The 68,041-nt window shown below is 37.5% G+C and overlaps 4 protein-coding genes and 1 long non-coding RNA gene across 9 annotated transcripts; 3 read left to right on the top strand and 2 right to left on the bottom strand.

The window, feature by feature from the left end:
- Positions 1–30,858: 30,858 nt before the first annotated feature.
- Positions 30,859–37,007, top strand: LOC133719844 (type I inositol polyphosphate 5-phosphatase 8). Of its 3 annotated transcripts, none has more exons than XM_062146029.1 (11): positions 30,859–31,143; positions 32,078–32,142; positions 32,231–32,315; positions 32,438–32,509; positions 32,883–32,961; positions 33,244–33,348; positions 33,578–34,067; positions 34,154–34,344; positions 34,523–34,631; positions 34,730–34,878; positions 36,015–37,007. In XM_062146029.1, exons 2-11 carry the CDS (start codon positions 32,113–32,115, stop codon positions 36,298–36,300), a joined length of 1,596 nt encoding a protein of 531 aa, XP_062002013.1. In that variant the 5' UTR covers positions 30,859–31,143; positions 32,078–32,112; the 3' UTR covers positions 36,301–37,007. The 3 variants fall into 3 exon arrangements, with proteins under 3 accessions (XP_062002013.1, XP_062002012.1, XP_062002014.1); XM_062146028.1 differs by having other exon boundaries at positions 32,228–32,315; XM_062146030.1 differs by lacking the exons at positions 30,859–31,143; positions 32,078–32,142; positions 32,883–32,961 and having other exon boundaries at positions 32,272–32,315.
- Positions 37,008–41,212: 4,205 nt separating this feature from the next.
- On the top strand, positions 41,213–44,570 carry LOC133721021 (uncharacterized). 3 transcript variants are annotated; one of them, XM_062147527.1, is made up of 6 exons: positions 41,213–41,474; positions 41,835–41,974; positions 42,383–43,624; positions 43,702–43,770; positions 43,857–44,055; positions 44,188–44,570. In XM_062147527.1, exons 2-6 carry the CDS (start codon positions 41,972–41,974, stop codon positions 44,256–44,258), a joined length of 1,584 nt encoding a protein of 527 aa, XP_062003511.1. In that variant the 5' UTR covers positions 41,213–41,474; positions 41,835–41,971; the 3' UTR covers positions 44,259–44,570. The 3 variants fall into 3 exon arrangements, with proteins under 3 accessions (XP_062003511.1, XP_062003510.1, XP_062003509.1); XM_062147526.1 differs by having other exon boundaries at positions 41,214–41,474; positions 42,374–43,624; positions 43,705–43,770; XM_062147525.1 differs by having other exon boundaries at positions 41,220–41,474; positions 42,374–43,624.
- A 174-nt stretch (positions 44,571–44,744) lies between these two features.
- On the bottom strand, positions 44,745–46,870 carry LOC133721022 (WAT1-related protein At2g37460). Its single transcript, XM_062147528.1, has 7 exons — positions 46,568–46,870; positions 46,395–46,457; positions 46,186–46,302; positions 45,627–45,867; positions 45,365–45,526; positions 45,137–45,288; positions 44,745–45,059 (listed from the first exon to the last, which is right to left on the bottom strand). The coding sequence occupies exons 1-7, from the start codon at positions 46,765–46,767 to the stop codon at positions 44,897–44,899; spliced, it is 1,098 nt and encodes a 365-aa protein (XP_062003512.1). The 5' UTR covers positions 46,768–46,870; the 3' UTR covers positions 44,745–44,896.
- Positions 46,871–50,975: 4,105 nt separating this feature from the next.
- On the bottom strand, positions 50,976–55,385 carry LOC133722372 (ras-related protein RABE1a). Its single transcript, XM_062149260.1, has 9 exons — positions 55,231–55,385; positions 54,996–55,121; positions 53,650–53,722; positions 53,453–53,553; positions 52,397–52,462; positions 52,088–52,185; positions 51,909–51,971; positions 51,739–51,831; positions 50,976–51,268 (listed from the first exon to the last, which is right to left on the bottom strand). The coding sequence occupies exons 2-9, from the start codon at positions 55,066–55,068 to the stop codon at positions 51,185–51,187; spliced, it is 651 nt and encodes a 216-aa protein (XP_062005244.1). The 5' UTR covers positions 55,069–55,121; positions 55,231–55,385; the 3' UTR covers positions 50,976–51,184.
- A 3,253-nt stretch (positions 55,386–58,638) lies between these two features.
- On the top strand, positions 58,639–60,513 carry LOC133720483 (uncharacterized). The gene is made up of 4 exons (XR_009851892.1): positions 58,639–58,711; positions 58,858–58,942; positions 59,912–60,013; positions 60,212–60,513. It is a non-coding gene; the product is annotated as an uncharacterized LOC133720483 (long non-coding RNA).
- The last annotated feature ends 7,528 nt before the right edge of the window (positions 60,514–68,041 follow it).

Genomic DNA, 68,041 nt, shown 5'->3' with positions numbered 1-68,041 from the left:
AGTCTCTTAAAATGACCAAAAAAAGGATCCCTCACTAAAAGGGCTCTGTATATATATTTATATATATATAGAGAGAGAGGATCAGAAACGGATGTCCGCAGTGCCGCAAAAGTGCGGATGTCCATGCTTCTGCAGCAATTAGACGCTGACAGAGGCGCAGCTCTTGCCGGATGGAGGCCAGACGTCGATCTTGAGCTTCTTCTTACGTGGACTCGCCGGCTACCAGTTTGCAGTCGACCTTGATTGGGCTTGAAGTTTCAAGTGAGGTCATTGCCCAGAACCTTCGACCTCGATCTCCTTGGCCTTCATCTTCATGCTGACACCGTCCGGGATGCCTCTGGCCTCCGTCCGGCAAGAGCCGCACCGCCGTCGGTGCCTGATCGCTGCAAAAGCATGAATGTCCGCACTTTTGCGGTAGTGCGGACGTCCGCCTCAGAATAGGCCTATATATATATATATATATATATATATATATATATATATATATATATATATATATATATATATATTATTCTTAAGATAAAGATCATAATTCGATATACAATTTATGAGCCAATCCGGATCTTCCTCTAATTATAACATACTACATAATTAGGATCAACTAGAGAAAACTGTGTTATGGTATGAAGTTATGAACTACTTGATTGCCTTCGATTGCCTTCATGTGGATGATACTAAACAGTGATGCACGCCGGTGTGCTCGCTTAATAACGTTTTTAATGTCTCCTCAATTCCCCAACAATAGCCCTACAGAAGTTACTGTCATTGATCGTGCACACAACACTGCCTCAGGAAGAGTCAGTTTCAATAATCACAAGGCATAAATTTTCCATCAATGGAAAATCTAATGCCATCACAGATACTCATCAGTTCAGTCTCCAGAGGACTTCCCTTTCCTCCCAAGATCTAGAACCATTAATTCACTTTTAAAATTTCGAACCTCAGTGCCAATTCCTCTACTGCTCCTAATATCATCAATGCATGGCAACATCAGTAATCATTTCGAAAGTATATATCCTCCTGCACGGTGGGGTACCTCGGATCCGTTTTACTGCTCATCGATTAATTCTCTGCTTAGCCACCACATTAATTTTCCTTTTGGAACTCTTCATGCATTCTCAAAGCTTTCTCAGCAATACTATTTATAACCCTAATAGGCTTACCCGGCAGCTTCCCAGAGTGAACATCATTTCTCTCTTTCCAGAGAAACCAGGCAAAGTAGGCAAACTGTTCAAGCGCGCAAACGGAGAGATTGTAGATGAAAAAAATAAAATACAGCTGAACAAACCTACTTGCCATTTGGAAATGAAAATCATGGCATGGAGAACAGAGACTCTTCTTTTTTACAACCATCTAGAGCATAATATGTATTTAACTAGAACTACAGGGATCGATCACTTATGACATTGCTTCTCTTCAATTCGTACTCTCGAAAGTCGTCACCCCCTTTTCCTATGTAGACAAAATAGTAGTTAACGAATCTTTCTAATGTTCATGAGAGTAATTAATTAATGTTCTGTTACAAAACAATCTGATATATTGTATGAATGTTATTAAACTGACAATGTAAACTAAACATTCGAAACGAAAGTTTAAGTGTTTAACTAATTAATCGATAATTCAGATTACAACAACACAACGTTTTCCTATATTATAAAAAAACATCAGTGGATTTCTATCATCTCGCTATTGATGAATCATGAAAAAATAAAAAAATGTTTTAGCGAGTTGAGGAGAAAATCTCTAACATCACCAATTCAGCATCCGTTGTGATCATGAACTCGCATATACATGATGACTTAATAAGTTTCCGATGAGAATCATAAGCAAGTTTCTATTCGAATGACATAAGTCTCGAGTCTCGACTACATAATTAAAACGATAAGGCGGACCAAACCAATGATAAATCACTATTCTATTGGTGATCGATCAACTTTACTATTAAAATGCAACAGGTTTACTATAGTTGAGCCACTTGTTTGGTCAGCCATCACTTCACGACAGCAGTCCAATATAGTTGAGCGCAAAATCATTGGGGGCTTCATCATTGCTTATGATATATAGAAAGTTTCTAGTGTTCTGAGATCGAGTTACTCATTCGTCGATAAAAATATGGACTGACTAACTTAATCTTCTTCTAGCTTCCTCTAGTATACAGGCAGGACCACTGAATCTGAAGTGATAATTAATTGATGAGAACTATTTTAAGTAGTGGTCGAGTTTACTAATGCATACCTCCAAGTTAGTAGTCATATTGCGACTACGTGAATCATGTTTTTGCTGTCCGTTCTATTCTAAACACCAACAAAAAGTAACCTGAGAATAGAACAGGTCTGTGACTCTGTTTGGAGCAAAGAAATGTTTACAAATGAAAGGGAAACGTGTAAGTTCTTTGTAAAGTGGTCGGTGATGCTACAGAAAATTCTTTAATGAGATTATAAGTGATCGTACGAAGCAACAATCCTCATTAATTAACTTGCTTAAACCAATTATTTACGCTAATGCGCTAGTTGTTGGAAGATGTTTCAAAGAAAAAGGTCCATTTTAGATTACAAATCATGTGAAGTTAATAACGTTAATTTAAGCAGGCCTTCTATAAATTATAATCGATCTTCACTTTTAAGCCCTACCTATATGCCACCCCTAGCTACGTGCATTAGGTATATATTAATCTCCAGCAGAGTACATTATAGAAACAGAGAACTTTTGCAACTTCACGACAGTTTTATGGAGTAGTTTAAATCTGAAGTGTGGGATGATGATTATTAATTCAAGTCCTAGCCAAATGCAATGAACAACGCGGTTTGAAGTTGTTAATGTACTCCATGTTCTTCGGAGGTATATATATAACCTAATTCAAGAGCAAAATGTTGTGATGGAATTCTGAAAATAAAGTTAACAGGACATTGGAAGCAGCTAATCGAATAAAAAAAAAAAAAAAAATTATAAGCAGAAGTAACATACATGTTTTTTGTCTTTGTGATGTGCTAGAGTGTAATATCACAGACCAAAAAACTTAAAACGATTATGGGAAAACAACATGTACATATATAAATTTCCGAAAGTTATCAAGTTTATCAAATATCACTCGATGCATATCTTAGAAATCGATCATATGCTTTTTTAGGGTTTCAAGCAATTACTTCTTACACTGGATTGCTTCCTCATATGAAGAAATCAGAGACAAAAGTTGTGCCCAAGTCCAAATTAAAAACGTTTTTCATAAGCTGAGCTCTCTTTTCATTTTTTGTTTATCTAGAGTCTAATTTGACGATCACATGATGTGAAACTTCTTACTTGGTGTCACTGTTACATAAAATTTTCTCGTTTGCTCACTTCCAAATTCCAATCACTCAATTGATAACCAAAACCCTAATACCATAGCAACTTAAAATTTTTAATCCTTAATTCAACATAACCCTTAGTCGCATTACAAAAAAGTAAAAAAAAAAACATAACCCTTAGTCAACCCTATAATCTATAGACTATAGTACATAAAATTCACCATACTTCAGCACATGTATTATGTATATATTGCGTCGGTGACTTTTACAATTCAAATTATGTGAATATTGCTTAGAATCAATATATCATACGGACATTGTCAGCGGTCTCTGTTAACAATGTGGTCACATTTCCTAATTTAAGATTCTGATCAAATAACTAAAAGATGAATTAAACTCTAGCATATAGGAAGCCAACAATTTATGTTTGATTTATATGCAAGTGAAATCTACAAGCATGTATGTATAACTATGAGCTAAAGTTGATGTTCTAATCAAAGCTAGCAATGAAGGAGGATCATCCATCAATTAATTCATTGACTGCGCGCCCGGCCTGTATATATGGGACTAGTAACTGACTAACTGTATCTATGGAAAATTCTACAATGTGTTAACGTATGACATGCATACAATTGCTTTAAAAGTGGTAAAATGAGTCCTCAAAATAGTAATATTAGTCCTCAAAGTGGTAACATGAGTCCTTAAAATAGTAAATTTTCTTAGTTACCACATGAGTCTTCAAAATAGTAATATTAGTCCTCAAAGTGGTAACATGAGTCCTTAAAGTGGTAAATTTTCTTAGTTTACCATATGAGTCTTCAAAATAGTAATATTAGTCCTCAAAGTGGTAACATGAGTCCTTGAAGTTGTAAAAATAGTTGATGTATGAGAAATGTTAACATACCATAGCTTTACCCCTGTATCTATATACTAGTACTACTTTTTTTTTGCATGCTTATTTGGAGAAAACTTTTGCTTTGCGAGCTTTGTACATGTACAGACTACGCAGCAGAATATCTATATGAGGACTATTGAATGCAGCACATTTAAAAGTTAAACTATAATAGTATAATGTTAGTCTGCAGAAGTACTGTAAATTTGCTTTTATCGTTCATATGTTTTCAAAACTAGTTTTAAAGTTCTGAGTGATCCCATTTTCACCTAAATATTGTGATAGAATTATGGAAATGAAGGTAATGGAGACGCGTATCCCCTACTTATGTGAGATTAGCTATCCCCTGCTTATATGTAATATTAGCCTATATATATAGACTTTCAATGGTCATTGAGACGAGTATCCGATTTTTTTTTTATAACACTCAACATAGTGAGATATTGGAAGCAGTTAACTACTGTATTAAGCCTAACAAGCATCTCATTGTTAAATATGTAGCTAATGGTACTCAGCAGGTGTCATATGAAAAGAATCCAGCAGGTGTCATATGAAAAGAATCGGAACTAAAATAAGGGTAAGACTATGAAATGTTAATAGAATTGTACCAAAATTATCATTTTTTTTGTTTTGAGGGCAACGGAAGACTAATTCATTGATGATAAATCATACGACCTCACTCAGTCAAGCATGAAATGTACAGAACACCCCTCATATTACAATGCAAGCTCACGAAGATTACTAAATCCAAAAGAAATCCAAAGAAAACTAAAATCCCTACTCCAACAAGACTAAAATCCTAAAGAAAATGCAGAAAACAAAATATAGAATTTGAAAAAAAACTCTCTAACCCTACACTGCCCTAACATGGAGCCACTGTCTTGAATATCTTGACGCCTAAGACCCTCTTGGTGTACGTCGCAACAAACAACACAGCCACAACAACACGCTAGAAACAAAAGTAGGACTAAGAGCAGGACAAACCACCTCCCAAAAGGCCCAACCCAAACTCAACCCAAGTGAGAGAGAAAAGGGGAACTGGACAATCAAGGCCCAGTTCACCGGATTGCAGTCGCAACCCATAAAGGCAAGGGCCCAAAGCCCACTGCCGAAACCCTACGTCCCCATCACCCAGATTGGCCGGGTCTAATCCTTCAGGGAAGCAACCCCCACCCATCACCGCTCCGACGGCCGACCCCGGCTCTCCACCATCAGACGAAGTTGGAAGAGACCTCGCCTTGGGTCTAATCTGGAAGACAACCATACCTGTTGTCGAAGGAACCCGAAAGCCTAACCAGCACAGCCTGCAAGCACCTCCTTCGGCAACCCGATCAAAACCTTGCTGCTAAGACAATAGCCACACACCCCCGACGCCGAGTCCTTGATCCCAGGACCCTTGTTTCGACCAAAACGATCAAAGACCGCTGCTTACCAATCTACACCCGAGATCCGAACTAGAAACCTTGACCCTCAGGTTCCAAAGCCGTACCACCAAACCAAAAGTGACCCAAGCAGCAGGTTATCACCCACCCTACACGACTAGCAAGCACAGATCGTCATTGTCGCCACCGCCTACCACGCAACACCAGGATTTGCAGAGAGAAACCCTAGGGAGCGGCTTTTTGCCTGCTAGTGTTTACCAAAACTATCATATTAATAATGATAATAGTAATCAAATGAAGGGACAAATCCGACTGATCCTGCTTACATTCTTGTTAACAATATACTACTAGTTGCTTCTTTTTTGGGTTTTTTTTTTTTCAAATAACAAATTCATTTGAATTGTATGTATTTGTTGGACGATTTTTAAGTCAACACTATGAAGAGAGGAGGATCAAAATCAATGTCCAAGTCATAAGCAATGCTCAAATGCATCTGCAATGAAAGCCAGTCATAATTAATTGCAATAAGCAACTCAAATATACAATTCAAATGACAAATTCATTTGATTATGTTCATTTGAGTGATCAAATTGCCAATTTAAACTACTCAGTGAAAATTGACCTAATTAAAGATTCATAACACAATAACCGCACAATATTTTTCTCTATTATTAAAACATCAGTATATTTATACCATCATTATTGATCAATCATGAAAATATGTTAGTGGAGAAATTCTCAAACATCAGCATTGATTTTGGTTATGAATACTACTCATGAAGAATGACTTCATTGATTTTCTTTTATAATCATTACTTATTAGGTTTCATGTCGAATGACATGATCTCTACGAAAATCATATAGTCGAAATGAATAGCTTGACCAGAAGAATAATATTCGCTTGACCAGAAGAATAATATTCATTGTGTTCTATTTGATGTAGAACGGATGGCAATCAGGATCCAAGAGCAGCTTGATCATAAAAAAGGAAACATTGGTTTGCTGCAAATTTGACGTTCGGTGTCAGAATGCTAATTGCTATACCTTTCTGAGAAGGGAACAACGCTACAAAGCAAACTCATCTCTTTGTCACGAAGTGTGGGCTTCTTTGTGCTTTCGAGGTCATTTTGGGCCCCAAAACTGCATTTTACTATTTTTCAGCATTTTAGTGTTTTCTAGTTCGATTTGGATTTGTTTTGTTTTAACTCGTGGACTTTTAGGATTGGTTGTTAGTCGCCCTAGGGTTTCTTTTCTCATATATAAGCAACCTCAAACGGCTGCAGAACCCATCTTTCAATCTTTTATCAATCAAAATTAAGAGTTTTCTCTTATTTCTCTAGTAGATTTAAGTATTCTTGTTTAGGGTTTATACCTTGTAAACCCATGTTACTTTTCAACTGCGTCAATATTAATGATCAGTTAATTAAGCCACTGGTTTGGTCAGCCATGACTGATTCAGAGAATTAGTCTAATACTCCAATCTCTGAATCTTACGTATGACAAAATCATTGCTTAATTATGATACGCAGAAACTTTCTAGTGCTTCGAGAGTTGCTTATATACTCGCCAACTAAATAATATGAACCGACTAACTTAATCGTCTTCTTCTTTCTTCTTCTGGCATACTGGCAGGACCATTAATTGAATCTGAAATGCTGATAGTTAATTCATGAGAGCTACTTTAATTAGTGGTCGAATTTACTAATGCATGCCTCCAAGTTATGAGTCGTATTGCGACTACGTGAATCATGTTTTCGCTGTCAGTTCTAGCTAGCTAGCTTCAACAGCAACCAAAAGTAACCTGAGAAAATAGAAGGGACGTTTACAAATAGAAGGGACTTTGATAATAAAGTGGTCGGCGCAATTCTTTATATGATTTTAAGAGAGATCGTACGAAACAATAATCCTGATTAATTAACTTGCTTAAGGGCAAATTATTTAAGTTAATGCGATAGTTGTTGAAAGGAGCTACTTTCAAATGCAATGATTACAAACCAGGTGATAATAATGCTAGCATTCCTTGCAGAAATAATAATCGATCTTCACTTTTTGAAGCCAGATCAGCCATTGTACGTACATATATCAGGTATATATATAACACAGAACTTTTGCATTCAAGTCAGTTCTACGGAGTAGTTTAAATCAGAAGTGTGGATGAAGAACACCGCGGTTTGAAGTTAAGTACTGACTAAATCATAAACTCGAAACGATAATTAAATTTGTAAAGACCAAAAGGACGTGTTTTGAACATAAGTACAAGAAATGAGTTCTCTATGTATACTATCACAACTAAGTAGTTGTCACACCCTGAATTTCAAATAAATAAATTCAAATCCGAGATGCGAAAACTTAACTAAATGCCCGAAATACATAGAAACATTTTCAATTAAATCTGAGCAACAACAACACGTCAATAAAGACTCGATCACTTAAGTCGAATATTACATCAACAAGTGTTTACAAAACTCTAGAGAACGGATATACAAATGTAAACGCTCGCTAGGAGCGTATCAAAAACAGCAGTACACAAACAAAAGTAGGTTCTGAACCTAACACTGCTGCACTCCTCGCCTCGATCTCAACCCTGGTGGTCCTAACCTGTAGGAATACCCGCTACACCATGGAATAGTGCACCGGATTGAAACAACAAACCCGGTAAGCTTTTGCAAGCTCGTATGAGCAAACTCAATTAAAATGACTCACATCACGCATGTTTATAATTTCTCAACTCGTGAGATAAATTAAAGCAACAACATTTAACTCCACAAAACACAACCAAACATACAATCACACTAGGTAAAAATTAGTAATCCCTGCATAGAAAATTAGTTCAGGAGATTACATTTAAAATCAACAATAGTTCAGGAGATTACATTTAAAATCAACAATCTCAGTTTAATCATTTTTCAACCCAAAATCAAATTAAAGCAACCAACGTCACCTCCACAATTCATTCGAATCAAGTCCCACATGGACGACAAAAGAAAGGACACCGACACTCTCTTTTAAACAAATATACCCATGGGCACACGATAACTCAAAATTATCCCCCAAGAAGTACATTGTACTCAAAGACACACAATAACTCAAAGTTATTCCCCAATAAGTACATTGTCAGACAGACTAGAGCTCTAACTGAATCGTAACCTGTCACCTCGGCCGAGGTTCAGCCTTACGATAATACTTGCCTCGATCACCAATGTGATAAATGATACTCAACCAAACATTTGAAAGTCCACTTGACTCAAATACTTTCCTCAAGCAAAACACACTTTTACACAATAATCAATACATCATGATAATTGTATGCTCGTAAGAGAAATGCTCGAAATAACAATTCAATCAACTCTCAATCATTACTTCACCAATGTCACACCATCCAATATATATATTCCACGTAAATATATATATACGTAGTCATTCACGCAGGAATGACCACTAATACCAACTATAGTTCACATAGGCCTCATCAAAAAGCTCGCGGATCAAGTGGGCCGATGGAGGCCCGCCGGCCCGGAGGGCCAAAAGCCCGACCCGGCCCGTCAAAAAACCGGCAAAAGCCCGCCTCGGTGGGCCGATGGAGGCCCGCCAAAAACCCAGCAAAAACCCCGCCCGGCCTGCCAAAAGCCCGCTAGGCCCGGCCCGTAAAAGCCAGTAAACTATTTTATATATATGTGTGTGTGTCTATATATATATATATGTGTGTGTGTGTGTGTGTGTGTGTGTGGAAGTTCTCATACTTCTATATAGAATATGTGCATATATATTCTAAAAAACAAGTGACAACGGTTGACCAATTCGATCAGATTCGAAAATATGGTGAAATTGGCTAATTTTTTTACCACACTCGTAATTTATTGTAATAATCACATCCAACGGTCGGTTTTTTCATTTTATTTGAATTTATAAAGGTTGCTCTTTGGAGTGTATGATATATAAATATAGGTTTATAAGAGTAACTAAGTTTGACCTAGTTGATCGAATTCGAAACGAAAACTAAATTGACTGGATTTTTTACAACCACTATAAAACATTACAATCTCTCCATCGAGCGGTTGGTTTCTCCAAATTTATCTTCCACTCTATGGTTGCTTTATAATGGACCTCAACAATTTAAATGCAATGTATAAGTCATACAACTTTAGGAGGCAAATTGGTATAGGCCAACGTATTTGTAATTAAAATTGAAACTTTTATCTTATGTCCATGCACATCCATTGACTGAATATTTATATACGTGATGTGAAAAAATAAGCACGTTTCGCGGTCGTCATGTCATCGGTCAACCAAGAAGACATACAAGTGACAACGGTTGACTAATTCGATCGGATTCGAAAATATGGTGAAATTAGCTAAATTTTTTACCACACTCATAATTTATTGTAATAATCACATCCACCGGTCGGTTTTTTCATTTTATTTGAATTTATAGAGGTTGCTCTTTGGAGTGTATTATATATATATATATATAGGTTTATAACAGTAACTAAGTTTGACCTAGTTGATCGACTTCGAAATGATAACTAAATTTGCTGGATTTTTTACAACCACCATAAAACATTACAATATCTCCATCAAGCGGTTGGTTTCTCCAAATTCATCTTCCACTTCATGGTTGCTTTAGAATGGACCTTAACAATTTAAATGCAATGTATAAGTCATACAACTTTAAGAGGCAAATTGGTATAGGCCAACGTATTTGTAATTAAAATTGAAAATTTTATGTTATGTCCACACACATCCATTGACTGAATATTTACATATGTCATGTGAAAAAATAAGCACATTTCGCGGTCGTTATGTCATCGGTCAACCAATAAGACATACAAGTGACAACGGTTGACCAATTCGATCGGATTCGAAATATGGTGAAATTGGCTAAATTTTTTACCACACTCATAATTTATTGTAATAATCACATCCACCGGTCATTTTTTTCATTTTATTTGAATTTATAGAGGTTGCTCTTTGGAGTGTATGATATATAAATATAGGTTTATAAGAGTAACTAAATTTGACTAGTTGATCAAATTCGAAACGAAAATCAAATTAGCTGAATTTTTTACAATCACCATAAAACATTACAATCTCTCAATCGAGCGGTTGATTTCTCTAAATTCATTTTCCACTTCATGGTTGCTTTAGAATGAACCTCAACAATTTAAATGCAATATACAAGTCATACAACTTTTGGAGGCAAATTGATATAGGCAAACTTTTTTGTAATTAAAATTGAAATTTTTATCTTATGTCTACGCACATCCATCGATGGAATATTTACAGACGTGATGTGAAAAAATAAGCACGTTTCGCGGTCGTCATGTCATCGGTCAACCAAGAAAACATATAAGTGACGACGGTTGACTAATTCGATCGGATTTGAAAATATAGTGAAATTGGCTAAATTTTTTACCACATTCATAATTTATTATAATAATCTCATTCAACGGTCGGTTTTCCCATTTTATTTAAGTTGATAGAGGTTGCTCTTTGGAGTGTATGATATATAAATATAAGTTTATAAAAAATATTATCTTTAAAGATTTATTTGTAAATAAAGCCCGCAAGGCCCGCCCCAAAAAAACCCGCAAGGCTTAGCCCGGCCCGGCCCGAAAAAGCCCGCGAGGCCCGCATTAAATGGATGGGCTTGGATCCTTCAATTTACAATAAAGCCCGGTCCGCTACTATTTAAAAATGGAGTAAGGCCCGGCCCAAGCCCTCTACGAATGGCCCGGCCCGTTGATGAGGCCTAAGTTCACACGTATTAAAACTAAGAAATTCATTTTATACTTAAATTCATTTTTTTTACCTATGAGCCATAGCCCTATGAACCGTAGTCGATCGAGTTCATATTATTTCAAACAAATCTTTATTTGCATAAAACGATTTCACAATTTAGTAATAAAATGTACGAAAAGTAATTCTGTTCGTAAATGAACCACATGAGATTTACTCACCTCTAAATCCTGCTGCGTATTCTCTTACAGCAAATAAGGTATCGAATACGCTCCGTTAGTCACCTAAGTACAATACGATCTTAACTTAGTATACGAATCGAAAACGATTATATTTCGAACTCCCATTGCCCTAAAATTCCAAAAGTAATGCCGATTGAGGCGAAACTTCATCTGAGACCACCCGAGATCTCTGGAATACTTATACGATCCACATATCAAAACTACAAGTCGATCGGATGGCCGAATCCTCATGGATAGAAAATCGATCGAACCGAAAACCCTAAAACTTGGAAAATTCATAACTTGCTCATACGATTTCCAAAAATTACAAACTATATATCGAAATGCTCGTATCGACGAATAAATCACAATGAGGAGTAGAAAATGCCCCAAAGGTGGTCGGAAGTGGCCGGAAACCACCGCCACAGACGGTGGCAGCGCCATCGCAAACCACCTTGAATGGTGGTGAAACCTATATGCATCTCTTCTTCTCAACATGGTGAACAATTTTCATAACTAGCTCGAGGTCAGAAAACAACGGGAAGAGGTCGGAAATTACCTCGCAAGCTTCGGTTTGGCCAGAAAATTTGTAGAAACCGGTGACAGCTCCGACGAACGTGAAAACTTCCACCACTCGGCCTGATCCTTCATAAAGCTTGTTCAGCAGCTCAAGGCGAGTTCAACAAGCCAAGAATCTCGAAGATTGGGAGCCAAAAACTCGAGATATCGGCGTTAACTCAATTTTGGACCCAAATTGAGTCGAGCTTCCCGTCGTTGCTATAGGCCGTGCCGCAGCGCAAGGCTACCACTGGCAGCTGCGCAAGGTCGAGGCTATCCTAACCTAAGAAATTTCATGTCCAACGGTGCCGGAGGAGGAAGAAATCGTCGGTGGAAGGAATCGGGTGATTTCCGATCAGAGGAGAGAGAAGAGAGCTCAGATTTCTATTTTCGGAAATTTAGGATTTTTCTGAAAAATTCCCCAAAATTTCTATTTATTCAAAAATGGAAATTTCTTCTGAATGCCATAACTTCTTCATACGAACTTCGATTTTTGCGTTCCGCATATCCACGAACTCGTATCGACGCGCTCTACAACTTTTGTGAAGGAAGTTTCCACAAAATCCTAATGTATAAAAAGTCAACCTTCGCACCCCCCCCCCTAAAACCATACTTTTCGAATAATTAATCGTTCGAAACATTTCCGCTCCATTCACGATCCACGAAATCATACCAATGAACACACTTTAATAATTCTCGAAGTATTTAGGAATTAATAACGAATTTTCGGGGTATTACAGTAGTTGTATTCAGATTTTAGGTCTACTAACTACTATATATATATTGATATACTAAATCTGTACAATTTAAGAGTAATGAACTTGTTGATGAGAGTAATGATATTCTTGTAGAAAGTTAATAATGCATCCGACTTCTATATTATTTGTAAGTTGCCATTAACAATTTTTAATAAGAGCATCTAATGAGCCCCATAGGAGCACTTAATTGTGGATGTATGATGGGATTTACATGTTCTGAAAGTGGCCCATAAATGGCAATCGAGCTCAAACTACACTAATACGTTATTAGTTGAGTTTAATATAAGGGCTAAATACCGGTTACTACCTCGTACTTTAGATTCAAAATCAATTCAGTCCCTGAACTTTTAATTTAATCAAAAACACCCCTGACACTTTTATTTTTCATCAAATTGATCATTCTGTTAATAGTCTGTTAATTGGAGGTGTTAACTTGCTGATGTAGCATGCCAACTCAGCTTTGTGGGGCCACATGCAAGCAAAAATTCCCAAATTAGCCTTGGCTCTCTCTCCCTGATTTCACCCGGTACCTCATGTGTTAAACCATTTCACGTTGTGTCCTGTGCTTGAAGCTCTAGATTGGGATATCAGGCTTCTGGAAAATATACCCCAAGCTTCTCCGACATTTAGAAACCTCAAGAAAGCGAACTTGGAACTCCTCCTGAGAAACTTTGACCTTGGGAGTGTTGTAAATATTCTCAAGGTTGCACCTCTTTTGGAAGAACTTGTACTAACAACACAAGCTGCAGACTATCACGGAGAGATGAGGAATCTATCTACATTCTCACATAATCATTTGAGAAAAATAAAGACGCAGGGGTTCCAAGGTATGTGGTTCGAGATAGAGTTGGCCATTTGCGTTCTTAAAATTGCTACAAAGCTTGAGGTAATGGTGATTGATCCATATGGATCATACTATGACGGTGATGGAACGTGGATCAAAATTAATGACCTGTTGATATCAGGATGGGAACGAGGATGAGAACCCAGTGGAATATGACGACCCAGGCGAGGAAAATGTGGACAATGTGCCTTACGAACTCAAACCTAATTCCCAAATTGGGAAATCTTACTCTCTTCCTTCAAAGTTTGATGAAAATCAAAAAAATCTCCAGAAAGCTAATTGGGTGAAAATCGCCCGGGGAAGGGGGCATTTTCATCTCCTTCACATCAGAATCACACCATCTCTAGTTTCTGGGTTTCAAGTTACAGGAAACTCAGAGGAGAGAGAAAGTAGATTTGAGATTTTCTCTCTCCTCCACCACTGTTCTACAAGCACATTCGTGCCTCACGTCCACCACCATCCTGCTCACCAGCCTCTGTCGAGCCACCGGCAACTTCCACGGCGCCCGGCGATGCCTGGAAACGCCCCACATGCCGTCACTTTGGATACCCATAATTTTCTTTGGGCACCCATCTTCTTCGCTGAATCATCTCTCCTCCTTCTATCTCGTCGCTACGGTGACCAACAAGGAGACCTCCCCATCCATAGTAGATTTCGCCGTATGAACTTCATGATCAGTTGAGTTGACTGCTTTTGCTTTTGACTGGTTTTGAAGGTATGAGAACAGGTCCGAGAGCGTGGAGAAGATGGAGTGTGGAGGCTAATTTGGGAATTTTTGCTTGTATGTGGGCCCCACAGAAGCTGAGTTAGCATGCTACGTCAGCAAGCTAACGCCTCCAATTAACAGACTATTAACAGAATGATCAATTTGATTAAAAATAAGAGTGTCAGGGGTGTTTTTGATGAAATTAAAAGTCCAGGGACTGAATTGATTTTGAACCTAAAGTATGAGGTAGTAACCAGTATTTAGCCCTTAATATAAACTCCATGCATGCTAATTAAGGTGACCCCCCATGTGCATAATTAGCTCATGAGGCTAATGATTAGGGCACTTAACCCTAATTAATAATAATGTGAGCACTGAAACAATATGTTTGGTTGGCTTTCTAAGTGTTATTATGGTATCTTTTTGAGTGTTAACTAATCCACTTTCCGGTGCATTGTGATCCTCTCAACTCTCAAGTTAGCTTAACCTAAAGTAATTGTGCCAATGCAACTTTTCTCGACTTGTCTCCCAAATAATACCAACATCACCACATCAAAATATCCGGGGTATAACTTGATTGGATTTGGAACCTCATGAATGATCGTTAATAAGGAGTTGATATCGCCTAATCTTTTATCTATCATTATAATTAGTTAAATATTCATATTTAAAAATGTGTTTTTGACAAATCAGTCGGACATAAGTTGTTCCAATTCCAATCTACGATCTAATCAACTATTGTAAGGGAGAATTTAACAAATAGTCACTCAACTATGACTCATTCGACACTCTGGTCACTCAATTTTCAAATATATCACTTTGGTTACTAAACTATTACTCTGTCAATCACTTTAGTCACCAAATGGGCATTTTCTCTCACTTTAATCACTTCTCCTAATCATTCCAATTCAACTTCTCAATTTTTTACACTTGGTTAGACGAAAATATCCTTGATATTGTGACAAATAAAGTTGTTTTTAATGAAAAAAATTAATGGAGTGACTGAAGTGAATAACAGAGTTAAAATGGAGTGACTAAAGTGATATATTTAAAAAATGAGTGATCAAAGTGTCGAACAGATAAAAATTAAGTGACCATTTGTAATATTCTCCCATTATTGTAATCCAATTAATTGATTATTTTACATCTTCCTTTTTTAGAACCCAAAATGGGAAAAGATGGATACTAACTACTACATATCATGTCTACATTCACTTCTTATACTCTGAACAATTAGAATCGATCTTCTCGTCAACACAAGCAGAGAGCCAGAGAATACGGCTTTAAAGCTTTGCTTAACTAATTATCTCAGACCTCGAGTGTCCAGGTGTGCCCTAACTTGGAGAGAGACAATGGAGCTTAGAAACTTGGGACATCTAGAAAACTCTAGACCCTTGTGATTCACCAATTAAGAAACAAACCTAAATAAACAAACGTGTTGACCATTTGGATACCTCACTTTTTTTTTTATCGAATTTGGATACCTCACTTGACACCACTTTTTCGGCTACTGCAACCTACTGCTTAATTAAATGTGGTCAATCACACCTTAGAACCTTCTAATCATCAGATTAATTATGTTAAACACTTAGTGATTTTCTCGATGTCGGCTTAACCATTGGCTTCTTCTTCTCACTCATGTAGTGCGTATAGTGTTTACCAATCTCTGACCTCTTTAATTTTGATTACTGCTAGAGCTTCAAAGTAGCTAGTGCTTTTCGCCTATAGTTATTTTTCTCCTGAGGAACCGCAATATTTTTTTAATTCGTTGGTTTTTCACCTTCCAAAGTGTACTATGATCTATGATTGTGCATCCTTCGTAGTTCTTTTTATCATGTTAGGCGTAAAGCTAATAGAGCGGCTCATTGTTCGTTTTGCTCTTTCCGCTAGTAGTTCTAGTTATTGGTTCTTAAATTCTCCAAAAATTATCCATAAGTATTTAATGTACAATAGAGGATCCTAACCCAAAAAGGAAACAAAATGTAGTAGTTGGCTAAACATCTATATCTAAGAATGTGTTTTTGACAGGTCAATCGGAGGGGCATTCCAGTTTCAATCCGAAAATTTTTAAACCTTCCAAGTGTACAATGCATACTAGAAACGGTAAAAAAAAGGCTATCTAGCGGCAAAAATAAAATGTAACCTAGCCGCACGCCCGCACCAGCTCCCTTTCCAAAAAAAAAAAAAAAAAAAAAATGTAACCTCGTGACATTGCACGACTTTCTTATCATCTTTATCTTGGTAATTATTGTTTGTTAACATCACGTAATTTGGAAGCACTGGGCCCAAATCCCCCAAAAGTTGCTTCATAGAATCACAATGACATAAAACATAAACAGTGATCATGGAAGGTTCTAATTAAGGATAAACACTAGGACTAATTGGCTGTATTCTCCATCTAAGATAAGATTTTGCTTTCTGAATAATGGCGAGGACTCTGCTATTGCGCTCGTCAAAAAGGTGTTCTTCGTGTAAATTTAGAATACGTGTCCAGTAAAACAAGTGTATATACATACAGAGGCCCTCAGTATTATATTTTATTTCATCTTTTTCGGTTGAAATATTATATTTTAGATCTCAAAAGATTGCTTCAGATCAAACAATGAAAGAAATGGATGGCGACTTAATATGTACAGTATATACATGTTTAATGACTGCTTTTTTGAGTTGAAACGACACAGATTTAAGTTACTCGATTATGACCAGAAAATCTCATTAATAAGACAATACAAAAGTGGAGCTTTTACGTACAAAGATCGATTCATAGGAATTATATGGATTGAGATAGTTTTTATCACAATACACTATGGCCATGTTTGTTTCACAGGACTATCACCCTTCATCTTAATTTCTATAGCAATCCCGGACTCTTATAACTTGACTTATTTTTATAACAGTCCTGATCCATGTTTGGTGTTCCAACTGATAATAAGAAAGAACAACCACAGAAGAAAGAAGAACACCAGAATAAGCATTGATTGGTGGAGTTGAAAACTAACAGAGGAGAACCAACTCAATTAATGATTAATCAAGCCTTGAGGAACTATGCAAAAAACAAAGACAAACTCAACCTTAAACAAAAACCAGTCTTTAAACCTAGAAAAAAAAAAAAAAAACCAGAAGAACAAAATAGCACAAACGTGAAATTGATCACAAATCTTACCAGGTCAAGCTACCCAGACACAAAATTGATCAAAATTCTCAGCAGATCAAGCTACCCAGACACCAAATCCTTAAAATAATATCAACCCATAAACAAATCATCTATAATAAAGGAGATAGAGAAAGAAGAAGGTAGAGGATTGAAGGGGAGAGTGAAAAATAATCAGTGCAATGAGAGAGAAGATGAAATTGAACCTGAAGAAGAGGTGTTGAAGGAGGCTGAAGCAAAAGAATGGCATGAGAGAGAGAGAGAGAATGATGAGGTTGAGGCGAAGAGCAGATCCAGCGAGAATGGATTTCGACGTCTACAACAGCGGCTTCCACAATCCCATGAGTTTTGGCGTTGCTCTCGTAGACGGTGTGGGCTGTGTTTTGGGACTGCATAGTCTCATTTAACACAGTCCCGGTTATTGCCAAACACGGGTTACCTCGTGTTATAGTACCCAGTCCCGTCCAATCCCGTCCAGTCCCTCGTAACAAACACGACCTATATGCATGTAATTAGGTCGTCAAATAAAATGTTCGATCAACAGAAACTACTGTTTTATGTTCTATATATTTGTTTGGTGATCATTCTGTCCAAGAATGTGAAAAACATAAAAAGAAAAAACCATTATTGTGCAATTTGATGAATAGTAAAGAGTATGTGTTTGGGGGAGGCGAATTTCTTCACTGTTAGCCTTCATGTAACTCTATCATCGATATTGATGATTACTTCTTAACAACTTTCACAAATATGATGGTGATATATATATATATATATATATATATATATATATATATGTGTGTGTGTGTGTGTGTGTTATACATATGATTTCTCAAACAATACAATTTGATCTTTACTTGTCTTTATTCAAAACATAATCTCTTCTATAACAAAACTTGATCAACCATAAGGATTGACCAAGTCATATCTAACTATACATGGGAAACAAACTAAACTAGCTTCATTCATCTTATTCCAATTAGAACTAACATCATTCTTCTTGTAGAAACAAGTTATATCCAAAAGAAAAACAATGTAATATAGAAGAAAAAGCTCAAGCTGATGCTATCAAGTTCCTATTGAGTACACTCCCTTCTCTCTTTTTCACTTATTCTCTTCCATATATTATTCCAGTATAATAATCAAACCACCATGAGAGCACCGTCTATGCCTCCCTTAAGGTGAACCTGACCAAGCCAATAACATTTTAAAATCAAATACCATTCCAGCATATTGGGTTAGGTCTACAGGCTTGATTTATCGAATCTCCTCAGCCACTGTGTGAAGGCCACAGAGCCCCAACTTTTAACTCTTCCGGGACACCTTGCTTACAAGCATTGGCTTCAAATCTTATTATAATCATAAAGCTTAAACTATTCCATACGGTATTAGCTACTGTTTGTTCATATCTAGGGCACATGATTAGGGCCCTTAATCCACCTTTAATTATATATTCCATTTGGATTACTACGGATTTTTGCCTAATCTTGGATCAATGTTGTCAACCTAACCTTGACTATTGCACTAGCACTGGCACGTGTTCGAACACAATTAAATTTGGTCGCTTTTACTCGTGAAGCTTTTGTCATTGCAGGTTAATTAGTAGTCAAATTGTAGGAAAAAGGCCCCCAAACGTGTACTAATCAGTGTAATCACCCGATTAAGTAGATAAGTAAGGGTTTTAGTAGTTTTTAAATAGGGTTGGAAAAGTGGGACCTGCTCCACTCGGCAACAATGGGACCTGGCCAAGTGTTAGGTTAGTATAGGCTTCCTAAACCACTTTTGGGTCGTGGAGGACCATTTTGACACTGCTGGTATGTTGTTCAAGGCATTGGAATGGCTTTAGTCCAAGTTCATTCAACCCAATTCATCTGGACGGGAGAATGAAGGCATATGTGGAGTGTGGGTTGCGGTTTAAACATGTCTGGCTTGTGTGATACCCTAAAAATTATGGATGCTGGGATATAAGGTTGGCGCTGATATAGCGCAAACGATGCAACTGCATAAGTTTCTTGTAACAATGAAAGACCTCGTTCAAAAATACTAGATGAAGTTATTTTTAATTTTTATTACTTGGAGTTTTCTACAAATATCTTTTACCTGATGTATTACTAGTATGAAATTTTGGCATCACAATTCTCTTGCTCTCTTGGTATTTTAGAAAATAATATTTGATTGATACAGAAATAATATTTAATTATTATAAAACAGACTGAATTATAAACGGATCGGCTTAACCTAAATTCGTGTTTGATCCGTTAAATAAACAGCTTAACCAGACCATTAACGGATTAACGAATCAAATAAATTTTCAATTCAAACTCGTTCAATAACCACGGATCCAGAACAGATACAGATCAAAATCCGGTCAATTTACTGGTCTAGGTGCTCTTGCTCTCAAGGAAACAAAATATGTTGGTACCTCATCATAAACTTGCAGTATGAGAGATTCAAATTACTACATCATCCAACAATGTCAGATAACCGGACTAATGGAATCATGCTAAGATCTTTTGAGATAAATTTAACACTCAGAATCCACTAGGATGATGTTGGAGTACTATATAGGTTGGGTAAGCAACTCATTATCGGGATTGTATATCCGTGTAGTTAAGTTTGAGATATCATCGGTATTCGATCAAATTTAGTAAGCTCGTGTTGCCTAATTATTATCCGATTATCATATCAATTAATTAGTCTACCGAAGGAAGTTTTATAGTCAACAATACTGGAGGAGAATTCGAACTCAAACCGCAGCTGTAAAAAACACAAACCAAGTACACTACAGTTGGATGTTCTCACCATCGACTCCACAGAAGTTCGAAGATGACGCCTATCCTTTAATAAGCACCAGCAACCAACTGTGAGCTTCATTTATGCCTGGACGTGTCAAACCAAGATGAAAAATTTAACGCATTTTCACTTGTACGTAAGTACGTAACTGAACTGTGTAGTTGTTTGCTTGCGTACGTTGTGCTTTAATATTGTTGCTGGTGTATGTTTCAGAATACGAACAAAGGTTGGTGGTTCATAGTTGGATCCCAATTACCATGAAACCTGGTAACGTTCTAGTTCTACTAAGTACTAACAAACAAGATTAGTTGTTACAGAGCTTAGCTGCTGGCCTGCGGCATTTCTTTATGAAATGAAAGTACTTATCACTATCAGTACGTAGCTCGATCTCATCAGTCTTCAATGCTCTGGTTCTTATTAAGGGTCACATCACCGGCTATTAGACTTTTAGCTAGTACTTGTAGGCACCATTTTATTTATTGGATGTCAGTGTGTAAATTCTATTCGCTCTCGATCCTTGAGCTGCAAGTTACGAGTTACAATTAGTCAAATAATTACTACTGTTTTTTTTTTTTTTTTTGAATTAAATTACAAAAAAGTTCCCTTCTTTAAGGAAATAATTGGATTTCCTCTTTCTTTTTTAGATCGATTTAATTACCTCAAACTGTTATCCAGTAGCTCTACAACATTGATGCTTCTATCACCCAACTGTGAACTGTCTATAATTCTATATGCATAGAAATTAGAGAAAAAAAAAAGTTAAAAAGAACAATAATACTCATTTAATGAGGGTCCTTTTAGTGAGAGATCCATTTTTTTTTATCATTTTAAGGATTAGCTTATTAGACCCACTTTTTGATCGTATTTTGGCATCTCCACCGTTCTGTTTTTAGATCATAATGTATAGATTATTTTTGTAAATTTTTAGCAAAATTGATGATCATTAATGTATCAATCTATATTAAATCAATGGATAAATCGAATCTGTCCAACTTGAACCGTTTGTGTTCATAATTGTAAGTTACAATTACGAATGCCTTAATGATTAGCTGAAAATTTGCATATATAATCTGCTCATATATACCTAAAAATTGAACGGTTAAGATATGAATATGTGATCAAAAAGTAGGTTTAATGAGCGATTCATTAAAATGGTAAAAAAAAAAAAAGGATCCCTCAATAACCGTTCAATCGATTAGTAACACGTTTATAATAAACCTACTTTTCGATCACATATTTACATCCGAAGATTCATATATATACTGGGTTGAATGGTTTATTAGAGTAACACGTTTATTGCATCCCTTTTATCTCTGGGTCCAATTTAGTTGGAACTTCTTTTTCTGTTGTGATGGCGGGTGGAGAAGAACTCATAGCCATTAAATATATATCACCTCTGCTTCAGAGATCATTGACAATTTGACATAAGAGTGAAACTAACACATCCATGTGCAAGTTGTTTAATTGTTCATCAATGAGAGGTTAAGATTGAGCTTTTAATCTTTTGTCAATACCTGGTTCAAGTTCATCTTGTAGTTTTCTTAGGTCAGTTTCTATGTTCTCGAGCGCGCATTTGGGTTTATGGCATAATTGAAACTTTAGGACAGAAAAATGAACAATGTTTACTTGATAAGGCGGTCATAGCCTCACTCTTTTAGTAATTTTTTATTTTATTTTTTTGTATATAATTATGTTATACTAATACTTATGCAAGTTATTTGTGGGTAGTTTACAGAACAACAACAGCAACAACAACAAATATACTCGGATCCTTCAGCTCGGGGAGGCACCTATGAGTCTATCTTTCGAGCTGACAACTCGGATCCTTCAGCTCTCAGCTCGGTCCTTGAATGCTTACAACCTCGAGTTTCTGAGGAAATGAACGCTGCGCTTATAGCTCCCTACTTTGATGTCGAAATAAAAAAAAAGCTCTTTTTCAAATGCATCCATCAAAATCACCAGGCCCTGATGGTATGAATCCATGTTTTTTCCAGAAGTTTTGGAAGGTTGTGGAGAAGGATGTTTGTCTGGCAGTTAAAGAAGTGCTCACCACTGGCTGTGTTTCTCAAGAATCCAACTTCACTCATCTTACGCTCATTCCAAAAATAAAAGAACCTAAGTTGCCTTCAGATTTTGTGCAATGTTGTGTATAAGATTGCTTCAAAAGTACTTGCCAACAGACTCAAGGTTTTTCTCCCTCAAATCATCTCTCCGTTACAAAGTGCCTTTGTCTCGGGCCGTCTAATTTCTGATAACACCTTAGTGGCCACAAAAATCGCCCATTTTATGAAGAAGCTTCGTCGGCAAGCTGAAGGCTTCTTCTCTTTGAAACTTGACATCTCCAAGGCTTACGATCGATTAGAGTGGCAGAATCTGGAAGCAGTGTTACTTAAACTTGGTTTCTGCCATGGGTTGATGTGGTTTTAGCCACGGTTAAATCAATGAGTTATTCTATCTTGGTTAATGGTCCACCCACGGGTTTTATCTTACCTACCAGAGGTATACGACAAGGAGATCCTTTGTCTCCGTACTTGTTCATCCTGTGTGCAGAAGGTTTGTTAGCTTTGATCTCTACTGCTGTTCAAAATGGAACCATTAAAGGCCTGAGAATGTTTCCAACTGCACCTGCTATCCACCACCTACTTTTTGCAGATGATAGTTTTCTGTTTGGGGAAGCTACTGTTCAGGAATGTCATGCACTCATGCCTTTAAACATGTACTTTCTACTTATGCTCGAGCTTTTGGTCAACACATCAACTTGAAAAAATCTAGTGTGGTCTTTAGTGGCAATGTTAGTCTTCAACTTAAGAACAATCTAGCAGGTATTCTTGGTGTTCAGTGTGTCAGGGAGCATGGTCTTTATTTGGGATTACCCATTCATGTTGGTCATAATAAGAAGGCTATTTTTGAGTATCTCAAGGAGAGGTTGACTAAGAAACTCATTAGTTGGAGGGCCAAAGTCCTAAGTGTTGGTGGTAAAGAAACACTTATTAAGGCAGTCGCTCAAACCTTACCAAATTATGTTATGAACTGCTATGCTTTACCTAAGTCTATGTGTGATGAACTCTAGCAATTGTGTTGCCAGTTTTTTTGGGGAAGTACAGATGATAAAAGTAGAATTCATTGGAGATCTTGGGAGAGAATGTGCCTTCCTAAAGATCAGGGAGGCATGGGATTTAAATGTTTACATGCACATAACTTGGCCATGCTATCGAAACAGGATTGGAGATTACTTTCTCAACCGGATTCTCTCGTGGCCAGAGTTTTCAAGGCAATTTATTTTCCTTATGGATCCTTTCTTACAGCAGATATGGGAGAGTGTCCTTCATATTCTTGGAGGAGCTTAATGGAAGCTAGACCTGTTTTGCAAACTGGTTTGTTATGGCGAATTGGTGATGGCCGCTCAGTCAATATTTGGGAGGATGATTGGATTCCCAATACTTCTCATCATTCTGTATCTCGGCCTCCAGACTCTATCTTTGAGAGGGTTTCTGACTTGATTAATAATGATTCCTTGATCTGGGATATGGCTGTAGTCCATGCGTGTTTTGAACCCCATGTTGCTAATAAGATATTCTCTATTCCCTTAAGTCGGCGTTTGGGGGCAGATAGACTCTCATGGAAGCTTGACAAAAAAGGTCTTTTCTCTGTCAAATCGGCCTATAAAGTGGCTTGTGATTTTTCTAGAGGTCCTCTCTTTGCTTCAGCCTCTACCGGGGATCCATATGGACCTATATGGAAAGCGAGGGTCCCTAGCAAGGTGGCTATATTCGGCTGGAGGGCAGTCCATAATTTACTTCCTACTCGGGTTGCCTTGACTGCTAAAGGTTACTCTGGTCCCTTGCATTGCGTTGTCTGTGCTAGGCAAGTGGAAACGTTAGAACACCTGTTTTGTGACGTTCATTTTGCGCGGGAAATCTTTGAAGCTCCACCTTTCCCTATTCCGGCATCAGATTTATCTTGGAAGGACTGGTTGTTGGAACGAGCTGTCTCTCTTTCTTCAGGTGTGTTTGATCAGCTATTGGTGTTGCTTTGGAGTATTTGAAGAAATAGAAACAATATGTTATGGAGGGATTAGGCCCAAACTAGTGCTTCCATTGCTACTGGTGCCATGGTCTGGCACGAGGAGTTCTTGCAAGCTAATCGATCTTTGATCGCTTCCCAGCAAGGCAGGGAGAAGCCTCGTAAGCAGTGGGTTGCTCCGGTAGATGCTTATGTTAAGCTCAATGTTGATGGGGCTTTTGTTCCTTCGATTCAGTTTGGTGGAACAGGGGGTGTGATTAGAAATTCACAAGGTCAGTTTCTTGCAAGCTTCTCACATAGAATGGATTTTGTCAGCTCCCTTTTGCATGTCGAGCTTTTAGCTTTGAAGAACGGATTGGAGTTGTTGCAGGCCATGTTTATGGATCAAGCCATCATCGAAAGTGACTGCTTACTTGCAGTACAAGCTATTCTTTCTCCAGCTGCAGACTTCTCTTCTCTGAGTGCCTTGATCATGGATATAACGACTATTCTAGCAGCAAATGGGAACTTCAAAATATGTTTTGCTCCCCGTCAGGCTAATGCTGGAGCCCATAGGTTGGCTAATTATAGCTTTGAATCAAATGTTCATCTAGATTGGTTTGTAAACGCTTCGGAGTTTATCCTAGACGATCTCCATCGTATCTAGTAATACTACTTGTCCTTTTCCTAAAAAAAAAACAACAACAAATATACTATTTTTTTTTTAAGGAGTTAGTTTAAATAAAGAAAGAAACCAATGCTTATTCTAAATGGATAAAAAAACTTTGAGTTTTGTTAAATTGTTTTTGTGATGGGTGCGGTTATTGCCACCCTACCAAAAGCTTAGTTTACCCTACAAAAAAATTTTAAACAAAATATTCCAATACTAACCCCAAAATTAAATTTTTTTGAGAAAAGATAAAATAAAATTTAGATCTATGCAACCACAACTGCATAAATACTCTGTATCTTTCAAATCAAATTTGAATTTCTTTCCACCAGATACTAAGAGAGCCTTTACTTAGTCTCTTGTACATCTCAATTAAGTATCCAACCAGTGCATACAAGAAATAGAGAAAGAAAGGGACTAAGATAGTTGAGAATTGCTTCAATCTTGAATGGAGTGGTAGTAAAGTGCAGTGGGATTGTTCTACATATTTTTGTTTTTGTTTTTTTTGTCTTTAGGATCTATGGCTTCTAACGTATAGTCTTTCACACACACACACACACACACACAGATATATATATATATATATATATAGATCCTATCCAGAGCGATGCCTCATCTCTGCAAAATTTCAATCAAATTGATGGTCGTTAAGGCATAGATAACTGCTTTAAAGCTAGTACGGTTCAGGTTGGACAGATTTATTTCATCCATTGGTTTGAACGAGTTAGATACCTTATAGATCATCAATTTGATTGAAATTTTGCAGAGATGATCTATACATTAGTACCTAAAAACTGAACGGTCGAGATGTGGATATGCAACCGAAAAGTGACCCTAAACCCTAACCTCACTCTGAAATTTCAGAGCGAGGCATCGCTCTGGATAGGATCTATATATATATATATATAATAAAGAAGGAAGAGATCGAGGAAAGCATATGATCATTTTAGAAGGATGGAGGTCTGCGTGCAATATATCGATGATGATTTGTTTTTATTTATTTTTGAATTTATCTTTTCAGTTATTCTTCTTTTTGTATTTTTAGGTTAAAAGAAAAAAAAAATAGTTTTTCTAATTTTTAAGGGCAGAATTGGAATTTTAAGGGTCAAAAGTAAAACGTAGTGTGAACTGAGCATTTGGTAAGATGGCAGTAGCCGTACCCTTTTGTGATTAATTCTTCTTTAAAAACAAAAGGGAGAATATCACAAATTGTCATTCAACTTTTACCTATTCAACAGTTTGGTCACTCACATTTTAAATATATTACTCTTTTTTTTATCAAATTTTAAATATATTACTTTAATCACTCAACTTTAACTCCGTCATTAACTTTGTTATTTTTTCGTGAATTTTTTTTTTGTCACAATATTAAGAAAATTTTCTCCCAACCAGCCTTGGAAAATTGAGAAGTTTGAATTGGATTGATTGGGAGAAGTGAATAAAGCGAGATTTTGATGAAATTACCCTCTAAAAAATACATATTTCCAAAAATATTGTCTAATTAACTGAGATTTTGACGGAGGATTTAGCAAAGTGACTAAAGTAATTGACAGAGTAATAATTGTCTAATTGAGTGACCAAAGTGTAGAATAAGTAATAATTGAGTGACCAAAGTGTAGAATGAGTCATAATTGAGTGACTATTTGTGATTTGTGATATTCTCCTAAAACAAAAAGAAATTCTTATGTATGTCAAACATATTTTGCGAAGGCCTCGGTAGTTTACGGAGCGACCGCAAGAGGCGAATCTAGGGTTCGCGTGGTGGCAACAGCAACCTTGTGGTCCCCAGACCAGGCTACGGCAGCGAGATGACGACGACGTGGCTCAGAGAGGCGCTGCTTCTGTAGGTTTCTCGTGTGGCGGTGTGTTTATCTCTCGACCTAGTATAGCTTGACGGAAAGTTTGAGGCGGTGTTCAAGGCTCTGATTGTTGCAGTATGCAGTTGAGGGTGTGGATCCGGGTACATAGTTCGGCCCGTGGTTCTCTCTCGGGTCTGTCCGCAGCGGTCGCGATAGAGGTTTTTGGTTCCAAGGAAGACAGTTGTTTGAGGACAGGTTGGGGTCGGGGTTTCTTTTTTGGGAGAATTTTTCAAACAGTATCTGAACTAAAGGTCACTGTGAATTAACGTGCCTCACTTTACACTAACTACACTTTGGTACCTGGACTATAAAACCCGACTACATTTAAATACACGTCGTCAATAACTCCGTTAGTCTTATGTCATTTTTCATTTTTCAAAGGGTAGTTTGGTATTTTCCCTCTCTCTCTCTCTCTCTCTCTCTCTCTTTCTGTGGATGGAATCTTGAGCCTGCTGGACCGGCTCCTCTTCCTCAGCCGCGGCTAAACCGTTTTCAGCGGCTCGCCAGCTCAGCTTCCCTCGTACTTCGCCGACTTCGGGCAGCCCATACCCGATTCCGAAAACAAAACCGAGTTTGCTTTGGACCTGATTTGAGAACTGGAAGGCTCCCCCGGCGGGACCCAATCCCTCATCGAGTTCAACACGCGGTCCTGGCAGACCATGAAGCACAGCGCTCACTACCGCTCCGCCATCGACATACGACACGTGGTTCCTCTCCAAGAAGCCATCTCCGCCAGCATTTCCTGAGGCAAGCTCGTCTCCGGCGCCACCAACAACGACGCCAGCCCCAACTCCATGGTTCCACCTTCGCAACATCTGGATCGAAATCGCCGTCCTCGCGAAACGCTCCATGAAAAACTCGAGACGAATGTCAAAGCTGTTCGGAATCCGGCTTGGCGTCGTTGTGGTCACCGGGTTCATCCTCGCCACCATGTTCTGGAACATGGCGTCCAAAATTCTGTTTGCCCCAAAAGTGTACCCATATGAGAATCTTCGAGTGGAGCTCGGCGGAGAACCATAGAGGGGTATTGGGTTTCTTCTAATTGTGTGCTAATTCTTGTTTCAGATGTATTTTTCTGCATTTCCCTTGTTTGATATAGCTCTAAATAATGTTCTGTACCCCAAAACTGTGAGCATTGTATGTTTTGGATGATACCATCTTGATTGTGAGCAGAAGCAGTTCTAATCTAGGCTCCCAAAACAGAAAAGGAGCAGAAGCAGCAAGCAAAAACCTACAATTTTATCCATGAAAATAGAGAAGATGTAGGAGCTGCAGAAGAAAGAGAGAGAAATAGATGAAGAAGAAAAGAATAGTCAAAGAGAAATACAGAGAGATGGGTGTCCAGAGTAGAAGAGAGAGAGAGAGAGAGAGAGAGAGAGAGCTGGGTGTCTAGAATAGGAGAGAAAGAGATTGGTGTATGGATCGGAGTAAAAATCCAAAAAGACAACTTTACCCTTGAAAATATGTCAGGTGGCATGACTATTAACGGAGTTATTGACGGCGTGTATTTAAATGTAGTCGGGTTTTATAGTCCAGGTACCAAAGTGTAGTTAGTGTAAAGTGAGGCACGTTAATTCACAGTGACCTTTAGTTCAGGTACTGTTTGAAAAATTCTCCCTTCTTTTTTCCACCAAGGTGATGGTGGAGGATTGTGGCCGGCCACCAGAGTGGTGACGGGTGGTTGCTCTTGATGGCCGGTGCTGGCAAATCTGGGGGTTGGGGTAGGGATGGTGGGCTTCGGGCCTTGGGCCTCAGCCTGCTTGGGTTGTAGCAATGCAACCAAGTTAGGCTAGCCCACTATGTTTACATCTCCTTTTGGATCAGGCTTGGGATGGGCTATTGGGGTATGGCCTAGTACTATGCTATCTTAAATTGAAGCTGGTCCTGTGTTGGTTACTGCGATGTACACCATTGAGGTCTCTTGGCGTCAAAGTTTCAAGACAGTGCTTTGATCTAAGATTGTGTAGGCGTAGGGTTTTTTTTCTTCTGTTTTTCTTTTCGAATAAGTGAGCTTTGCTCGATTCTCAACCCTATTTTGTTCTTAGATAAGTTGTTATGACTTAGGGCGAGATAGGTGGAGGGGTTTTACTTTTGTTTTTTAGTGTTTTGTTTTCTTTTGTCCATTTTGCTTTGTGCATTGAATTGTAATACGAGGGATTTTCGAATCCCTCTAGATTGATCGGGTGAGATCGTTGATATTATTAATGGAACCAGATTCCGTTTCCCTTAAAAAAAATTTAAAAAGAAAAAAAACCTTATTTTATTGTAAAGAAAATTTCAAATGAGGTTGTAACACAAAGGTTGTGGGACTTGGTAGTTGTAACAAAAGACTCAGTTTCTACTAATGCACGCGTAAATCTATTATTAGTACGTCTGTGGATCAAGATACGATAAAAACGCGACCTAATATGCTTATAAAGGTAAGTAAACCCTAAGAATAGAGAATGTTTATCTGCTGATCTAACAAAAGCACTCATAATGTACGTTGTACATTATGTTCATTTTGATTCTTCAATGATATTATTAGAAGAACAAAACTAAAAACTTATCTGCTCAAACTCCATATACGCGTATTCAGTACAAAAACTCCATATATGTGTGGAGAACTCTCTTCTTCACCACTAGTTTTTCTACCAGATGGTGCTCCTAGTCCAAGTTGGTATATCATGACTTGAGTTTTGGGTGGACCCAGAATGGATACGATGGTCTACTGGAGCCAAGTTCATAGCTCCAGGAAACCCAAACGAAGGGCACAAGACTGAGCTCTGGGAAGAGGTACACAGACCCTTAACTGATTTGACCATTCTTTTAATTGTTTTTGCTTGCTGCCCCCATCTTACTTGTACGTGCATGAGTGCATCTTGTTCAATATTAACTCTGCTGCATCTGATGCACTTTTTCACTCCATACCGTACATAAGCATTGAAATGGAGTGCTCAACATATTTTGCCCAATGCCTTTAAATGTAGAAGAGAATCACCTGTATTACTATTATGATTTTACATGTTTCGCGAGCAGATTAATAAGACTGATCTTTCTCTTTCAAATTAATATTTCTGATTCTGATTTTGATTCTGATTCATAAGTTGTCTTATTCAAAGGTGTACATATGTTTATTAGCTAGTTTATTTTATTTTATTTTTAGTGAAATGCTTATTAACCAGTCTAACTACGAGAAAATGCGGTAGGTGTAAATGTGTAATATAACTTTCGCTGAGTAACTAACACTTTTGTCAAAGTTACATTAAAAATATAAATGAAAGTTGATATCTTTATTCAAATTTCAGATTTTGTACCGATTATAGCGGATTTCACGTTAAAGTGATATGTAATTGAACACCTTGTTTTCGTCTTTTTATTTATATGAAATCACATTTCATCTAAATAAAATCTAACAAATTTTTCTTAAGAGAACTCTTTATTGTATAATGCGCTTGATTATGTGAAATTGCTCCTGACATTGCTAAACACACTTAAAACCTTTCTCTACCACTTCTAAAACTTCTTTTCTTTTCTTTTTTCTTTAACAAAGAAATCTAAACACATTGCCTTGATGATAAATCTCCACTGCAAATGAAAATCTAAGAAAAATCAAGGACTAATTGGCACCCCACATGATATTACTCAAAGATTCCCTAGTTTCATGAACCAAATTGACCATCTATTTTGCCATGTATTTTAAATAAAAAGTGACAAAAGTAATAATTAAGAAGGAAAAAACCAAATTTCTCTCTCAACTTAAAAGAGCCCATGTGCGAATGGAAACAAACTAAGCAGAATTTTGATTAGAACTTCATCCCCAAAAAAATTGCACAAAAAGATCCAAATTAAGTAAATCATGGATGGAAAATAGAGTCAAATGCTCCATTAAAATTTGTAGTTACACAAATTCCACCAAGCATGGTAATTCCATGCCTCTAATTTTGACACAATTACTAAGATACCCATGATTGAAATTAAACTGTGCTCATAAAGTTGGACTTCAAAGTTCAACACCCCTCCCCCTCTCTTTCTCTCTCACTAAAATCTCTGCGAGACTTACCTTTTCCTCTCTCTAAATGTTTATAAGTTTGAGAACCAAACTGGCTCCTTTTTGCTTTTACGAGGAACGCCCCCAATATTTCCTCTGCATTCTCTCTTCAAACGTCTTCTCCAGCCAACCAAAAGAGGCAAAGAAGCCCACATCGAGCTTGCTTCCTTGTCTCTTTTGCCTGAACGAAAACGAAAGCTCCACAAAAAGGGAAGCACAACATTCATCCTCCTCTCTCTTTCAGTTCCTTGTCGATTCTGGTGAGTGCCCTCACTCTATTACTCTTGAAAAACCCAAAACCATATTTCTTTTACTTTTTGTAACTATTGATTTTAGTGACCAAACGAGTCCAATCCATTTCCAATCTGCAATGTCATACTGTGTTTATGACTCTCTCTGTTTCATTGCCTCACTATTTTTGTGAGGCCCCGTCTTTTTGTGTTTCTGATCTGTTTCACAATATGCTCTGTTGGGTTTTCTCGAATCATCACGAATTTGAGACCCCTTTGCCTCAATTTCAGAACACAAATCCTCAATTTCTGAAACCAGGAGCATTCTGGTTTGGTTCTTCGAGCTTCAATCTTCATTTTTACATGTAAAATATAGCCCTGAAACTCAAAAAGAAACCTTTTTCACATAGTTTATTAGATTTGATCTCTGGCTAAAGATCTGAGAAAAGCTCAAGCCTTTTTTGCTTGCCATTGTTGTTTGTTTAATTCGTGGTCTTCCACTCTGTCTACCTCTCTGTAAAGGCTATAACAGCGTTGCTTGTAAAGAAAATATTCCTCACTGAAAAGGATGAACCTGGCCTATTCTATTTCTCCCATAAATTATACATTAAGCACAAAATAAGACATTTTCAATTTTAATTTCTCATTTTCAGCTTGATTACGTTGATTCCTAAGCTGTCTCCATTTCCCCTGCAATTGGGTGTTTTATATTACGTTGAATGCTCTATTTGACGCTTAATTTAAGCCCTCTCTTAGATATTTCGTTTTCCCTTACCGGAATAAAAATTGGTTCTTTGACCCCTCTTGGTATTTGATTTAGACTCCCATTTTGTTTTTCGACGACTTTCACTTCCAAAAAGCATATTCTTTTCAGTTTTAGAAGAAGAAGAAGAAAATCATCTATTCAGTTATAGATTTGGATAACCTTGAACCACTTATTTAAACTCTCTTCCATCCCATTCAGATTTCAGACCCCAAAAACTCTGATCAGTAAAAGCAATGCGGACCAACAGAGGAAAGATCCCAAAGGTAAGAAATTTAGCCTTCATTGAAGTTTTTGTTTTGTTCGAGGATATCGAGTTGACTTTAACCGATATCACTAAACGTTTCGTAGCAGAACTCGTGGCCTGGAGCAGTAGTGAGGAAATGGCTCAACATTCCGACCGGAGGGGACGAGTTTCATTCCGATTACTCTGTAAAAAGTAAGTTTTCCGGTCACCGGTTTTTTTTTTTTTTTTTTTTAATGTTTGGGGGTGTTGTTTTTGTCTGGTATCGGTGTCGGAACTGGTTTGCTGAACTTGCTGTCTGTTGTGAACTGTGTCAGATGTAACTGAGAGTAGGAGGAAGAGTTGCTCGGACCAGGACCACTACGTCGTTGTACCGGACGATGTTGCAGGTACGAATTCTACTGTGTAGCGCCCCTCTAAAACTTCCCGGTACAGCGTTGGCTGTTTCACACCCACGTGGCACATGCACCGTAATGCTGCCGGCGATGGAACCCCCGCCTTTGTTTTCAATTAATATGATTGGACGGGAAATGAGTCCTCGGTTGGAGTTGGGGTTTTTGGCTCTGAGCGATTGTGGTGTGCCACGTGGACGGCGGAGGATGTGGGGGGTTTGAGTTAGTGTGGTGCAGTAACATGGACTCTAACTAGGTGTCACTATCCAGTCTCCACTTTCTGTGAAAGTTGAGCTTTTCAGTTTTGGGTTTTGAGCTCGAGTATTATGATTAAACCTGATTCGTTTTTGTTTATTGTTTTTTTTTTTAGATGGTTGGTTGATGGAGGACGCTTACGGCCCAAGTTTTGCGCCGGAGGCACCAGCTGTGACCGACCATCTCAACCTCAGGTAACCATCCCTACAGTTCAGAGATGGAGTATATACTCGATTTAGGGAATAGGTGTAGCTTTCTTGATTAGTAATCTATGTACGACAACCAATGTGAACGATTGTTAGTTGTTGATGTGGGTCGTGATTCCTCCAAAACACTTTTCGAATTAGAAAGTTTGAGTTGTATCTATCTATGATTTAATTTTCCACAGTTTGCTTTGAAGTTTGCTTCTTTTGACAAGTTTTTGTTTTGGAGTAACTAACAGAGTGGTACTTTTGGCTTTGTTTGTTTGGTTTTAGAATGTTCGTGGGGACATGGAATGTTGGAGGCAAATCACCACAAGAGGACTTGAACTTAAGGGAATGGCTTAGGTCCCCAACTCCTGCCGATATCTATGTTCTTGGGTAAAATTGTCTTTCCCCATTTGCATCCCAAATTAGACTGCTTTGTTGTTTTTTGCTTTGTCTGTTTAATAGTCTCTACTAATAGTGGTCCACCCTATAATGACACTATTAGATCCAATCTAACATTCCTTTTATATTTTGGGCACCGATTATTACATATTTTTTAGTTTTATTAACGTTTTAAAAATACAACTATTTGATTCGTGATTTGTCGTATTGTTTTTAATAGGTTCCAGGAAATTGTCCCTTTAAACGCCGGTAATGTATTGGGTGCGGAGGACAAAGGCCCAGCTGACAAGTGGCTTTCCCTTATTCGAGATGCTCTTAACAAGAATGACCCCGGACTTCCTAATAACTACAACAATGCCACCCATAATGATCAGCAAGCACATCTCGATCAGCAAGGCAGCATGATGCCAAGGCTCAGCTTCTCGGACTTGCTTTCCTTAGAAGATGAACTCAGTACTGCGGACTTCGAGACACTGCTGAATTTGAATCCCGCGTCAACTTCTAGTGGAGAAAGCTCACCGAGCTCCCCACTGGGGCTGGGTATGCAGGAGAGTACTTCAATGCAACGACATCGTTATTGCTTAGCAGCGAGCAAGCAGATGGTGGGAATTTTCTTGTGTGTGTGGGTTCGCGCTGATCTTTGTAGACACATTAGCAACATGAAGGTCTCATGTGTTGGTCGAGGCATAATGGGATATCTTGGAAATAAGGTTAGCTACTTGCTACATTGTGTAGGACACTTGGTACATGGCTACATTGAGATTAAGCCTTATAATGTTGTTTTCTTATTTCACAGGGTTCAATATCAATAAGCATGACATTGCATAAAACAACCTTTTGCTTTGTCTGTGCTCACTTAACTTCTGGTGAGAAAGAAGGGGATGAGATGAAAAGGAATTCAGATGTCATCGAAATTTTAAAGAAGACAAAGTTTTCTAACTCATGTAGAACACGACCACTTCCTCCTGATAGCATATTGGACCATGAGTAAGTCTTTCCTCTTCTGTATAACTAGATATATTTTATTTAAAATCAGACCATTAGGCGCCAGATAACTGTCGAAAGAGCATTACCGTTTCTAAATTTATGGTTGTTTCTTCATTTTGCAACAAAGGTGATCTCCTGAGTCAATTATCTTACAAATCTACGTACTTTTTATGTTCAGCAAGATTATTTGGCTTGGGGATTTAAATTACCGGCTAGCAGCTGCTTGCGCTGACACGCATGAGCTTCTGCAGAAGCAGCATTGGCAAGCACTTTTAGAGAAAGATCAGGTAAGATTGTAAGTACTGTAAATAGTTGTTTTGTTTTACTTCCAAGTATACAGAAAGGCAGTTTCAATCTTATGCTTGGATTTGATTGTTTTTGGCAGCTAAGAATAGAGCAACAAGCTGGTAGAGTATTTAAAGGGTGGGAAGAAGGGAGGATATATTTTGCTCCAACTTACAAATACCTTGCAAATTCTAATCATTATGTTGCCCAAACTTCGAATTCTAGAGAGAAGAGACGCACCCCTGCCTGGTAAGAATTCCAACAAGTTTCCTGTTTCCCTATTATTTGAGCTGTACATGAATTATTGCATATAAGTTTGAATAGCCCATTCATTTAGTTTATTGAAATGAGAACCAAGCAGTGATCACCATCATCACACACACAGACATAAACACATGTAATTATATGTTTCATAATGTTTTACTATGAATTGTTAATTATATACACATTTTACTAGTGGGTCTCATCTCTCTTATTTATGTCATGTACGATGTGATCGGTAAATGTGGTACATGCAGCATTACTTCATTGATAATATTTTTAAAGCTACTCCTTAACCTAAACCTTTGCTAGATAATTATATATACAACTTTACTAAGCACCAATTAATATGAGCAATTAGTTTAATCTAATTAGGCACCTTCAGAGTCTCTCTGGGCACTTCTATCACTTGTATTGAACATGTATTGACTCCAGGCTGCTGGTCCTTAATTTGTTGAAAAGATGTTTCAATTGTTTTTCTATTACCGACTCTTCACATTTCTGGTAAGCTGATTTGAACCAAATAAGCTTCAGTGCTTCACTATCACTTGCTGCATCAATCTTTAAAATTAGGCGCAGAGGGTGGGAATCATACACTACTAAATTAGATTAACATATCACTCTCTAATTATTGTTTCTGCTGTAGACCACATGAAATCAATATTCTTATTAAACATCATCATCATTTGCATTGCACGTAAATTGAAGCATTCTGATAAGTACAGTTTAATATAAGTGGGTAGAGTTTGGCAGGTAAGACCTGTTTCCTTCATCTGTTAAAAAAATATACAAGTGACATGTACATACCAGCCATGTCTGCAATATCTTATTTCAACAGCATCATTATCATCTAAGAAACATCGTCACTCTCAAAACAACTTGCCTTTATTTTATAATCTCTTGGTACTTTATTTCTATAAAACCAACCCAAACCAAGTTTAGGACTACCTAATAGTATTCATAAAATCTCCATTCTTCTAGACTTCAAGTTTTTATCACACTAGATTAGATATAGATTGGGCGCTCACAAAAGGAATAAGGCAAGGTCCTCCACTCTTTCCAACACCACCACAATGTTACATATATTGTTTAGAAGCTAATGTGGGTCTTGATGCATATTGCAGGTGTGACAGGATTCTATGGAAAGGAGAAGGACTTAAACAAATGTGGTATTTGAGAGGGGAGTCAAAGTTCTCGGACCACAGACCGGTCTATTCTTTGTTTGCGGTCCAAATAAACTTGGCCAGCAAGAAAAAACCCAAACCTGCTGTTCCCATAAGCACAACAAGCAACAGAGTTGGTCCAAATTCTCGGGTGCCAGCGACATGCGTGGCCAAAGTGCAAGCCGAGGAGCTTTTGGTACTCACAAGAGCAAAAAGCTGCTTAGACACAAGCTCCTCCAGGTTCTGAGTCAGACAAGCTAAGCTTACTTTTTGAAGACCAATGCAGAACTCAGAGAACTTGCAGCCCATTGTGTAATGGGTCTCTGAAACTGTGAAGACTGACAGAAGCAGCAGTTGGGTTTCTGACACGTGTTCCAAACATTTTCGACTTGGGACGGTGGATGATGATATATATATATAGAGTAGTGAATTACAAGCAAAAGCTTCTAAGACTACCGAGAAGTTGGCATGGAGAGTGAAGTGGCTGCAGCTCTGGGCATCTTGGACATGCGTGGAAGCGTGGGTTTATAAGCTATTTTTGAAAACCAGCTTTTGATACGAGTTGATTTTGGTGCTGATGATCAACTGTAAATGGTTCAGCTTTTGGCAGAGGAATTTCTCTCTTTCCTTTAAATTAAATAGAGGAAGGGAGGACAGTTTTAAGTGAAGGGTTTAAGAGGAACTGGGATGATGCAAGGCTTAATCTCCTAGTTCGTTATTTTGGTTGCCTTTACAAATTATTAATGAAATTTTTTCACATTACAAAGTGTTCTTCATTATCTATTTATAACAAGAACTTTCATCGCGACCCCGGTCAAGCCAACCTTCGGAATGGCCGGTGTGTTGCCAAGTGTGTATTGTGTCGGTTACGAGATCGAGCCCAAGAGTCGATATACTTTTACATAAAAATATTTTGTCTCAAAACAACTCTTTATTGACAAATTTTTGTTTGAAAACCGGAAAAGTGTTCTTATGTTTTCTTATAGAAAAAATGAGAGCTCTCGCTCTCCCTTCTCTCTGGCGGCTAACCCTAGGGTTTTGCCGTTCGATTTCCTTGACCTGCGACAAATTTCGCGGAGCCTGGCCGTCGAGTCTTCTGGACTCGAGCATCTTCCCCTTTCAACCAGTCGGTTGCTGCACCTTCATCCCGTCATCTTTTCGTCGGGTCTCAATTCCCACGGGTTTGGCCCGTGTTCACGCCGCTCTCCGCTTTTGGGAGGGAGATGGTTGGCGGTGTTGTGGTTTAGGGGACCTAAACCAGATCTGGGATCCCGGCCCTATTGTTTGGTGGCGGTTGGTTGTTGTGCGTCAAGCGCTTGGACGTAAGAGTTCGTCTTGGCTTTAGGCGGTGTCGAGGATGCAGGGTCCCCAGGTCAAGGTGATACGGCTGACGATGGTGCCAAGTCCTCCCAGTGAAGGCTCTTCCGATCTATGGCTCGGCGGTGCTGTGGGTTCTTCCACTGGCGACTTTCGATGGCTGCAGTGGGAGCGCAGACGTTTGGGTGTCCAGAGAAGGTCTAATAGGGTGCCCATGTACTTGGGTGTCCAAATTAGGTTCAGGTGGGCTTGGGCTTTTGTCAAGTCTGCTTTGGCAGATTTGATTTTGGCCCCGGGCCGGATTTGGATCCGTATTTGGGACCCGGGTCGCATTCAAATCTAGATCTTGGATCCGAGACAGCTGCTCATATTGATCTGGTATTGGTTCTGGTTCTTAGGAGTTCGTTTGCTAATTTTCGAGTTTTTGACACCCTCGGTTACTTTCGGACTCCTGGTGAGTTATTCACCTCTCCTAGGTGATCATATCACCGGTAACGGTTACGGTTACGGTTACGGTTACGGTTACGGTTACATTTACTTTTACACTGCTTTCGTGACATATGCAGTGCAGCGATGTCGTTCGGCATCAAGTCACATCCTGGTTACCTTCTATTCTAGATGCGTATGTGCATCTTGTTATCTTTTATTGTTCTTTCTTCATTTTAGATGCGTTTGTGCATCTTGTTATGCTTTTTTGTTTTCTTTCAATGCTTATGCATTGCTCCATGTACTCCTAAGTTTTCATCTAATATAGTTTGTCGTCTTTCCTCTAAAAAAAAATGTTTTCTTATATTTCGACTTAACAAAATGAGATCTAAAAGTGAGGAGAAGTTTTAACACACCTCTAATTACTTAATACACACTGCTTACTCAATACACCTACCATTTAATTTCTCATTCTAATATTTTACTAAATACACAACTCAAATTACCTAAAATATCCTTAACCTAACAAACCATGAAATACACTATTATTTAAGGGCTAAATACTGGTTACTACCCTGTGATTTAGGTCCAAAATCAATTCAGTCCCTGGACTTCTAATTTCATCAAAAACATCCCTGCACTTTCAATTTTGATCTAATAGGTCCAATTCGTTAATATTTTGTTATGGGTTCAAGTTATAATTGGATTATTTATTGAAAAACTATTTATTTCTAATAGTAGGACTCACTCCTAAATTGACTATGCAGGCCACCTCGACATCACATCATAAACCATAGGCCATATATGAGCCCACGTTAACAAGTTAAATAACTCAATTGTAGGAAAACTAACAAATTGGATCTATTATATCAAAACTAAAAGTGTAGGGGTGTTTTTGATGAAATTAGAAGTTCAGGGACTGAATTGATTTTGGACCCAAACTACAGGGTAGTAATTTGTATTTAGCCCATTATTTAACAACATTAAGGCTACTATTTAATTTGATTAGTATAACTGACCATATTAATTACTTGTCTTAGTTATTGGGAAATCCATAAGGATTCATTATTGTTCCCTTCAAATAGATGCTTAGAAAGAGGTTTTGTATTATTTGAGTTCTTATCCATAAGGATTCATTATTATTCTCTTCAAATAGATGCTTAGAAATAGGTTTTGTATTATTTGAGTTCTCATTCACCAAACACGAAAACACCCTATTGATCAAGTATAAAATTTTTGAGTCGAACATTCAACCAAAACTGTATCAGTAGTTTCTCCACAATGGCGGAACTACAAAATTGTCATTGAATGGTCAAACAAATTAACAATTACAAAGTTTTATACCTGTGATGTTTTATATTAGATAATAAATCGACTAATCATAACTTTTAGAGAAAAAAAAAAACTAAAAGTGGGATTTGTTTTAAAAACATTTAATGCCATTGATTTGTTTTATAATTTATTCTCACCCCATTTAATTACAATTTATTTAAGGACAATTTAAATTAGATGGTTTCTAATTTTATTCTTGTTTTAAATGAGGATGCATGTATAGAAATTTATTGTTTTTATAATTATAGAATCATATAAGGAAGATAGGATTATTATTATTTTTCTTTTAATATATAAATGTCTATTTTGGTCATTTAATCTATCTATAAAATCTGATTTGAAAATTGAAATATAAAATAATAGGGATGTGTATTAAGTAGTTTGGGGTGTGTATTTAAAATTTCCCAAAAGTGAGTGTAAATTAGAGAGAAAAAATGACAGTTAACAAAACATTAAGACACATCACAGCCGAGTTATAACAAAGAAAAATGATTTTTTTTTTTCCTAATCAAACTATGAAAGTGAGAAAATTCAAACTTAGAACTTGGATTACTAGACTACAACTTCTAGTTGTAGTTGGTGTTAGGTTTCTTTTGTGAATTGAGCAATGATTAGGCCAAAATCAACCCAATAATTTGATTAATGGGGAGAGTTATGTGTGATTCAGATGATTCCTGCAATAGATAAAATAAAGGCTTGAAATCGTGTAGCATGATGTGGGAGCTAGAAACACATTGTGGTGAGAGAATTAGAGGGATTACTGGATGAGGTTTGGGAATTAGATAAGAATTGAGTTTATGCTTGAAGGCTTGATTGAGTAGTATTCTCAATCTATACATAATCTATACCCTAAATTTAAGGAAATAGATTTTTTTTTTATTTTTTTGAAAGGGGTTTGGAACCCAGCCTAGCTGGGAGGCTCAGCCCCACGCCCGGTTCCATTTATTATATTAATAGTAGGACTTTGCGTCGGGGGGGGGGGGGGGGGACATAAAACCTGAACCCCGCGTTACATTAGAACAATTACAATAAAGCTAAAATAGATGCTTTCTATGGATATGAAAATTTGGAAGAATGCAACGATTGCTATGACGGTTGACACTCGCTGTAGCAGAGACAACTACAATGACGAGAAACAAAGACAAGGCAGGCTAGGTGGGCGAGGAGAGTTGAAAATTGCACACTCATTGTCTAAGGAAGAAACACACTTCCCTTAATTGGTCACAAGGTTTCTCTTTCAATGAATGAGGTAGAAGAAGAAAAGGAAAGTTGGATTTTCTGATATAGGCTTCGGGTTTTAAAGAAGAGGTTGGCCCAATTCTCATGCTCACCATTTTGTTTCTGATTTAAGTTACTGGGCCCAAGAACAAAATCGTCAATAACATTAAATAAAAAAAACGAACATTATGTACTTTTTTTACCTTCCAACCACACCCACTTGTGTAAGCTCAAGAACGTGATTATGGCTTGTAAGCTCAAGAACGTGATTATGGCTTGTAAGCTCAAGAACGTGATTATGGCTTGGGTTCACATACGTGGATTACAATTTTTTTTTTTTTTTTAACAATTTGGCATGTGTATTTCTCATTGCGCTTCAAATGTACATTGCATGTATCATTCTTTTTTGGATATCGATTGTTGGTCTAATGTTCTTTCTCTAAAAGCTAAATCTAAAAATTTCTTCTCCTTTTTTAGCCAAGTATTTAGATCTTCTAGCACCTAATTCAAGTATTGGACATATTTGTTTGTTAAGATGGAGCAATGGACTAATGGAATCCTTCGCTTGATGCTCTTACAGAAGTAAAGAACACTATAAATTTAGGGAGATATTTCCAACTCAAAACAGTCATGAAAATTGACACAAACAAAACATCCCCACAACATATAAAAAGCTCCACGGTCAATTTTCAGGTGCATGGTGATAGTCCTACTGTTACTACTACTCACCATTTTCCTTCCTTCTCGTTTTTGCCAAAACTGTGGGACCCTCCCACCAAATGGCTTCACGCCACCTGTCCCGTCCCATGACGCAAGCCACCTTCGCGGCTACGCGACCCTCGACGTCCATGACGCACCGCACGCTGGAACCGAAGCTCCGGCGCCACGTGTACGGCCACCACGCGACCCCGCACGCCTTGTGATCGTGCCACCCACTTCCCCCTATCTTTCTTATTTTCCACACCGAAACAAAAAACCAAACAAAACAAAGAGAAAATAAACCCCAAGTAGATCTCTCCCATTCCGTACAGTCGCCGGCGAGTTTCACGGTGATTCTAACGCCGGAAAGTTCATCCGTTCCTGCTCACAGATCTCCCCGCGATCGCCGCGCAGAGCTTCCCACTTCAGGTTCGCATTTAACCACCCTCGCTGCTTCGATTCGTTACACACTGAACTGGTATAGAGTGTCTTCTTCACTTGAATACATGGCTGTTTTGGGTTCTGAGAAATCGAGAAGTAAACAAGTAAATCTAGTTGCTAATGTATTTAACTTTGGGATCGTTTTTGTTTTTTTTTTTCGTTTTCGTGGTTGTTTAGCTTACACACATTTACACTTGGATCATGGTTGCATTGGGTTTATGTCGGTGTCTTTCGATTACGAGGTTTCGAGTTTGACATTAACTTACTACGTTTTCTCGGTTGTCGAAGAGATCAGGATGATATGTTTGTGGTGGATCATCATTTTGATTGCTTATTTTCGGTTTGCAGATAACATCAATGTGCATTGTTGGTGAAGAGAAATTTGTATCGGAGGGTGTCGATAGAAGGGTGACCGGAGCGTTGGACCGGATAGGGGAGTGTGATAGCTTCAGTGGGGAGGAGTTTGAAGTGAAGAAGCAACAGAAATGGTATGTTGTTTGCTTTCTCTTTTCGCATGCGTTTTTGGCAATGTGGGTTTTGAACACTTGATGATGACATTGTGTGTATCTTGAATGTTTGGTTCTGATGTTAGGATGTATATGGAAATGTATGTAGTTTAGTTGTCCGTGGGCTTGTGTCTGCCAATGCTTTTTTTGTCAGTTGTGATTTGAATTGAAATCTTTGTGATGAGTAAAATGTAGTGCACTCTTAACAAAATCAGCAAGCAGTGGTAGTTGTTGTAACAGGTTAAGACGTTTGGCTATAATTATATCGATACATTGACATTCGTATGTTATTGTACTCAATTGGAGAATTAAACTTCCATACATGTGTATATAAATTAAAGATCTGGTGAAGACATGCTTTTTAAATGTCATTTGTATCAGTCTTTTCAGAATCAGGGCTTTTGGATGGCAAAGGGTACCGGGGGTGTAAATGATGGTGAGAGGCTTTATGATAATTCTTCTGCAACTGAGCCTAAGCGTTCTCATCAATGGTTCATGGATGGTCCTGAGGTAGAGTTACTCCCAAACAAGAAACAGGCTATTGAAGTTCCAGGCACCAATCTATTTTCAGGCTTGTTGAACGCAAATGTTTCTCCATGGGGAAATGTTCCCAGTTTTCAGTCATTCTCTGGCCAGTTCACTGAAAGGTCATTTGATTCTGAAGCAGACAGAGCCGTGAATTTTGAGGACAGAAACATTTCATCAGTTGGCTCAGAAAAAATGAGAAAAATTAATGAGGATCTATTTGGGAATGATTCTTCTTTTGGTTTATCTATGTCCCATTCACTGGAAGATCCTAGGTTGAGTCCTAACTATGGTGGTTTTAGAAAAGTGAAAGTCAGTGAGGTAAAGGACTCTGAGAATGTCATGCGTGTTTCGGTTGGACATGCTTATAATCCGGGAGATAACGATGCCATGTTGGCGCCTCATGTTTACAAGGCGGATGACAACTCAGGATCAATGGGTCTCACTTATAAGAAAGAGGATGAGAACTTCATAACCATGAGTGATTCCTATAATAGGGCAGATAACAATTTTAGATCAATGGGACAACCCTTTACTAAAGGGGATGAGTACATAGGAATTGGTCAAACATACAAGGAGGATAGTAATACCCTATTGAGGAGTCGAACATTCAACAAGGGTGACAGTACTATCATCTCGGTTGGTGAAACCTACAACAAGGCAGATGAAAGTACCATGTCAACTGGTCATATTTATAATAAAGGGGAAGAGATATCAATGGGTCATGACTATAGCAAGGTCGACAATAATATGTTGTCAATTGGTCACTCTTACAATAAGGGAGAGAGTACTATCATATCCTTTGGCGGGTGTGATGATGATGATGATGTAAATACCTCAACAATCTCTGGCTATGAACTTCTTATGGGTCAATCTTTTCCAAAAACAGAAGCTATGAATGAGAAAGACTTGGGTAAATTAAATGCTGATGCATTTGTAAATCAACCTCATATAATTGCTGGAGCTGAAACTGTTTCCAGAAAGAAGGATGACCAGAAAATGTCTAAGAAGTCTCCTTCAAACAACTTCCCTTCGAATGTGCGAAGTTTGCTATCTACTGGTATGCTGGATGGAGTTCCTGTAAAGTATATTGCCTGGTCACGGGAGGTAAATTCTAGTTCTCATGCATTCATAATTCAGATTAGATCATCTTTTGTGACATGTATGTTTCATGCGTATGCTAGAAGGAGCTGCAGGCTGTAATTAAAGGTTCTGGGTATCTATGTGGCTGTCAGTCATGTAACTTCTCTAAGGTGAGGCTTTCATTTTTTGCTTTTAAAATCTAAAGTTGGTGTTAAGCCCAAGTTGATGACAAACTGGACTCACATTTTCTTATCAGGTAATCAATGCATATGAATTTGAGCGTCATGCTAGTTGCAAAACAAAACACCCAAATAACCACATATATTTTGAGAATGGGAAGACCATCTATGGGATTGTGCAAGAGCTCAGGAGCACACCTCAGAATATGCTGTTTGACGTTATTCAGACTATTACTGGTTCACAAATCAATCAGAAATCCTTCCGTCTTTGGAAAGGTGAAGTTATTAGTTATCTCCTTAGTATTTCTGCCTTGCGCCTATAATGCACTCGAACATTTTCTGTTCCTTTTTTTTTTTTTCTCCTTCCTGATACCTGTTTCTTGATATGGATATCTTCCTCTTTTCCAGAATCGTTTTTGGCAGCAACACGTGAACTTCAACGTATATATGGCAATGATGAAGTGAAACAATTGGCATGAAGCAAGCACCTTCAATGTTAAGGCAGGGTCATCTTTCATTTTGTGCATACAAGTAACCTTTTTTGGCTCTAACATGTACTCATTGATGGTGGGTACATCACCGACGCAAGGGCTCGGGGTAATCGTGTGAAGGGCAAACTATAGATCTTTATAATGAACCTTGGAATATAACCCCTGTTGTTGGTCCTTCGATTTCTGATGCCACCGTGTAGTTTGTAACTTTGTCCTTTGTAGCATAACTCTTGAACAAATGTAATTTAAGATTTTTGTTACTTCTGGAATGATGAATGAATTTTTTTATTCTTAAGGTTATTAGATTCAGTGCTCCAGTTAATCCATTAACGCACAATATTGCTTTATGAATTATGAGTTATAGTACCATGCATACCAAGTCATAAAGAGTAACATGGTAGAATGATCAGACTATTCCTCATTCAGTTTCCTTTTCATTATAATTGGGGAAACTTGGGAAACTTTAGACTCGGATCATGTTTAATCAACTACACCACAACTGGGTATTTTCATTACTGCTGTTTTCTTTCAGATTGTAAATGATGCTTTCTGACAGCACTGAAGAAAGTTAAAAAGGATCTATATATTCATTTAGTCATTGGTTACGCCTCATCAATCGCTACAGTTCACTTGCAAGATGATGCAATTGTGATAACCTCAAGATTGGACCTATCTTTTTCCTCTCCTACTTGTTTAGTTGTTGCTAGTTCCTCTTCTGGGGAATTCTCTTTGCTCTTACCCCATACAACAAGATACAGGCCGATGATTATGACAGCAGCACCAAGTAACCTGTAAAAGGATCGAGTCAGCCAATTTCTTGTATACACGTGTGTTTTTGTTGTGGATTGCACATCATATAGATTTACCTTCCAAGAAACAATTGCTCTCGCAAAATGAAGGAGCTCATGACAGCAACAATAACCATGCTTAGGGGACTAAAAGCTGTCACAAACACAGGGCCCCTGTGTTTCATTACTACTCCTTGAATGTAATAAGCTAGTCCTGAACAGAATATTCCCTGCGCAGAATATATGTGAGTATAGGGCAATCTTATTCTGATTTAGCTTTACACGCAAATGGTTCAATATTCTTACACTGTAGACAGCTGCCAATAATTTTCCGTCCCAATGTATAGCCCAAACGGCCGCGTTTCCCCTTTCCATGACTAATGCTACAGCAGTTCCTTCCAATGTGCCCATCAGGCATATCCAAGCTGAAAGGGAGAGCTCAGCAGGGTATGATCTTAGTGTCACTGACTACACAAACATGCCAAATGCATTAGTTATGATTACGACCATCGATTATCTACCCTTAACTACACAGATAGCAGTAGATATAAACTGATGAACTACTCACCTGCAGAATCATGAAACAAGCCCAGCAGAAGCAACCAGCTGTGATCATTAGGGCACCCTTAATGGAACTGTGAATATCTACCCCATTTGTTTGCTGTTGGTTACTAGTGGTTGCTCTGGTCCAAAACAACTTCAAAAGTGGTCCTTTTACCAGTGTCATGATCATGGCACCTGCAACTGTTGCTGCAGTTCCGAGCACCTTACTTTGGCTTCGGATGCATTTCAATTTTACTTTCTCAAGCCTGAAGACAAATATAGGCATGATAAGTAATCGGTCAGAGAAACAAGAGTTGGGAGGTTTTGAATTGACTTGTTGTAACCAAAGCTTTAATACCATGTTAGACAACCACTAAACTCCAAAAATTTAAAACGATCAGAAAATGAGTTAACAACATTTATCAAGCTAGCATAAGCTTTAAGCGCCTTTAAAACATGTCAGCCTTGGGGAATAGAAAGAAAACAAAAATTGAAATCATTAAAGAATTGTGTTTTTCTCCTTTTCAAATTTTTGTTCGTGAATGGTTAATAGCCTTCTTGTTTAGAAAGAAGCATATTGTTACCTAAGAATCCAAGCCATTACAAAAGTAAGGGCAGGAAGAATATTGGACATAGCTGCTGCAAAGGTTGCTGTTGTGTACTTCATTCCCAAGTAATACATATTTTGGTCAAGAACTGGCCTGCCAAAGAGATCATAGGAGAAGAAGTTAGAAAGATGATTAAAACATGAGAGTAAGAGAAACCTTGTATAGCAAGAAATCCAGAAAATTACTCTAGCAAGCCGAGCACCATTATCTTGATGAAGATTGAAAGTGTCATCTTTGGCCTTACTTTTCTGCACAACAAAATCAAACACTTGGTTTAGTCTCTAGTCTCTACCGCTCAACCTGATATGTGTTTGGGTGTGTGCATAAAATTAAGAGAGAATGAGATCGAGTCAGAGACTTGTCCAGAACCACTGCAAAAGGAGCAACAACTAGAGTGGCAACTGCGTGGCGGTAGACGACGAGCACATAGTTGCTCACCCCCTGGTTAAGTGCAGCCTTGCAAAGAATATCCATCCCTGCAAGCCCAAATTGCAAGAAAACAACAGCAAAGAAAGGCTTTGCAGCCTTGAATCTTTCAACCAATCCATGGCTGCTCATTTTGTACAGGAATGGCTTTCAAGAGCCTTACTTGAACTATTAATGCAAACACTTGCAACAGAAGGAAGCAAATGCCCCAATGAGAATGTCTATAGCTATGACCCTTTTATAGAAGCTTGTTACTCACAACCTGTAACATCACCAGACACTTAGCACACATGCAATCCCTACTTAAAATTAGAAGGAAGCAACTAGGTTACTAAAAGTGAATTATTAGCCGACAACCCTTTTCACTAAACATTCGATTAATGAAATGAGAACTGCTAAATGGTCCTAATAAACCATGGTTTAAAGTCTCTTAGTGCCTCTAATTAAGTATAGGGTCATTGCATGGGGTTGTTTGTGCCTTTAGGTTTTTGTTGATGTCTCGATCCCAAAGTTGTTTTAGATGAACCCCCTTTCCTTTTAGACTCGTATACGCAAACCCGCCCTATCTGCACATGAATTATTAGATCAGAAAAGAGAGTAGAGTGACATATTAATGTTGCCCACTTGAAGCACTACTACTGCTTTTGCTTTTGAATAAAAATGACTCAAAAGTATAACACATTTCATTTGATGATTCCCCTACAAGGCTAAACTAAGAGATTGATTCTGATATGCATATGCATTAGTCGCTGAATTTGATTAGAGGGTTTATTCACTAAGAGAATCCTATACCATAATGCATCTGTTGAAGGTGACACATAACACTCAACAGCATTACAGCAATGCTTTCCTAGTTGAATATTGATTTTGGAAAATGGAGTAAAGGCCAGTTTTGCAGTCAAAATTATGAGCACCCAATATCCACAATCAGTAATTTTAGGCTTTAATGGTTTGTTTCCTTGTGCTTTAAACATGATTTATCTATATAGGCACTACTCTTAGGCTAATTGGCTAGCTAATCAGAATCTGATCTGGAACCCATTAGATGTTAGTTTTTAGCTAAATGGCTGACTGAAGAATTATGGGGAGTACTGTGGATGATGGGAGAATATGCAGTCTGGACACAGCATTCTGAGCTCAAGTCTTCTGCTTACGTCTACACTAACTAGTAGATGAGGGAATTTCAGGTTCAAAGATTTTTCAGAAAATTGGAAGAGATATTAACTGGCAATATTTAGGAGTTCTATCATTGTTGATGGGGGGCACTTCGCGTCCTTGACCGGAAAGAGAGTTGGCAATGTCCGAAGTTGTAATCTTAACCCCAAGGGGAAGAGATTTTGGCGGAATCGCCACTTATGACCATTTCTTCCGACTCTTTTTCAAATTTGATAAACGGCGACTCACTGCAATTGTAGACGTGGTAAAATCTACATCAAGGACTCACAAAACAACAACTAGAGTGGGAGAATCAGGTTCAATTTATTAAATAAATGAATTTAAAAATAACCTAATAATAAAAAATAATAAGATACTCATAATTCGGAAGTTCAAAAGTCCAAAAAACTTTTTATATAATCTCTTCTAGGTGATTGGAAAAATATACATTTTCTCTACCCCTTCTTATCTTGAAAAAATCAGGGACACCTCGCATCCTTGAACCGATAACTATTTTAAATAATTTCTCTATTTCTATTTCTTTTTCTACAATGAAAGTTCTCGTAATAGGTCAAGCTTATGCTCCCACTTAGAAAAAAGAATCAGTAGCTCCTTAGTTTGATATCCACTTGAGTTTTGGGGTGTAATTACTTTTTCTTTTTTTGGGCTAATGTACGTAAATAGTGATTCTCTAATTATAAATTTTTATTCCCGAAAGTCGGAAGTCCACCAAGATGAAAAAAACCCAAATACCAACTTGTTTTTGCTTGCCTATTTGCGCTAGCCTTATCCTCATCGGGGTCCATTTGCTTCACCGAACACTTTACCTTAAACTCTTTGCACGCTTCTCACTCTTGATTTGAGTATCTTTTCACCCATGCTTAAACTTTATTCATGCATTTTAACAAATATTTGGCTCTCCCACCCTTAAGGGAAATAGGTGTCAGCTTATAGTGCATGGTAACATTAAATTTTGACATAGATTCACCGTTGACAGCAGATCTAGGGTTCGAATTCCCCAACTTCCAATTTTGCACACTCTTTGCCTACCCACATGGGGCTTCTCAAACAAGTGATGAGATATTTTGTTCCAATTGAGAAAATTGTTGATTTAGATATGGGGCTGCAGTTACGGATTCCACATCACAGGTTTCACCACACACTCAAAACCTGGGGGAAATCATCGTTGTCTTTGACTAGTGTTGGCAAACGAAACTTTGCATTTGGAAAGTATTGCTCTCCTACATCACACTTTTTCCTCAAAACGTGACACACGCAAGGCGCACACAGCTAATCTATATTGTATCTATGTGCATGATACTCTTGCCAAACTAACGTGTGGAGAAATCGACACAAGGAGACATGAGCAAACGAGGATGGTATTCGATGTATAAACTTATCGGGCGATACAGCTCCTTAACTGTGTAGACATATAGTTCGTGGCTTCAATATTTTGAAATCAATTTCATCATAATAGTATGTTTCAGGTTGCAAATAGAGATGAGCTTGATGGCAGATTGGCAGTGGCATCTGAGTAGGCAACAGGAACTTGGAGGAAGCACTAGTACTAGGCATCCCCCCAGGTGCTTGTAAGACCAGACCAGGAAACAGCTTTAATTAATCAGAAATGCCACTATGGTAACATCAGAATCATATATTGGCAAAAGGGGAAGGAGTCGATGACAGCAGTGGCAGTGGAGTCTGAGTAAGAGTAGGCAACAGCAAATTTGATATCTGGCTCATATCGTTGCCCGGGTTTACATCCCACTGGAAAAAAATATATATATTAAAGATTCAGTTCAGCAGTAAACACTAATATCAGATAGGAATGAGTGAGGTGTACTCCAGTTTTCAAATCATGATGCGAGTGAAAAATAGCATCAACTAGGGTTTAAATAAACTTTGGTCATGGTTTTTCCGTTTTTGTAGTGGACATCTTCCAAATACTTAAAAATAGGCAAATATCCAATTTTTGGATAAACCAAAGACTTGTTCCTACATATTCAAATTCCAGTCAAATTTTTAACATCAATTTGACAATATTTGGTCTCAATGACCACTATGGAAACATCAGAAAACTAAAACACAGCAAAAATGATGTTAACCCTAGTACATATCTTCAAGTTAAGAATCCATATTCGAGTTTTCATATGATTTCTTGGAACTGTGGTTTATTCGTTTTTAACTGTGTAACTCAACAAGAAACTTCCTTACCTGTCCAACTTCCCTAGAACAGAAGCTCATGTTTTGAACCAATTTGAAGTTCTCATATCTCAACAGATGATATTAGCGGGGATCATAACATCGAGTTTTCATTAATTAGTAAAATTTTATGAATGCAACGAGTCTCAAAACTTTCACCAATCATTTTCTCTGTAAAGCAATCACTGAATTAATAATAGGAGGTATGTCCCTTTTTACTTTCTTCTTCCTTTGTTTTTCTTCTTCTTTTCAATAGCTCTGGCCCCATGAATTATCATGAGCTTTTGGTTAGTGGAGGGTCTATTAGCTGATTTTGCTCTATTGTGCTACACATAAGGAGGAGCTCCCATGACCCATAATCCTCCATATCCAGTAAAGTTGATTTGATACCAGTTTTCTGGACAAGAATTTTAGCCAAACAGTCAAAAAAGAATACAATTATATCACCAAAACGCATTGGCAAAAGCTAAAAGGAGCAACATGTCATTGCTGAGGGATATGATTCATGCCAAACCCACCGACCGAAGACCACAAGCAAACAGTGAGTGAGCTGATCGCATTACACCAGCCTAAGAGTGCGTTTTGAGACAAGAAAACATGGATGCAGACATAACGGATAGAATTTACCGATTAGGCGTTGCAACATCTTTATTATCGGAAACTTTACAAAAACGACGAAATGATAACACGAAGTTTGTACCTCTTTTACGGACCACGTAACTTTAGTCAATCACCATGTTACTGTTACAGTGGATCACACCATTCAGACTCAGGCGCACGAGTGACTGATGTTACCAACATTATCCACCATACACAACACAATCTGTACAGAAACCAAGTCATTTCCTGGGTTTATTACCTCAAATTTGAGACTTTGAGTAGATCACAGGCAGAGAGGGGGCCCATGAGGTATGAGACAGCCTATCTCAAGTCTCATTCATAAATAAATGTCCATAAATGAACATGGAAATAAGCTTATCAGATTTTTCATGAAAATCAACTAATATATAATTGACTTCCAAAAGTACAAATATCTACCATTCACACCCAAATCAGTAGTAGTTATAAAATAATGATAAAGGAAACAATACAAGCACCAGTTACACAGTTGTAACAAATCAGTTTCTTTCCTAGCAGAGTGGTTGCTTTGCCTTAAAAATTTACCCATCATATCAAGTTCAACACAGTTTTCTTAAGAACCACAGCAAGCTGATTTTTGAGCAGCTTGAGCAGCACCGGCTCCCTGGTCTGGTTGGTTAATCCTGATTGTCTGAGGCTGCATAAATTCAAAAAAAGGTAAATTTAGCTCCGTTAAGATCACAAGGCAATAAACTGGATTTAATCAAACAACCAACTGAAGTTGACATGTAAAGACTAAATAATTGATAACTTCCAAATAAACATCATTTCATCTACTTTCTAAATTACAACATTGGGAGAGAAGGATTTGATCTAGAGACCCATAGTTACTATCAGCTGGGAAATGTCCCACCACATACTTTGATATACCAATTGAACAACAGCCAAAAAATAAGAGAATCTCCTTTTCTTATCTAAGAGAGTAGGGTAATTAATGCATATCAAGGGACTCAACAAAAGAGAAATAACTGCCTGTATGATGGTAACTCAAAAGGATCATATCGATATTAACAATTTATAAATACACAGAAGACCAAGTTGCATATGTAGAATTCAGGAGGAATATGCAGCAGTTTAAATGGCTTGAATAGTTCCAAAGAATCATACCTCAGCCTTCGAGTCAGTATCAGCAAGTCTTTGCTTGATATCCCTAGCTATTGAAAAGAAGACCTCCTCCACATTCAGATTTGTCTTTGCACTCTGTAAAAACAGTATCTTCAGCAAATGCCAAAATAGCCAACTACGTTGTAAGGTAGAAGATGCCATCAGAAACTTACTGTTTCGAAGAATTTGATGCCATATTCATCAGCAAGTGCTTGACCCTTTGAAGTCGGTACAGCCTGAAAGAAGTTACTTGTCAATACCCGATTGAAAATCACCACATCACTTAACTTCACCGAACAGAAACACCCACACACAACAAAAGAAAAACACGGAGAAGGGATGGGGAACAAACCCTTTTGCTTTCATCCATGTCAGCCTTGTTACCCACAAGGATCTTGTTGACATTGTCAGAAGCATGCTGTTCTATGTTACGAATCCAATTCCTAATGTCTGGATGCAGATAGGAAATTAGCTTGACCATCATATATATGTAAGAACCAGGAAAAGAAAAAAAGTAAACAGATTATACATAAGAAATGAAACCCATCTTTAGATCCTCCAAAGTTCAAGTTTAACAATTTCAAAATAATGAAAATCTTCTGTGTTAGAAAACTGAATAATGAAAATAAACATTAAATACTGAAAGTGATTAAGAAGTTACTGTTAAATGATGACTCATCAGTGACATCATACACGAGCAAAATACCCATGGCTCCACGGTAGTAAGCTGCACAGACAAAAGTGAATTAAGAAAGCTCTGAAAAAAAAATTTGGAAATCAAGGAAAGACTCCAAAAACTATTGAATCTATAAGGTGATATCAGAAGTTAACTTTGTCGTTAACCGACATTTTCATATTGTAAAGTCACAGCAGAAAGGAAATCAATTGAGACCAACAAGAAAAAGTAGACAGTACTGCATAAACTAGATGAGCTAAGAAATGGGTCCTATTCTGGCCAGTAAATGAGCACATACACACAACACAACTGAATACTCAAACAATGGCTAGTAACCACAAAAGAAACTAAAAAAAAGAGTGGTTTTAACTGTAAGGCCTACACAGTTATACTGTGTCCGTCTCCCAACAACAGAAGCAATAAGGTAACAGAAAAAAACCCTGTGAGGCTGGAATCATATAAGACCCACCACATCCAAAGTAACCATGTGGCATAAAAATTAAAACAATAAAAAATTCAAAATAAGAAAGGCTATAAGCCACCCCATCTGAAATCTTGCAATATCTCAAGTTAGACACTGGGACTAGACAACTGCTTGAACAGAGTATTACTTCTTTTTTTTTTCCCAAGAGGTCCTTCAGGTAGATTGACATAGGCAAAAACTGATCCCGTTATAGAAAAGCGAAACATAGTGATACTGAAGGTAAAGCACTCAAGAAACAAGATTTTTACATGAGATGGTGAGACTTTGTTCACGAATTTTTAACAGGAGACAAACACTAGTAAAAGTTTTCAGTCTACTCTTGAAAACTGCAATTGCTAACATCTACAGAGTGCCCATCCAATTTGAATTTTCAAACCATTTACACAAATCCAGTAAAGCTTGAAGATAACGGGTTGCTGAAAATTAAAAACATTAGAGATTTTTGGTTGATACACGCTCACAGCTGCGCATGTGATCAAACTTGCATTTAAGAGAAACTTGGAACACGGTTATGCACTCGAATTTAACTAAAAACACTTTAATGCCACAGAACTAACCAGTTGTAATTGTTCGAAATCGTTCTTGACCAGCAGTATCCCAAATTTGCAATTTAATTCGCTTCCCATCAAGCTCTATGGTCCTTATCTTGAAATCAATACTGTCAAACAAATGGCAACCTAGAAAGATTCAGAAGCAATTGTAGAAGGAAGAGAGAACAAAATTACCAATACATTCATGCAAAGAAAATACGTACCCGATGGTTGTAATAAAACTTGTTGTAAAGGACCCATCAGAGAAACGCAAGAGAAGGCAACTCTTACCAACACCTGCAAATTCACATAACAAAGGAAGAAATGGAATCAAACTCCATGCCAACGGCTGTAATACACACTAGGAGTTAAAGCAACATCAGAGAAATTTCAATGCTTAACACAACCAACAAAGATCTCAACTTCACACATATAACACTTGAATGAAGGAATTCAATAAGATACTATGACTAGTAGCCTGATGATAGCAAGTAGAATTAGGCGAAACCACATAAAATGACATACTACAAGTATTTACATTACATAATATAAGTACATGGAATATAGCCAAGGATACCAAAATATACTTGTTTAACACACCATCCATAATGGTGAACACTCCTGCTCGCACGTGATATGCCAACAATTTTCCGCCAGTTAAATGTAAGAGTCTACCCCCATGAAATAGCAGTTGAAATCAAACACATTAGTTTATGTATTATAATGAAATGGTGTCTCGGTATGCTGCCCCCTGGAGACTTCCTAAGGTGCTGTCCCCTAGATGATTCACTAATCGGTAAAGTGCAATCTAGAAACACTGGCTAAATATTGCTCCGCCATAAAATTGGCATACAGATTTAAGGCAGACACTGTTATATTAAGTTGAGTCCTAGAAAAACAGCACTTTGTTGTAGCTCAAACATAGGGTTCAAACTTCGATACCGAACAGCACTGGATTATTTTGAAAATGCAAAAGAAACCTGAACTAGAGATATCACACAAAATGAGTCCCCAACATGAGTCAACAACCGGTAAGGTGCATTCTAGCAACACTAGCTAAAAATTTGCAACGACATAAAATTGGCTTACAGAATTAAAGCAAACATAATGTAATGTCACGCCGAGACCTAGACCTAGAAAAGCAGCATTTCGCTGTAGCTCAATAATTCAATACTGAACAGAAGCAAATCATTTCGAAAATGCACAGGATATAAACCTGAACTACAGATATCACACAAACTGCCAAGTCAAAAACGAAGCTACACTTAAAATTTACTTAACTCAATTCATGCAAAACTGAACCAACAACTCAGACTAGCAATTCTATCCCCATCAGAGCCCAAAACTTCCATTTACTTTGTGCATAAAAATTACATCTCAAATTTACAGCAACCAAAACAGATTAATCAACTGAATAAGGGAACAGAAACACTCCGAACCCTAATTACAGCCCCAAATCATCAAACAATACAGACACACAGATACGATCCAACAATGTCAACACATGACGTGTGAGTCCGTCAGATCACAAATTTCAGAGGGGGTGGGGGGGCAGAAACGTAAATCGTACCGCTGTCGCCGATGAGGAGGAGCTTTATGAGGTAATCGTAATCGGCGCGAGCTCTGGCGGGTGGTGCAGCCATGGCGAAAGGAATCCCAAAGCCACAGAAATAGAAAACACTGATGGCAATAAACCCTAGCGAGAGAAATGATTCAAACACAGAGAGAGAGGTAATAATATAAATAAAAATTTATAGAAGGAACAAAAAGGGAGAAAATTAGAAAAAATAGAGGAGGAGAAATACCAGATCAGGAAGGAGGAGGAGAGTGAGATCTAAGCAGATAGAGAGAAAAGAGGAGGGAAGCAGTAGAGTCCCTGATACGTCAGCAGACTCACCACCCAGTCGGCCTCTGATTTATTTTTTTTATTTTTTTTTTTTTTTGAGTCAGGTTTTTAATTGACAGGAAGGTATTGGGTGTGGTTTAATGTACTGTGTGTCCGAGTTTTGATGATGTAGGAGAGGAGTTCCTGACCGTGTGATTGTCAAGGCAGTGCAATCATGTGGATGTGAATCAAACTCCTGAAGAGGAGATGTTATGATAAGTGTTAGGGTAACCTAAAAATGGGAAAAAAAAAAAAAAAAATTCTATTCGATGAGTATATATATATATTTTTTTAATTAAGACAAAAAACCAATATATTGATCACAACTCAGAATGGTATGTCCTCCTGCTACCAATTAAGGGTAGGCAAGAAGTTGTGCTAAAGTGCATTCGCTCCCTAAAAAACTTAGGAAATTATTGAAAGTAAACTAAGTTACTAACATAATGCAAGCCCAAAACAACCAGGCCCAATTTATTCAGGACCAAATGGGAACAGCCCAAGGACAACTTCACCAAAGCCTAAGCAAAATCGGCCCAAACCAGTCATCTTCGTCCCATGCCGCCGCCCATCACCGCCACGTCCTGCGCTGGCACAGCCAACATCGTCACTGCATCCCGAAGCCCTGCTACCACAACTCCGACAACCGTGAACCCCAAAACGGCTGAAAACCAAGCAAAACTCGAGACACCATGCCCTGAGTTTACCCGGAATCCAGACCGATGTAGTCCTCCGACCGCCCTCATCGCAGTCAGCAACCCCAGAATCACAGCAGCCCAATCACGCACACGGAGATGCCCAACCGCCACGAACACAGAGATGCCGCATCGAAACCACTGCCGAGGCACGATCTGCCCAACTTCGAGCAAACCATCCAAATCATGGCTCCCGAGCCTGACCATTAGAGTACCCGGGTATATGTTATGAATAAGTGTGATTAAATTGTCCAGTTACTCTCAATTTTAGATGGTTATATAACTCATGTGGAAGTAAAAAATGAGGTCAACAAATCCTAGATTTTAAATGTAAATACTGAAATGTTTTAAATCCTTAGTTCACTAAAAAAAGACGTTAGTGAACAAATTAAATTATGAGACATCTCATATGTGTGACGCACTCAGCACTGAGATCGTCTCTTATTGTATAAATCATTATGCTGCCTCTATGAGAGTACCACACTACTACCACCTATTAAACCCTTCGTTAGGCATTGTCACCATGGGAGTTGGGCATTTCGCAAAATCACTGGGAATTAGAAGTTACCTCCTAATGAGGCAACTCCAAAAAGGCGTTTAGCCTTAACAAAGAAATTGGGGCTGATATCAAATGGAGAAGTCTATGCAACTTTTCCTACAACATTTTTCCAACACTCACACCCACCAGAGTCAAAGACTTGGGTCACATCATTTTCCTATATCACGGTTGGACTCTCAATCAAGCTCTTTTTCAATCCAAACTTGATAATTGCTTCATTAGATGCCATTGGGCTTAACATACACTCACAGGCTTATTAGTACAATTATGTAGGCTTTTCTATTCGTCTCTTTTGGGTTTTGAATTCAAAACAATAAAAGAATATATAGATTAAAAACTAAGGGTGGGCAGAAACCGAATCGGACCTCTAAAACAGGCCAAATCGGCCGGGAAAACCGGCTTGGGGACCGAACCGGATGAAACAAGACTGGAAAAATGAATTAACCGGACCGGACCGAATTTTTACGGTTCGGGACCGGGTTTAGCTTCAGAACCGACCGAAAATAACCGAACCAGTCCGCATATTTAATATTTATTTAAGTTAATATTATTTTACTTAATTTAGTATTATTTATATATATTTTAAATGGCCATCGAATTTTAATTGGTGGAAATCGGGTTGCAACTACTCCCTGCTGCACTGGATTACTCTCAATGAGAGAAAACCCTAGTTAACTTAGTCAGCCTCTCATTTCGACTTTGCCTCATCTCTTCCGACCCCTCATCTCTCTCACTCACAGTCACAGCCAACCGAAGATGTCGACTGCACCAAGTGAATCTCAACTCCATAGTTAAACAGCCAAGCGCCGTCAAAATCAAAAGTCGGTGGCCTCTCAATCTTGACAAACCCCAACACTTTGGTGTAGAAATCAACCGATTCAAAGCCATTAGAGGAAGTTGGTGCTCTTCCTTTTGATCTTTCCTTTCATGATCTTTTTCTTTGTGTTGGTTTTCCTAATTGTTTGATAACTTCTTCTCTTGCCCATTAGAGTCTTCTTCCTTCCTCTGCTGTGTCTGAGACATTTTGCGTTTTCTCAGCTGATCGACGACGCCAAGTCGCCAACGCCAACGCTCTTCTCAGCTCTCATCTCATCTCTGGATGGAATCGGTATGGAGAGCATCAGCTCTCATCTCATCTCATCAGTTTTAGAGTTCGATTTTGAATTGATTTTGAGTTCCATTTTGGGTTTAGATTGTTTGGGAGCATCAGTTTCGGATTGATCTTACTTGGGTTCGATTTTGGGTTCAGCTTGTTTTGATTTGATCTTAAGTTTCTTGCTTGCAGTTCGATTTTGGGTTCAGCACTTCAGCTTGTTTCGAAGTGATCTTTCCTTTCTTACTTACTTGCTTCTTCTGTTCTTCTAATGAGCATGAGAGCATCAGTTTGATTTCATAATGAGCATGAGAGGATCAGTTTGGTTTTGTTATCAGTGCTAATGAGGATTAATTAATCAGTTTCAACATAACTGATGCTAATGATTGTTTGAAAATTGTGGTTTGATTGCTTGTGTTTCGATTTACTAGTCTGAAAGAATTTTTGAGCTACTCTATTGTTTCTGTTTGTATCTGATTCTTTACAGATTTGATTGTTTCTTGTTTGCTAAATTATCATGCTAATTCTGTTTTTTATTTTACTGTCAAGGAAGTGGAGCATCGCAAACTCCCAATGCGACACCAACTGGGTCAAGCACCGAAACAACACCAACTGCTACAAGTAGGGCTGGCAAATTCTCCCGAGCCAAACCAACCAACCGAGTCCGTCCCGAACCGAGATGTTTGGTAACCGACAGCTTCGGTAACCGAAGTGGTGGTACGGTATAACCGAACCGAGAGCTTGTAACTGGTACGGTACTGGTATTGATTCTGACAGAAATACGATATACCGTACCGTACCAAGTATTTAAAATATTATATATTTTAAATATTTATTATATTATCAATCATAGCCGTTGATTTTCTTCAGTTTTAATTCACAACCGTTAGATTACAAGTTTCCAAACCCTAATCCCTTATCCCTCAGTCCCTCTCTCGGTCACTCCCTCAGTCTCTCTCTCTCTCTCTCTCTCTCTCTCTCGAACCCGAGCAAGGGTTTGAGGCTTTGAGCCTCTCCCTCATGAAGATCAATCGAATCTTTCGAACCATTGCTGCTGGTGAGTACGACCTTCGATTGTTTTCAATTTTAGTGATTAGAAGCTTTGGATTGTTGAGTTGAGGTGTGATTAGAAGCTTTGGATTGTTGAGATTTACCAATTTATTCTGGGTTTTCATGGTTTTCCTTTTGTGCTTGGAAGAACAGGATGATCGAGGACTAAGTTTGATCTTTGAGGGAGAAGAAGGCAAAGTTTGAATCTGGTAGGTGCAGACTGCAAAGTTTGAATCTGGTAGGTGCAGACTCCATTTCTTTTCTTCTGTTTGGCTTAAAACTAATGAAAAACACAATTAGATCAATTTACAAGGAATATCATTATATGTTTTGAACTTGTTGCTATTTATGTTGTTTGATGGAGTTGGACGCCTAGTATTGCCACCGAGTTCACAATCTTCTTTTAACCCAGAAGCTCCAATGGTATTTGAAGGCCTTCAATTTTTAGAAATAGTACTGCAATTTCTGGGTTTCAATGAGTTGTGATTAGAATCTTACCACATAGATCTAATATTACCATATGACAAATTAATGTAAGAGAAGGCCACCAAACTTATATTTGTCTGTGGTTGCTTCTCTGTAATGCTAGTTTTTCCTTTTTTATCTGGTAATTTTATTTATACTTTTTCCTTTTTCCTCTTTTGTTCCTTTTCTCAAATCTCTACATCCTTTCTTTGTCTTGATAAATTCTATTTCTTATCAATAAAAAATGTGTCCATTTTATCTAATATGTGTAATTACTGCACACTCAAATGACAAATTATTTAGTTCATTGTTTTTCTTAACAACTGTCAACTGGAGTCTTGCTCTTCTTTGATTCTTTTTTGTTACTTAGACTTTTATTTCTGTACGATAGGAACTTCAAAGTGGGATGTAGCTGAATCTTCCAATTTCATTCTTTCATTCTTCTTGTAGTATTAAACTGATTGTAGCTGATAGTATTCTTACTCTTCTGTTATTTCCATTATTGTTATTTTTTTTCCGCTCACTCATTACTGCTACAATTGTTTTTAGAATATCAGTTTTTCGGTTTTCATACTGTTTAGTTAAAATTATCATATTTTAGTTCATTTCATTGTCTGAGACTTGGATGGCTTGAGAATAAAGTATTGTTCCAATTTGTTATCGGTTTAAGTGATCTATTATTGTTCCAATTTTTGTTTCAATTTGTTATCGGTTGAAGTCATCTCTTATTATAAATTTTCAGGTGTTGTTCCTAATCTCAACAATTCAAGGAATCAACTAATCAAGGCCTCATTAAACCTGGAGCAACATAGAAGCACGGCAGTTGGTCGGTTTGGGGCAAGAGGTCAGTTTGTTTGCCAAGTTAGATGATGAAAATGTTATGTATATTTTAGTATATATATGTTATATGCTCTTGTTCATTGATAGTTTGGGATGAAACTGCCTAAATTCAATTTCATTGACTAAATCTGCCAAACTGCCAGCATTATTATTATTTTCAACAAGAATTTGCAGAAACATCCTATGAAGTGTGAATTTGCAGAAACTGAATTTGAGGGAGCACAATAACTCAGCAAGGCAGCAAGCAAATATGAAGTGATGATGAGATGAACTTTGAGTCCTTGAACAATTTGTTTTCAACTATTGCACTTAGTTATTGTATCATTTGATATTTTGATACATTTGTGTAAAGTGTGAACTATGAATTATTGACTTAAAATTTGTATGAACTATGGAGTGATGAAGGGGATGAACTGAAGTGAATAAGTGATGAACTCAAGTAGTGAAGTTGATGTATGAGAGTTTTTAGCTTATTTTTCATTTCCAGGTTGTTCATTTCCAGGTTGGGCCTTTAAATTGATGTGAGGATTGCATTTTTTCATTTGCTGATAGGTTTGGGCTTTTCAAATTTTAGTTGGGCCTTAGATGAAATCTGGCCCAATCTTAAAGTCGGTACTAGGCCCAACCAACCGAAACCAACCGAGATCTCGGTATACCGAGAAGTTGGTATACCGACTTCTGTGGCCGGTAATGGTAGGCTATTTTGTGTACCAACTTAGTTTGGTACGGTACGTGGTATTGGGCTTCAAGGTCCGGTACCGTACCGAACCCACCCCTAGCTACAAGTGAAGCTGCTGCACCGCTTATGCTTCCTCCCCCACCACCTTCTACAGCTGCTGCTCCAATTAGTGAAGCTGAGTATGTAAAGAGGAAGAACCAATTTGCAGCATGGGACCATTTTGAGAAGATGAGGAATCTGGATGGTACTCCGTTGGTGAAACCAAGGGCTAAGTGCAAGTACTGTCCCACCACGTATGCTTGCGACTCAAGATCAAATGGGACGACATCCATGAGGACTCATATGCTCTACCAATGCAAGAAGTGTCCGACATACCAACCGGCTAAAATGCAAAAGTTTCTTTCCTTTGATTCTGCTGATAATGGTGGTAAGTTAGTTGCTAGGGCTTGGGACCTAGATGAATGTAGAAGAGCTTGTGCTAAAATGATTGTGAGGGATGAGTTTCCATTTAGTCATGTAGAGAGGCAGAGTTTTATTGAATTTATGAAAATTGCATCACCAAGGTTTGATCCTCCCTCTCGGAGGACTATTGGTAGAGATATCAAGGATATCTACCAATTTGAGAAGGAAAAGATTCGAGAGTTTTTAGCTAGGAACAATCTGAGGGTTTTTCTTACCACTGATACCTGGACCTCGGTCCAGAATATCAATTACCTTATCTTGACAGCTCATTTTATAAATGAGACTTGGGCACTACACAAGAGAATAATAAACTTCATTGTTATTCCAAATCACAAGGGTAAGACAATAGGGAAATTGGTGGAGTCATGCTTGATTAATTGGGGTATTGAGAGAGTTTTCAGCATTGTAGTTGACAATGCATCAAGTAATCAGGTTGCAATAGAGTATATGAAGGAGAAGATTGGGAATTGGAAACAGTTAGGTGGGAGTTTTCTGCATGTTAGGTGTTGCTACCATGTTTTGAATCTTATTGTGAGGGATGGGATGGAGGAGCTTGATTCCTCCACCGATACAATTAGGAACGTTGTTAAGTTTATTAGGAGTTCATCTGCAAGACTCGAGAAATTTAGGAAGTGTGCATCTAGAAAGAAGGTTGAACATAAGGGGGTATTGTGCCTTTAGATGTGTGCACAAGGTGGAACTCCACCTATTTCATGTTAGACATAGCTGCCAAGTGTAGGCAGGCCTTCGTGAGGTTGGAAGATGAGGACCAGCAGTACGAGTACGAAAACTACTTTCAGGAAAGGGTTGGGGGAGGAAAAAGGGTCGGGCTGCCTAGAAATGAGGATTAGGAGAAGGCTGCTAGGTTGGTGAAATTTCTCAAGATTTTTTATGATGCAACTTTGGCATTTAGTGGCACTAAAGTGGTAACTGCAAACTAGCCTGTTGTGTGGATGTGTACCATCATTGAAGAATTGGAAAAATGCAGCCAAAGCGTCGATCCTTTGATGGTTAACATTGGGGCATCAATGAAGAAAAAAATTGACAAGTATTGGTTGAAGTTGGAGGACTTGAACCCTATTTTGCTGCTTGCTGTGGTATTGGATCCAAGATACAAGATATTGTATCTTGAGTTCTTTTTTCCTTTGCTGCAGCAAGACATGAGCTTGGTCTCGAAGATAATAAATGATGTTAAGGGTCAATTGTTGTAGCTTTATCATGAGAATGCTAATTCTGACCCTGTGGCTGCACAAGCATCATTTGAAGTTACACAGCCACCTAAATCAATCAATTTCTAATGCCAGAGATGAGGATAGTCATGCTGCATCAATGAACAAGTTCTTGAGGCTTAGGAAGCAAAAAGATGTGGTTGAGATCAGGAATGAAGTCAACAAGTACTTGCTTGAAGCTGCCGAAGACCCTGCCAATACAAAATTTCAAGTTTTAGATTGGTGGAAAGAGAATTCTGCTAGGTTTCCAGTTTTGTCTAAAATTGCAAAGGATGTCTTTGCTGTTCCAGCTTCAACGATGGCTTCAGAGGCTGCTTTTAGCCTAGGAAAAAGGGTTGTTAACCCATTTAGAGCTTCATTGACTCCTAAAATGGTTGAGGGGTTGGTTTGTCTCAATGATTGGTTAAGAAGTTGTGCTTTTAATGAGTACAAAGAGCCAACGAAGACTGAGTTGGAGCTTTATGGTGAGCTTGAGAAGCTTGAGTCAGGTAATTTTTTGACTTTATAGTAATTGTTACTTTGAATATATTTATTTGTGTTAGTTTGTGATTGTTGTTTTTGGTTTCCATTAGACTCTGTTGTGACCCAAATGTCTAACCCTGAGGGATGAAGTAGGTTGCAGCTGCTGGAAATCAGACTAATGGAACAAGCTTTTGAAATAAATTGTTGTGCTTTTGAAATAAATTGTTGTGCTGTTGGAACAAGTTCTCCGTGACCCAACTTTCTGTTTTTTTTTCCCCCTTCCTGTCTCATTCAAGTATGAATTGCTTTAACTTTGGTTTGTAATAACTAATAACTTTAACTTCTTTTTGGTACTTTGAACTTGATGTTACTGCCTTTAAGTTCTTTAACTATGGTTTGTTATAACTTTAAATTTATGTTTGGTACTTTGAACTTGATGTTTGTGCTGTTGGAACTTTGATTTACTGCTGCTTGGAAGTTGGAACTTTGATTGACTGCTGCATGTTAGCTATTTGGTTTTGACTGTTGGAACTTTGATTTAGTTTTGAAAATTGCTTTTTGGTTTGAAATGTTGAATTGTTGGAGCAAATTGTTGATATTTGATAGTTGATATGCAGGTTTGACAGATTGTTAATGTTATTTGTCTAGTTGAGGTGTTGATTTCATGAACAAGTTATTTGAAATGTTCATTACTTGATTTAGTGAATAGATCATGAGTTGTTTATTTTGTTGATATTTTGATAGTTGATTTTACTCATTTTAGGACAGCTAAATTTGTCGACTTTGGTCGAAAATATGCGGAAAAAAGAAAGCCGAACACAACCGACACCGATCCGCACCGCACCGCAAAATGGTGTAACCGAAGTAAGCGGTGTAGGTTTTTAAAATGCGGTTGCGGTTTTAAATATAGCACAACCGAGTGAAGCGGTTCGGTTGCGGTTTTGGCCTACACGGATCCGCACCGAACCACGCCCACCCTTATTAAAAACTAATGCATAGGGTAAATTGCCACTTTTATATCTAAATTAAGCTATAATTATAAATGTTATGACTGCTGTAATTTGTTGGGTCATAAAATGTTATCAAAAACTCTACTGTTGTGCTCTTTATAGTTTATACACTAATTAGCAAATATATTCTTTGACATCTTTTTTTTTTTAAGAAATGAATGCGAGACTTCACATCAGATATAAGTACGGGATTGTTAACAAATGACAATCCAAAAGCGCACTCACTACTAACTAGCTGCATTGCATATAACTTTCACGAAAATACATACTTATAACTACAATTTGAAAGAAGTGGAAAAATGTCTTCACTTCTCCTCAAGCCTAAACTAAGGTGGTCTCATTAAAACCTTGTTCAGATAAAACCCAATGGCAACAAACTCTAAACCGAGGAAAGAGTATCACCTGCTAACTATAACAATAATCACAAGCCACAAACAACACGACCAAACCAAACCCTGTAACAACACTATGCATGTTTTGTGCTTTATCAATATGTTGTGCTACGTTTATAATTATCATAAGAGTTTCGTGGTTCCTAATGCAATTTATGTTTTGCGTTTGTGACGATAAAGCCACATATTCAAATTGTTACCATTACGAAAACAATAATGTTGAATTGTTGATTAGCTCTAGAGCATATTCTATCATCTAATTTACAACTAAGCTTAACTTTTGTAATTTTAAAAATTAATTTACTCCAATATCTTCATGATAAATATAATTATATATTTGTTCTAAAAAATTAGGACGATAACAATTGATTATAACTATAAGGATGCCTAGTACCTACCTACATACAAAATTTTGATAGCAAAATTATCAGTTAAATGTATCCATGCCTCATAGATGACCTTACTTATATTATAAAGTCATGAAATTCACTTGGAATAAATGTGGTGCAAAATATATGATGGTTAGCAACATGTATGTGGCATTCGCCGCTGGCTATTCATTTATTTGATTAAGTGTCTAGAGACTAGAAGCATATATTTGTTGTATGCTTTGAATAAGATGTGATTTAAAGCGAGGAACATTAAGTAGAGCTTGTTTTTTTATTTTATTTTTTTCTCTCAACTGCTCAGCACATATTTTGGTGCAAGCATACTAAACATATTAGATTCACTTTGGCTTTAAATTTTGAGTAAAATACACCCTTTTATCAAAATAACAAAAAAAAAAAATCATATACATATAGGTGGTGGATATTGTCGTTTTTCCGATTTATAAAACACCTACTAGATCCGTTATATATACAATCAAGACTCGGGGGCATGCATAGCAAAGTTTCAAACCCTTGTAAGTGATATTACCTCCGCCTTTGTTTTGATCAAAAATAGCTTCAAATTGCATCAAATAATTTTAACCAATTATACATGCCCTTGTTATGTACTTATGTATCCCGAAGTGCATATGCTGCTAGGTTTGCACGAAACTTTTGAGATAGTATGTAATAGTAACAAAACTTTTAATATATTCAATCAACCGTAACCTAATATTATTTTAATGATACCGATAAGAATATTATGTCTTATTAAAAGGAGGAGAATGCAATTCATTTCAATGCAAAACCGATTCCAGCCCGTAAAGCTAAGAACACAACAGCAAGAGCTTATTCATGGACTATAGAGTCTATAGTAATGAGCCCAAAAGCAAAATTGACCAGACCAAGAAGAACATATACTTATCTATGGACTATAGTCATCATCCCCTCAGTTTTTATGGTTCTTGATCGGTCAATGTTGGTGAACAAAATATTTTTACACGGTTATAACTACGATAAAAATTCAACTCTCAATTCTTCTCTCTATATAGTTAGGTAATGTCATTTTCTCTCCTACGTCGATACTTATAATAAGCAAAACGACTGCAAATAGTGAAAAAACATGTTTTGCTGCCTTTGCACATTGATGAAGATTTCAAATCAAACTCTTCAACATTATATAATATACCAACCAACTGGAAATATAAAAAAAAGGCCACAAATCAAACTCATATAAGTTGGCTTTTATACTCGTAATCAAAGACTTGTCCAAGATCTCTAATGCAACGCTCATGGTCCCAAATCTTTCATTGCGTAAACAGAAAATAATTGGCCAAATTATCAGGATCATTTTTGAATAATAGTTTGGTACGCACCAAATATTTTTAAATTTAGCGGTTGCACATGCCCACCCTTCCTAAATATCTAAGCTACTAAGAGCAACTCCAACAGATTCCCTATATTTTGATTTTTCTCTACTTTAGGGAAAAATAAGCCTCTTTTGCTCCAACAGATTCTCTATAACTATCCCTATTTTAGGGAAAGTGAGGAAAGAGAAAATCAAATTTCCTATATTTACAGCAAACTCTAAAATTTTAAAGAAGAATATAGAGATTTTAGAGATTGTTGTAAAATAGGGAATCTGTTGGAGTTGGAGAAGAAAAATAGGCTAAAGCTTTGACTGTTGCTTCCTTATAATACAGAAATTATAGGGAAGCTGTTGGAGTTGCTCTAAGGCAATTCCATCTGGACCCTTTTTAATTTTTCTGTATAATAAAATTATTGATTGTTTATTTACCTGTCTATTTATTTTGATGTGTCGGCCAGATCCAATTACAGTCGTTGCTTGAGGGAGAGAGATTTGCTAGTAGTTTAGAATCGCCCATTTGGGCATTGAAAGTGCACCACACGAGAGAATGAACTAACATTCTTTCTTCTTTTTTTCTCTCACTTCCTTTTTGGAGCATTTGATTGATGTTACATTACGTTTTGGTTATATTCGGCCTATAACATGCCTCTTTCTTACATATATATGTTTGAATATAATATGTTATCTTTTAAGAAATTAAATATATTAATTTACTGTCTGTGATTAATTTTAAGTCAGATACCATAAGAGTGTGTTTGGATGAGGGAAAAAATGATGGAATTTAATTGAAAGTGAGGATTTCATAATTCCTAAAAGCCAATTCCCTCGTTTGGCATTATCAGATTGGAAATTTTAAATTTCTTTGTAGAAAAAAACGAAGGAATTCGTTATTTAAATTCCTCACTTCAATTTCCATCAAAATAGATGTCATTTACGAATTCCTTTGCAGTATTCAATTTTTATTTCTAAAACAAGACTTTTTTCTATTTTATCTTTTTATTTGTTTTAAACTTTCTTAATTTATTACACATTTCAAATCCTAAATAGATGCAACCAAACAATAGAAATTGCAATTAATGGAATTTTAGATTGATGGAGTTAAAGATTCCATCATTTATAAATTCCTATGGATTTTATAATTTTCTCATCCAAACGCACCGTAAAAGTAATAGAGTTTTTACGTACATCGGCCATCATATATGGTCCCAGCATCATCGGATTCCAAAATCTTTATCACTACGCTTTTAATTGTTTGGTGAATTTGAATGTTAATTTGATAACATGACTCTTAACCTACGTTGCAAATATATAAAACGGGTGTACTTCATTCTATTATAACCATAAATTTTTGAGCAAGATAAGTGTTGATCGACTAGGGGTTAGAACCTCTTTAGCATATATATATATATATTTTTTTGGCTAGGGGTATGGGCGATGTCCTCCCTTCTTCTGTGTGTATCATCCAGCTCTTTTAATAAATCAGGATGGGAGGCTCTGCTCTCTCCAATCATATTTTAGCTCAAAAAAAAAATTTTATTTAATTTAAGAATCTAGCAGTCCAATAGGTGCTAATTTTATTTTTAGTGCTTTGAAGAGAATTGTTCATCTTTGCGCACTTTATCGACAAGTGCCTTGAGCACTTCTAGCCCATGATTTTTCTTTTCTCTTTGGACTTTGGACAAAGTTTGTAACTTTATTTTTCTTCTCAAAGAGCTTCTTAAGCAAAATTGCTTTTGACAATAATAACCAAAAACGAATAACATGTGACCTCAATTCTCCGAGTAATTCAATGAGGATTCAAGGATTTAAATTAAATTTGTCTTAAAACTCTAATTTATATTTAATCATTTGACCGTTAAATTATAACTATGTAATATTTATTTAAATTACATAAAAGATTCTTATATGGTACTTAGATGGCCGCTAAGAGGAATCTTGTCTTGTCGGTAAGGAAACTCGATCAAAGAAACTTCAAAATTGGTATGCATCTTTAAAGCCAAAAGAAGAAAAATCAAAGTAAGAAATTCTGAAAAGGAAAACTGGCGTATGAATCCCGAAGTA

Source organism: Rosa rugosa, chromosome 7 (assembly GCF_958449725.1).
Source record: "Rosa rugosa chromosome 7, drRosRugo1.1, whole genome shotgun sequence".
Lineage (NCBI taxonomy): Eukaryota > Viridiplantae > Streptophyta > Magnoliopsida > Rosales > Rosaceae > Rosa > Rosa rugosa.
The sequence above is the reverse complement of the archived record's forward strand: the minus strand, read 5'-3'. Positions and strand labels throughout refer to the sequence as shown.

Coding starts and splice junctions, on each gene's coding strand:
- LOC133722372 (XM_062149260.1), bottom strand. CDS start 55,068: ATGGCTGCACCACCCGCCAGAGCTCGCGCCGATTACGATTACCTCATA. Junction 52,463..53,452: donor ATTTCGAACAATTACAACTG/GTTAGTTCTGTG, acceptor TTGTCTGTGCAG/CTTACTACCGTGGAGCCATG. Junction 51,972..52,087: donor ACATGGATGAAAGCAAAAGG/GTTTGTTCCCCA, acceptor AACTTCTTTCAG/GCTGTACCGACTTCAAAGGG.
- LOC133721021 (XM_062147525.1), top strand. Junction 43,625..43,701: donor ATATTGCCTGGTCACGGGAG/GTAAATTCTAGT, acceptor TGCGTATGCTAG/AAGGAGCTGCAGGCTGTAAT. Junction 43,771..43,856: donor AGTCATGTAACTTCTCTAAG/GTGAGGCTTTCA, acceptor TTTTCTTATCAG/GTAATCAATGCATATGAATT.
- LOC133721022 (XM_062147528.1), bottom strand. CDS start 46,767: ATGAGCAGCCATGGATTGGTTGAAAGATTCAAGGCTGCAAAGCCTTTC. Junction 46,303..46,394: donor ATGGTGCTCGGCTTGCTAGA/GTAATTTTCTGG, acceptor TCTCTTTGGCAG/GCCAGTTCTTGACCAAAATA. Junction 45,527..45,626: donor CTTGTTTCATGATTCTGCAG/GTGAGTAGTTCA, acceptor ATGTTTGTGTAG/TCAGTGACACTAAGATCATA.
- LOC133719844 (XM_062146028.1), top strand. CDS start 32,113: ATGCGGACCAACAGAGGAAAGATCCCAAAG. Junction 32,316..32,437: donor TTCCGATTACTCTGTAAAAA/GTAAGTTTTCCG, acceptor GAACTGTGTCAG/ATGTAACTGAGAGTAGGAGG. Junction 34,345..34,522: donor GATAGCATATTGGACCATGA/GTAAGTCTTTCC, acceptor TTTTATGTTCAG/CAAGATTATTTGGCTTGGGG.